Raw genomic sequence first — 72089 nt, forward strand, 5'->3', positions numbered from 1 at the left:
CCGTAGTATAGCCAGGTGCGTTGGAGTGAAAAGCACATTTGGCGTTGACATCATAACCTCTGGGCAAATTATTGGGATCGATTGGTGGAGCCAGAGTTCTTAACGTAACCAGATTCAGGTCAATCTGCCCGGGGAGTAATACAGAATAAGGCATTGGGATTGGCTCAATGACCCGGTCCGTCTGCCTTGGACGTTGTTGATAGTGTCTCTGCTGACCCAGGTTACCTCCTTGTTGTTGATTGTTGTACCTGGGTTGCGGATGATATTACGGTTGCTGTTGAGGAGCAGGTGTCGGAATAGTGACTGCGGCCACTTGATCTTGATAATAATTAGGGCGTCCTCTGCCCCTGCCTCTGCCAGCATACACAACGCTTGTCCCGCCTTCTCTTCTTCGCTGACCGTTACCAGCAAACGGTTTCTTGGGAGCACTATTGTCTTGAATTCGGCCCATCTTCAACAGACTCTCGATTCTTTCTCCAGCAACTACTATCTCTGCAAAGCTGATTGACGGGCAAGCAACCAATCTCTCAATATAATTTCCTTGAAGAGTGTTCATGAACATGTCCGCCATCTCCCTTTCAGACATAGGGGGTTGGACGGACGCAGCAATTTGTCTCCAACACTGAGCATATTCTCTAAAGGTCTCCTTGGCATTCTGAGACATTCCTTGCAACAAGGTCCGATTTGGAGCCATGTCCAAGTTGTATTGATATTGGTTGACAAAAGCCTCTGCCAAGTCTTTCCAGCTCTTGATGGTAGTACGGGACAAATGAGAATACCATTCACGAGAAGCTCCAGTTAGACTGTCTTCAAAATAGTACATCCACAGCTTTTCATCTTCCGTGTAAGCTCCCAACCTTCCCAAATAAGATTGGAGATGAGTGCGTGGGCAAGAAGTCCCGTTGTATTTCTCAAAAGTAGGGGGTTTGAACTTGTGAGGAATCCTTACTCCCTGAACCAAACCAAGATTTGTGACATCAAAACCTAAGGAATTTTGAGACTCCAAAGACTTGAGCTTCTCAGCAAGCTCATCCATACGGCGAGTGGTCTCGTGAACTTCGTCGTGCACCGAGAATTGATCATACTGATAATCTTCAGTAACGGGGCGTCTGTTAATCCGAATTCCTTGATTCACATTGTACCTTCCGCCAATACCATTTCCAACATTCCCCGTGTTGCCAACATTACCCGGGTTTCCATCAGCATTCGCGTTACCCGCATTACCAGTGTTCATAGGGTTATCAGCGTTCCCAGGGTTACCAGGGTTTCCCTCAGCATTTGGTATCTCTACCTCTGGATTGGGCCTCGGTTGCTCAACCAACTCCCTCAGCTTTTCCTGGCCTTTTGCCATACCAGTCATCAATGTCATGAACTGATCCATCCTTTCACGCATATCAGCCAGCTCTTTCTGTACCTGGTCCATCGCTAGTTGCAGACGATTTTCCTTTGTCGGGTACCTGTGGACTCGCTTGGGACCAAAAATGCCTGAAACAGGGAACAAACTTTAGACACTGCGGTGACACCTGCAAAACAGACAAGGGTTAATATGCATGGTATGCGATGTGCTGCTTATTCAATTTTAAGGCGCCCCCCTTTGAAAGGGAATACCCTGCAAATGAATAAGCATGGGATGTTGGATGCAAATATGCAGATGATGTTATGCAATGCAAAGGCATGTCAATCAGGATTGCTGTATCTGCTTGAACATCTGTCGGGTTGCACTGTCTGAAGAGAAACCCACTAAGGAATATGATACAAGATCACAACTCTGCTCCAGAAAACCGGGTTGGTTGGAGGTTAAAGTTTCCTGAATTTAGCCCGCCCCTCACTGGTAGGTTCTAAGAACAGAAGTTTGTCAACTTTGGCCCTTCAGTCGAGAATAATACGTTTACCACTGAAGGTTTGGCATTATTACGGGATAAAAAGACCTCCACTGACTCCCCTCAACAGGACATCCTAATAGCAAGTTCCCAGTCTCGGGGTCCTCAGATTGATCAGCGAGAATACGCCCACCAGAGCTAACATAATCACGTCTCGGAGGAGAGGCCTCGACTGAGTTCTCGGGAAATGGTCACCAGAGTCGACGATTTCTAGAGGAACATCATGCCGTTACGGAACACCCATAGGACAGAACATATCCAAAAGAAACCTCGTCTGGGTGTGGGTTTTCATGAACGACTTAACATAGCAACACGCCACGCAAGCCTCATGACTATCCACTCTAAAACCTGTGTGTACGCTCAAGCCTGGGTAATGGGCTTATCTCTCATAGAACATCCCACCCCAACAAACAGAACCAGCAGATACGGCAATCATATGTACACAATGCAATAAGATAAAGCAGGTAAATAAATAACTGTTCAAAAGCATGAACACCCAATAAACAAACAACCTACAAAAGCTAGGAGGGACTCGCTTAGGGAAACCAGGGTCCCCGGCAGAGTCGCCAGCTGTCGCAACCTACCTGCGGAAAAAAAAACAACCGGCAAAAAAGAAAAGACAGAAGAGTCGCCACCGTGCGTTATTTATCCCAAAGGAGGGAAAGGAAACGCTCGAAGTAAACCTGGAAAAAGGAAAGGAAAAGACAAGGTCTCGCAACCAAATCTTGGGTTCGGGAGTCGATTATGCGAAGGGAAGGTATTAGCACCCCTACGCATCCGTAGTACTCTACGAGATCCACTTTTGTTATTATTGTTTAAAGGGTGTGTGTATAACTAATGTACTATTTACTAAAAAAAGGGTCAAAAGGAAATGACTCGCACGGATGTCGCATCCACTGCATACGTATCCCATATGAATATGAGAATCAGAGTCTTCGTAGCTCGGCTACCTATGGGTTAGGGGGGAGTGTGTGCTCGCTTAGACGTCGCGTCTTATGTCTACGTATCTCATCTGGAATGAGAATCAGAGCAAGCCGTAGTTCGGCTAACTACGGGTTAAGTTTTGGGATGAACGACGTTACTACGCAATCTACCGGATGCTCGACCTTTGGAGACTTACTCGCCTGTAGTAGAAGGAGTAAACGTGTTCTTAGGAGAAGAAAAATCAATGAGTTTGTTTGTGTTTTAGGGATTCTCATGCAAAAAGGGTAATGAGGATAAGACCTCATAGCTCTTAACCCTGGACAAGGTGAGCTCATGACAAAAAGTGGGGGTTCAGAAAGGTGGAACCCTCTCCACTGACTGACCGGACAAAAGATCTGGGGTTTTTGTTCTGAAGCATCGACACGTAGTGTGATCTTAAAGAACGACGCACTGAATAACGGGGGGTTGACTATTGATCCCTTTTATCCGTCAATTGCCTCTTCATGGAGGTCTTTAGGCAAAAAGTAGTAAAATGCGGGAAAGATAAAGGGGGTTAAGAGATCTACCACACGGATAAAGATCCGAAGCAATAGCAAATAAAGAGATAAGAAACCCAGAGATCTCTCAAGCTAACACCATCAAAGAAAGCGAGTCAGTACAGGTAATCGGGATAAACCTCCAGGTGGTATCCCACAAATAAAGTGGAACACCAGGCAAGCCATCTCTGCAAGAGTCATATGAGCCCTCACAAAACAAAACTCAACAAACAGGTTAGAGAAACAAAATAGGGTAATCAAGAGTTGCCCCTAAATCATGCCATTAAAATTCACAAAAAGCTCACAAAAAGCAACCAAGGGTAGGAGGCCTAAACCTCTTGTCAAACACATGCATCAAAAGGGTATCAAATTCAAAGTCAGGGGGCAAGGATCCACACATCAAGGCATGACATACATACTAAAAAATGTGCCCACATGCAAAACCTAACGATAATACCTCATACATTCAGAGCATTCATATTGAAAGCATAGAGTAATGGAGATAGGGCAAACCTGATTGGAGAGATCGAATGAAATTGAATTGCCCGGTTGAGTTTGCAAAGCAATCTGAGGGTTTATATGAGATGGAATTGGTTCGTTGCAGATGAGTTCCCTTCAGTCTCTGGAGGTTGCTCTGAACGCTGTTAGCTCTTCTCTCACTATCTTTTTCCCAGCCAGGGTAATAGAAATAGAATGCCCTTTTGTTTCACTGAAACTCTGAATTTATAACCTGATTTTTGTGGACCTGTGGGCTCAGATGAGAGAGCCCCAAGTCCAAAAACTTTCTTTTATTATTTTTTTTTCTTTTCTTTTTTTTCTTTTTTCTTTTCGTTTTTTTTAAAACACGTGGGCTTCGCCTAGCGAGCATGACAGTTCAAGAAATTCCTCTGAGCGTAGGTGATTCTGGTGGCTTTTCTTGGGACTCGCTAGGCGACCCATTCTGCTCGCCTAGCGGGCATGACAGCTCATGAACAAACTTTTGCTCCTTCAAGATTAACGTTTTGACTGACGAATAGACCCCATTTGAACCTGTTGGAAGTAACTCAAGTCTTTCCCTTGTGTTGACTGATCATCTAAATAGAACCCACAAAGTGTCCTGGATGATGTTCAAGCTTCTTGGAGCTAATCCCGATTGACATGATGAAATGTAATGTATCTAATTCTGATTGATAATGATGAAATGCAATGTGAAATGTTAAATGACCTAAAAATGAATGCATGAATGAGGAGGGCAAATTTTGGGGTGTGTCGCAACCTGAAAAATACAGTGCGCGAAAAAAAAAACCAGCAAAAGAAAAAGACAGAAGAGTCGCCACCATGCGTTATTCATCCCAAAGGAGGGAAAGGAAACGCTCGAAGTAAACCTGAAAAAGGAAAGGACAAGACGGGGTCTCGCAACCAAATCTTGGGTTCGGGAGTCGGTTATGCGAAGGGAAGGTATTAGCACCCCTACGCATCCGTAGTACTCTACGGGATCCACTTTTGTGGTTTTTTGTCTAAAGGGTGTGGGTTTACCTAATGTGTTTATTTACTAAAAAGGTTAAGAAAAATGACTCGCGCGGATGTCGCATCCACTGCATACGTATCTCATCTGAATATGAGAATCAGAGTCTTCGTAGCTCGGCTGACCTATGGGTTGGGGGATGTGTGCTCGCTAAGACATCGTGTCTTATGCCTACGTATCTCATCTGGAATGAGAATCAGAGCAAGCCGTAGTTCAGCTAACTACGGGGTTGTGGATTGGGTTTTAGACGGACGACGTCACTACGCAATCTACCGGATGCTCGACCTTTGGAGACTTACTCGCCTGTAGTAGAAGGAGTTAACGTGTTGCTTTGGGTTTTAGGGTTTGGGATGCTCGAGGGCAAACAGGCAGTCCTTGACGAAGGAACCGCGCTACATGTGGGGATATGAATACAAAACACAAAACATGTATCTCAAAGTAAAATGCCACCAAGGGGCTCAAACATTGCCTCCTATCGAGGTCTTCCAGCTAGGAAAGCGATAAAGTACGAGAAAAGGAAAAAATTACCACACTGATAAAGATCCGAAGTTACAGCAATTAAATGATTAACAACCTTGAGATCTCCCAAGCTAATGCCATCAAAGAAAGGTGAGTCAGTACAGGTAATCAGAATGAACCTCCGGGGGTTATCCCACAAATAAAGTGGGAAACCACGCAAGTTATCCCTGCAAACGTCATGTGAGCCCTCACAAAAACTCAACAAACAGGTTTGAGAAACAAAATAGGGTAACCAAGAGTTGCCCCTAAATCAAAATGTAACCACATGAATAATTCCATCAAAATTCACAAAAAGCTCACAAAAAGCAATCAAGGGTAGGAGGCCTAAACCTCTTGTCAAACACATGCATCAAAAGGGTATCAAATTCACCCATAATACCTCATACATTTAGAGCATTCAAATTAAAGGCATAAAGATGATGGATATATGGCAAACCTGATTGGAGAGCTTGATTGAAATTGAGTTGCACCCGTGAGGTTTATAAAACAATCTTTTGGGTTTATGTGAGGCAGAGGTGATTCTGTGCAGTTGAGTTCCCTTCAGGGTTTGGAGGCTGCTCTGAACTCTGTTAGTTCTTCTCTCACTATCTTTTTCCTCAGGGTTTTGTTCCAAGGAAACCTCAGAGTATTTTGCTTCTCCCCTTTCTCAAGTGAAGCCTTGGTATTTATAGACTGAATTCCATGGCTTTGTGGGCTCAAATGAGAGAGACCCAAGTCCAAAAAAAAAAAATTGTTATATTTTATTTATTTATTTATTATTATTTTTATTTATTTATTTATTTTTAACTTTTTTTTTCGTTTTTTTTTAAATTTTATTTTTCGTTTTTTTTTTCCAGGAAAAATGAAGGATTAATTTTGGGGTATTACAGCTGCCCCTATTCAATCAACTGGAGACCCGGAAAGAAGATGGCAGCTGCTTTCGTACTTTCGAGGTATCAAGGGATTGAATACAATAAAAGCCCAAAAATTTGCACTGAAGTGAAGTGAAGTAACAATGTCTGTCAGAATCGGCAAAGAGGTGGTCTTGAAAGAAGAATGCGTTTGGTACGGTGAGAGTCAGTCTGAATACCGAAAAAGAATGTTAACTTGGATACCAAAATAAATGGTAACACAGAAATAACCATGGCCTGAATGCCGCTCATCAGTCTGAATACTGGAAATGACTTCGATCTGAACATCGGGAGATATGAGATTATTAATATCGGTCTGAACACCGAGAGGTTGGCCTGAATGCCACAAGTTGCGTCGACCTGAACGTCGGAAACTTCTTCGATTTGAACATCGGAAAATTGGCCTGAACGCCACAAGTTGCATCGACCTGAACGTCGGAAACTTCTTCGATCTGAACATCGGAAAATTGATCTGAATGCCACAAGTTGCATCGACCTGAACGTCGGAAACTTCTTCGATTTGGACATCAGAAAACTGGCCTGAACGCCACTTCGGTCTGAATACCAGAAACTGGCTTGAACGCCACTTCGATCTGAATATCGGAAATTGGCCTGAACGCCACTTCGATCTGAATATCGGAAATTGGCCTGAACGCCACTTCGATCTGAATATCGGAAATTGGCCTGAACGCCACTTCGATCTGAATATCGGAAATTGGCCTGAATGCCACTTCGATATGAATATCGGAAATTGGCCTGAACGCCACTTCGGTCTAAATACCGGAAACTGGCCTGAACGCCACTTCGATCTGAATATCGGAAATTGGCCTGAACGCCACTTCGATCTGAATATCGGAAATTGGCCTGAACGCCACTTCGATCTGAGTATCGGAAATTGGCCTGAACGCCACTTCGGTCTAAATACCGGAAACTGGCCTGAACGCCACTTCGATTTGAATATCGGAAATTAGCCTGAACGCCACTTCGATTTGAATATCGGAAATTGGCCTGAACGCCACTTCGGTCTAAATACCGGAAACTGGCCTGAACGCCACTTCGATCTGAATACCGGAAAAACTTCATGCCTGTCAGCATCGGCAGAAATATGGAAAGAAAATAGAGGCGACGCATGGGCCAATGACACTTGCTGGGGATAACCAAGGTGGGTCATGAACAATCTTCAGTCTGAGTACTGGGAACAACTTCTAGCTTATCACTTGGGATACTGGGAATGTTTTATGCTTACATGCGTATGTTTGAATTTTTCAATGGCGTAATGCTCCATGAAAATGGAAATGCTACGCGATTTGGGAGGATGCAATGCAATATGATTCTACATGCAGGGATGCGAAATGCTGGGTAGAATGCCAAGCTGAGGCAAGGGTATCTACTAGAGAAATGATCACCATCTTCTGGACCCTGGAAAGGCTGTTGGAGATGCACAACGCAAAGAATTATGTGGGGAAATGACCCGCCACACGGTGTTCTAGCAATGATGAAATGCCGAGATTCTGACTGGGGAGAGAACGACACTGAAAACCTGCTGTTGGGGAAAGCGATAGTGGTTCTGGCAACCACGATTTGTGAGAGATGACTCAGCAAGGGAAGCAAACACCGATACGGTACCGAGGTTCTGCTTCAAGGAAAGAAACCATGGATATGGCATTGGGATTATCGATCTGGCCTCGAACTCTAAGGAGCAGCCATTTCTGCTGGGAAGATACAGTCTGGCACTGTCAACTCCGCTGGGGATATATAGTCTGGCACTGTCAACTATACTGGGGAGTGTATGTCCTGAAACAAACGCTTGGGGAAGTACAGTGGTGAGAACCTGTTGGGGATTGAAGAATCCAACACTCTGATCAGCTCTGCAGGGATAAGACACCAGATTCGTCTGTTGGCGACTTCACTGGGGAAGATATTCACGATCATCTGCAGGGGATTTTAAGGAAATGCCCCGAGGGTATCTGTTCTGAATAGACGATCCAAAGCACTTAAAATTTACAACAATTTTAAATGTTTATTAAGCATGTACCTGTAAAGCCCTTATGTGTCATGATGCAATGTTTATCAAAAATTCGGACGTCATTTTTGCAAACAAAACAGTAAAATGAAAATGAAAACAGAGATATACTGAATAACATGATTTTATTGATTGAATGGCCTCTGAATAGGCATTTATATCAGGAAGCAATCCCTGGAAAGAGGTAATCGCACAAAAGATAAAAACAGAAATTAATCTAATGGCAATGTGAAATGGATTTCTATTGGGTTCCAATTCTGCTATGACTTGCTCGTCTTCAAGATCCTCCAGATGATCAGCCTTCTGAAAAGGTGATTGGACTGTTTCCTACCTTTCGAAAATTTCCAGTCATCGACATGAGATGAGATTCAGAACTAACTCAGAACGCAGTCATTCGCTTAATCCCTAACTTTTGCCTGGATCGCCCTTTTCGGGTTTTCAATCCACCGAGATACCCATTTTTGCCTAAGTTGCCTTTTCAGGTTTTCAACTTACCGGGTGTACGATCTTTTCATTTTTAATCCCTAATTTTTTCCCGAACCTTTTCATTTTCTTGGTTCGTCGGGATGCCCATTTTTGCCTGGACTATTCTTTTTACTATCCAGCGGGTCTATTTTATGCGAAGTATTTTTTAACTGCGTCTGAGTTCATAGGGGAAGTGAAGTTTTCCCCATCCATAGTTGCAAGCATTAAGGCCCCACCATCAAAAACCTTGGTGACAATATACGGTCCATCATAGTTAGGAGTCCACTTGCCCCTGTGATCTGTCTGAGGAGGAAGGGTCCTTTTCAACACTAAATCTCCGACTTGGAAACAACGAGGACACACTTTTTGATCAAAGGCTCTCTTCATCCGACTCTGATACAATTGCCCATGACAAATGGCTTCCATTCGCTTCTCTTTGATAAGACTCAACTCATTGAACCTTGTCCGAATCCATTCGTCTTCGTCTAACTTGACATCCAACAGGACTCTTAGAGAAGGAATCTCCACTTCAACAGGTAGGACTGCTTCCATACCATACACCAGGGAGTAAGGGGTTGCCCCGGTCGATGTACGTACTGAAGTGCGGTACCTATGCAAGGCGAAAGGTAGCATCTCATGCCAATCTCTGTACGTGACGACCATCTTCTGCACAATCTTCTTTATGTTCTTATTTGCCGCTTCAACAACACCGTTCGTCTTAGGGCAGTAAGGGGAAGAATTGTGATGCTGAATATTGAAGTTCTGACATAACTCCTTCGTCATTTTGTTGTTGAGATTAGAACCATTATCAGTAATGATTCTTTCGGGAATCCCATAGCGACAAATGATTTCTTTCTTGATGAAACGGGCAACCACATGTCTGGTGACATTCGCGAACGACGCTGCTTCGACCCACTTGGTGAAATAGTCGATGGCAACAAGGATGAAGCGATGCCCATTGGAAGTTGTTGGCTCAATCTTTCCAATCATATCAATGCCCCACATAGCAAACGGCCACTGCGAAGTCATCACATTCAGAGGATTTGGCGGCACATGCACCTTATCAGCATAAATCTGGCATTTATGACACTTCCGAGCATATTTGAAGCAATCTGATTCCATGGTCATCCAATAATAACCCGCTCTTAACAATTTCTTAGCCATTGCATGTCCGCCGGCATGAGTACTGAAGGAACCTTCATGAACTTCCTGCATTAACATGTCCGCCTCGTGTCTGTCCACGCATCTGAGCAAAATCATGTCGAAGTTCCTCTTATACAGCACATCGTCTCTGTTCAAGAAGAAACTGCCTGCCAATCTTCTCAAAGTCTTTCTGTCATTGTTGGATGCCTCTGCAGGGTACTCTAGATTCTTTAGAAAGCACTTGATATCGTGATACCAAGGCTTGTCATCGACTACCAGTTCAGCAGCAAACACATATGCGGCCCTGTCAAGGCGCATCACATCGATCCTGGGAGCATGGTTCCAACGAATTACCTTGATCATGGAGGATAGAATAACAAGTGCGTCTGCCATCTGGTTCTCATCACGAGGTATATGATACAATTTTACTGTTGTGAAGAAAGTCAACAGTCTTCTCGTGTAGTCTCTATAGGGGACCAGAGTGGGCTGGAGAGTATTCCAATCACCATTTACTTGATTGATCACCAGAGCTGAATCTCCGAAGATGTCCAGAGTCTTGATTCTCAGATCAATGGCTTGCTCAATACCCAAAATACAGGCCTCGTACTCAGCTTCATTATTTGTGCACTCAAAAGTCAAACGAGCGGTGAAAGGTATGTGGGCACCTTTCGGAGTTGTAATGACAACACCAATTCCACTTCCTCTGGCGTTGACAGCCCCATCAAACAACAAAGTCCACTTTTCGTTTGGATCAGGTCCCTCCTCAACAACTGGCTCTTCACAGTCTTTCATCTTGAGGAACATGATGTCTTCATCAGGGAATTCAAACTTCATCGGCTCATAATCATCAATCGGCTGCTGAGCAAGATAGTCTGACATAATACTCCCTTTGATGGCTTTCTAGGATGTATACTGGATATCATACTCTGTTAAAATCATCTGCCAACGGGAAACACGTCTGGTGAGAGCCGGCTTCTCAAAGATGTACTTCACTGGATCCATCTTAGAAATCAACAAGGTAGTATGGTTCAACATATACTGCCTCAGTCGGCGAGCAGCCCAGGCCAAAGCACAACAAGTTTTCTCAAGCTGCGAATATTTGACTTCACAGTCGGTAAACTTTTTGCTAAGGTAGTATATGGCATGCTCTTTTCGACCAGACTCGTCATGCTGTCCCAATACACACCTCATCGAGTTCTCAGTCACTGACAGGTACATTATCAGAGGTCTCCCAGGAACTGGAGGTATAAGGATTTGAGGTTTCTGTATATACTCTTTTATCTTCTCGAAAGCCCTTTGACAATCTTCATTCCACTTGATAGCGTGATCTTTCCTCAGCAATTTGAAAATTGGCTCACACGTGGTTGTTAGGTGAGAGATGAACCTTGCAATGTAGGTCAACCTCCCTAAGAAACTACGGACTTGCTTCTCAGTTCTTGGCTCAGGCATTTCCTGTATTGCTTTCACTTTGTCGGGATCCACCTCAATCCCTTTTCCGCTAACAATAAAACCCAGCAATTTTCCCGATCTCACCCCGAAAGTGCACTTGTTCGGATTAAGTCTCAGTTTGAATTTCCTCAAACGCTCAAACAGTTTCTGCAAATTCACCAAATGTTCTTCTTCTGTCTGAGATTTGGCAATCATATCGTCCACATAAACCTCGATTTCATGATGAATCATATCATGGAACAGAGTCACCATAGATCGTTGATATGTTGCTCCAGCATTTTTCAGACCAAACGGCATCACCTTGTAGCAGAAGGTGCCCCATGGGGTTATGAAAGTTGTCTTTTCCATGTCTTCTGGTGCCATCTTGATTTGGTTATAGCCAGAAAAGCCATCCATGAAGGAGAATACCGAGAACTGAGTTGTATTATCCACCAAAACGTCGATGTGAGGTAATGGGAAATCATCTTTAGGGCTAGCTCTGTTCAGATCCCGGTAGTCGACACACATCCGTACCTTTCCATCCTTCTTAGGTACTGGGACGATGTTTGCAACCCATGGCGGATAATTGGTGACTGCTAGAAACCCTGCATCCAACTGCTTTTGCACTTCTTCCTTTATCTTGACAGCCATCTCTGGTCTTGTTCTTCTGAGCTTCTGCTTGACCGGAGGACAACCTTCTTTGAGGGGCAAGCGGTGTACCACGATGTCTGTGTCCAGCCCGGGCATGTCCTGATAAGACCAGGCGAAGATGTCAACGTATTCTTGCAGCAATTCAATCAGCCCTTTCTTCACATTGTCTTCTAAAGCAGCCCCTATCTTGATTTCTCTCTTGGCGTCCTCGGTGCCGAGATTAATCACTTCAACAGACTCTTGATGCGGTTGAATAACCCTTTCCTCTTGTTTTAATAACCTGGTAAGCTCTTCAGGGAGTTCACAGTCTTCATCACCCTCTTCTTCAGCTTGAAAGATTGGATTTTCAAAGTCGAAACGAGCCGTAGCAGAAACATTATCAATAGGATCCGGTGATGTGCATCTGCATGAGTGATGGTATGTGCTTATGAGTGTGAACAAGAAGTGGAAACTAAACAAAACATTGCCATTTTTTTTTATTTTGAAAAACTTCAAAAATAGAAAGACAGAGAACGAAATATTTGAATGCAAAAATACGTCCTTTATTTATGATAAAAAATGCAAGTGTCACATAGATGAGCCCTACAATGAGTCATTACGCCCTGGGCGGAATGTAAGACTTGGACATGCATGAATAAACAAAGAAAATTACTCCTTCAGAAAAGTGACTTGGACAATCTCCTCAGAAGACCAATTGTTGATGACTTCACTCGGGATCCTCGGACGCACCCAGTTGTCAATGTCACAATCACTATCCCCATCTTCTTCGTTGACTGCAGAGACTTGACCATACTGAATGATGCCAGCACTGGAGAAAGTGATCGGCCCCTGAAGTGTCTGAAGTGCTGAAGTACACACATCTGAAACATCGGAACCAAGTTCAGCAAGTACATCAGAATCAAATGCCATGTTTGGAATATCAGCGACAACATCATCATGGATCACAGAATCAGTAGGAACAACATCTGCGAATTCATCAGTAGCATCTTCAAACACTTCTCCCTCAACCCCTTCCACAAACTCTTGGACAGATAAATCTTCAACCTGGAGGATACCTTTGTCGAGCAAGGCCTGGATACCCTGCTGTAGCTTCAAACAACCTCCACTCTGAGTGGCACAATCCAAACAACCCTTCCCACAACCGGGGAAAACATCGGCCTTCAGCAAGCATCCTTTGATATCCAACAATGGAGTCTTCAACTTCAACACATCCTTAATGGAATTGGCTTTTCCCTCTATCATGTTAACGTTCGCACCACCATGCTGGGGCATGGGATTGTTAACGACATTCGGAGCCGGTGCAAGGTCGATGGCCTTTGAATCTATGAGGTCCTGAACTACGTGCTTAAAAGCTTTGCAGTTCTCAATATTGTGGCCAGGTGCCCCAGAGTGGAAGCTACACCTAGCGTTGGCGTCGTAACCCACCAGAAGTCTACCAATAGGAGGAGCCAGAGTGTGCAGTTGCACAAGTTGTAGTTGTTGAAGACTAGAAAGTAACTGAGCGTACGACATTGGAAGGGTGTCGAAACGCCGGTCCATCATCCTTTGCCTCTGTTGATAGGCGGGTCTGTTACCCGGTTGCTGCTGCTGTTGATACTGAGCTGGTTGATGTTGTGTTTGTTGTTGTTGTAGTGGTGCTGCAGCTGGAATGGTCACAGCCGCAACATACGGTTGCTGATGATAATTCTGAAAATTATTCCTTCGGTTATCCCTGTTCTGATAAGAAGATATGGCATTTGCATCCCCTTCTCTCCTCTTCTGTCCCTGAATGAACGGCTTCTTCACCCCTGATGAGGATCCACCTCCACTCTGGCTCTTATAGGTCTTTAGGTAATTCTCCATCCTTTCTCCAGTAGAGACCACATCAGCAAAGTTGGAAGCATTGCACCCCACCAGACGCTCCAGATAAGGTCCAGGCAGCGTATTCATGAACATGTTGGCCATTTCCTTTTCCAATATAGGAGGCTGAACACGGGAAGCTGTATCCCTCCAGCGTTGAGCGTATTCCCTGAAGCACTCATTGCTTTTAAGAGACAGATTCTGAAGTTGAGTTCTGTCCGGAGCCATGTCTGCATTATACTGATACTGCTTCACGAAAGCCTCTACCAAATCCCTCCAGCAACGGATGTGGGCTCTGTCCAGCCTCATATACCATTCCAAGGATGCCCCAGCTAGGCTATCCTGGAAGAAGTACATAAGTAGCTTCTCGTCATCAGAGTATGCAACCATTTTATGGAAATAGGCTTGCACCTGAGTTTTGGGGCAAGAGCTGCCATGGTATTTGTCAAATATCGGGACCTTGAATTTCGGTGGCACTCTCACACCTGGGACCAGCCCCAAGTCAGCAACATCTACTCCCAGAGGATTCTGTCCTTCCACTACTTTCAACCTCTCTTCCAATCTTCTAAACATGGGGTCCATGCCAAAGTCTTCCTGAAGCAAGGGGAACTGATCATCCTGAATGGGTTGTTGATCTAGGTTGACATGCGGGATCGGGATAGGCCCCGGTCCATTGGGACCATTAGCCTCTTCAGCTGGAGGATCAGCCAACGTCTCCGGTTGAGTAATAGGGGGATCCCTCTGTACCAACAATCTAAGCTCCTGCTGTCCTTGAGCCACCCCTTGAACCAAATCCATGAATTGATTCATGCGAATCTTCATCTCGGCGAGCTCTGCTTGTAGGCTCTCCATCACTCTCTGTTGATTCCTTCGGGTACCGTATCGGTGAATGCCTGAGTCAGCTATCCTGCTAGTGGGACACCAAACAACTGAGAACACTGTGGCGGTACCTGTTATGCAAGACATGCGGATGACTATGCAAATGCAATGACATGTTTATCAAATCCAAAAGGTATTCTACCCCCTTGAAATGGATAAACATGTGTTAAATGATATGAATGCAAATGATGTGATGATGTGAATGCAATGCAGTGGCATGTCAATCAGGATTGCTGTATCTGCTTGAACATCTGTCGGGTTACTGTCTAAAGAGAAAACCACTGAGGAATATAATACAAGATCAAAGCTCTGCTCCAGAAAACCGGGTTGGTTGGAGGTTAAGGTTTCCTGAATTTAGCCCGCCCCTCACTGGTAGGTTCTAAGAACAGAAGTTCGTCAACTTCAGCCTTTCAGTCGCGAATAATACGTTTACCACTGAAGGTTTGGCATTATTACGGGATAAAAGACCTCCACTGACTCCCCTCAACAGGACATCCTAAAGCAAGTTCCCAGTCTCGGGGTCCTCGGATTGATCAGCGAGAATGCGCCCACCAGAGCTAACATAATCACGTCTCGGAGGAGAGGCCTCGACTGAGTTCTCGGGAAATGGTCACCAGAGTCGACAATTTCTAAAGGAACATCATGTCGTTACGGAACATCCGTAGGACATAATATATCCAAAAGAAACCTCGTCTGGGTGTGGTTCTTCACGAACGACTTAACGTAGCAACATGCCACGTAAGCCTCATGATTATCCACTCTAAAACCTGTGTGTGCACTCAAGCCTGGGTAATGGGCTTATCTCTCGTAGAACATCCCATCCCAACAAACAAACAACAGCTCCGACAGATATAGCAGATGAATGCAAGCAAGTAAGTAAATAAATGTACAAAAGCATGAACACCCAATAAACAAGAAAATCACACAAGCTAGGAAGGACTCGCTTAGGGAAGATGGACCAGCAAGAGGTCAACTTCTTAATTCCCCAGTGGAGTCGCCAGCTGTCGCAACCTGAAAAATACAGTGCGCGAAAAAAAACAACCGACGAAAGAAAAAGACAGAAGAGTCGCCACCGTGCGTTATTCATCCCAAAGGAGGGAAAGGAAACGCTCGAAGTAAACCTGAAAAAGGAAAGGACAAGACGGGGTCTCGCAACCAAATCTTGGGTTTGGGAGTCGGTTATGCGAAGGGAAGGTATTAGCACCCCTACGCATCCGTAGTACTCTACGGGATCCACTTTTGTGGTTTTTTGTCTAAAGGGTGTGGGTTTACCTAATGTGTTTATTTACTAAAAAGGTTAAGAGAAATGACTCGCGCGGATGTCGCATCCACTGCATACGTATCTCATCTGAATATGAGAATCAGAGTCTTCGTAGCTCGGTTGACCTATGGGTTGGGGGATGTGTGCTCGCTAAGATATCGCGTCTTATGCCTACGTATCTCATCTGGAATGAGAATCAGAGCAAGCCGTAGTTCGGCTAACTACGGGGTTGTGGATTGGGTTTTGGACGAACGACGTCACTACGCAATCTACCGGATGCTCGACCTTTGGAGACTTACTCGCCTGTAGTAGAAGGAGTTAACGTGTTGCTTTGGGTTTTAGGGTTTGGGATGCTCGAGGGCAAACAGGCAGTCCTTGACGAAGGAACCGCGCTACATGTGGGGATATGAATACAAAACACAAAACATGTATCTCAAAGTAAAATGCCACCAAGGGGCTCAAACATTGCCTCCTATCGAGGTCTTCCAGCTAGGAAAGCGATAAAGTACGAGAAAAGGAAAAAATTACCACACGGACAAAGATCCGAAGTTACATCAATTAAATGATTAACAACCCTGAGATCTCCCAAGCTAATGCCATCAAAGAAAGGTGAGTCAGTACAGGTAATCAGAATGAACCTCCAGGGGTTATCCCACAAATAAAGTGGGAAACCACGCAAGTTATCCCTGCAAACGTCATGTGAGCCCTCACAAAAACTCAACAAACAGGTTTGAGAAACAAAATAGGGTAACCAAGAGTTGCCCCTAAATCAAAATGTAACCACATGAATAATTCCATCAAAATTCACAAAAAGCTCACAAAAAGCAATCAAGGGTAGGAGGCCTAAACCTCTTGTCAAACACATGCATCAAAAGGGTATCAAATTCACCCATAATACCTCATACATTTAGAGCATTCAAATTAAAGGCATAAAGATGATGGATATATGGCAAACCTGATTGGAGAGCTTGATTGAAATTGAGTTGCACCCGTGAGGTTTATAAAACAATCTTTTGGGTTTATGTGAGGCAGAGGTGATTCTGTGCAGTTGAGTTCCCTTCAGGGTTTGGAGGCTGCTCTGAACTCTGTTAGTTCTTCTCTCACTATCTTTTTCCTCAGGGTTTTGTTCCAAGGAAACCTCAGAGTATTTTGCTTCTCCCCTTTCTCAAGTGAAGCCTTGGTATTTATAGACTGAACTCCATGGCTTTGTGGGCTCAAATGAGAGAGACCCAAGTCCAAAAAAATTTTTTTGTTATATTTTATTATTATTTTTATTTATTTATTTATTTTTAACTTTTTTTTTTTTTCGTTTTTTTTTAAAAAAAATTTTTTCGTTTTTTTTTCCAGGAAAAATGAAGGGTAAATTTTGGGGTATTACAGGGTGTTACACCTATCTCTAATGCTATTATTACTGACAAGGTTTTAAGATGTCTTAACAGGGAGTGACAATCCAAGGTCACTACTATCAAAGAGGCGAATGATCTTAAAGCACTTAACCTTACTATGTTTGGTAAATTGGAAGAACATGAGCAAGAACTCACTTGCTTAGAAAAAAATGAAAAATAATATGAAAGGAAGATGAAGAAAGAGAAAGGTAAAGACAAGGTGGAAGAGAATAAGTTCATTGCTTTAAAGACTTCTAGTTTAAAGTCCTTAAATAGTGGGCTTAGTGATTGTGAAACTAAAGATGTCAATGACTCTGATGAAGAAGACATGCGGTTGTTCATCAAAAGGTATAATAGATATATGTGGGAACAAGTAAGGGTAGAATAAAAGTTGTCAAATTTCTCAAGAATAAACAAGTAAATAAGCACTCCAAGAATAAGGATTATGGCAAATCCAGAAGGTTGTCAAATTTCTCAAAGGACGATGAGAAGAAGAAAAGTAAGGGTAGAAGTACATGTTATCATTGTGGCAAAGAAGGTCACATTAGGCCGGAGTGTCCTCAAATCGGGAAAGAAAATGAAAAAGGTCATCACAAAAGATCAAATAAGACTAAAAGGGCTTATGTTGCTTGGGAAAGCGAAAATGGTTCTTCAAATGGAGAAAGCTCTAGCTCAAGCGACGAATCGGCAAAGATGTGTTACATGGCCAACAAAGAAAAGAAAAATAATGTAAGTCACTTTAAGCCTAAATCTACTCATGACTTATCTTATTCTAAATTGCAAGAATATTTTGAAAATCTACAAAGACAAGTCATAAAAGCTTTCAAAATGCTTGCTTCAAATAAAAGAATTTTCTCTCATGTGTAAGCTAAAATGTTAGAAAATGAAAAGAATATGTAAGCTCTAAGGAAATCTATGATAGACCATTTAAAAGATAATTGTGATGATAATAGACCCTCTTGATTTGGGTGTGAGACTTGTCATATTTGGCAAAAAGAGTCAAAAGATCTTAAAGCCAAGTTAAACAAGGCTTTATAACCCAAAGTCACTTTTGCTACTGACACTTCAAAATATTATATGCCTTCTCATAATCCTTATAGAAGGTATAGTTATGTTAGAAATAGTTCAAATAGTTAAAGAGCCCCTTCTCACAATATTTATTGCCATTACTGTTGCATGAAGGGTCATACCATTGCAAAGTGTAACTTTAGGAGATTTCTGGTCCCCAAAGACACTCATCAATGATTGCCTAAGTGCAACCAAGTTTTCACTAATCATCAAGGACCCAATGAAGATTGGGTACCTAGCACTAGTCGTTAATCTTGCAAGATAAATGTCTTGACACTATGAAGAGAATATGAGATCTTTTTCCTGGAAGCTCAACACATAATATTTGTAACACTTCTATATATCTTGACCTTGTGACAAGAAAGATAGAATGTGTTACTAAAGAGGTTATCGTTTAGTGTTCTTTTAATTGGTAAAAGTGTGTTGATTATTACTAATGTGTTATATCCAATAAGTGTTGGAAAAGGTATTGTTCTCAATGATGTATGTTATGTTTGAAAAGACATACTCAAGTTCATCAAATTAGGGATTGATCAACCTAAGATGAGAAAACGTGAGGAGGAGCAAGACGATTATCATAATTGAACAATATTGAAAATCCAAGTATTAGAATGATCATCAAGTCAATGAGACTCTTGGACACATTATTAATGACACTCTCAAATACTTGTACAAAGATAAAAGTGGTAAGTGCGCTTTGGTTCCTTTTTTGTTTGTGGCACTTATTGCGTTCATTTCAACTTTTGTTCAAAGGTTTCTCGTGGAATGCTTGTGCATCCTCCATCTTCCGTACGGTGAGTTTATATTGTTTCAATCCTTTTTCATATTTCGTAAGTGAGTATTGCTTTTACCTGATTATTTTTCAAAGATATATGATGTAGTATATGTATGATATGTGTAATGTTTATTCACTTTCAAAAATCTCAATACAACCATTGTTTGTTTCATTTCATATCTTTATAGTGACTTCATACTAAATATCATCATACGTGATCTATATTTTCTTTTATTCATGCTTACTCATTGGTGCGTGATTTCCACAAGTATACGAAATACGTCAGAGTAATATAAAAGATAATCAATCCCACATAGACCAATGTCAATCTATTAATTACTATCGTTGCGCTGTTTATCTAAGGCTAATCAAACAGGTGTATAGAGTGTACATGAATTAAAAATAGTGAAGATAAATTCATAGAAAATGATACTTGAATGTAATTCACAATGATTAAACAGTACTCCTATTTTTCCTAAATAGAATTACTTATGAGGCAATATTTTCTTCATTGAAAAATAGTTAATTAAAAAGGAATTATCGCGATAGCGTAATCGGAACCGGACCTAACCTCTAATCTATACCAGCCGCTCACGCTGCACTAGTCGCGTATTGCGTTAAAGTGAAAAATCCTTTTTTATATAATTACCTCTAAGGCTCGGTTGAAAAGTGCTTTTGATTGTAAACTTTCAACATAAAAGGGTTTCCGACATATGCTCGGCCAACCGGATCTTAAACCTATAAATGTGTCCAAAAATAGTTTTAAAATCACTTTCTAATAATATTAAAATCTCCTAATTAATTTAACAAAGCGCTTTTGCTATTTTTATCAGTTAAAAACTAACCAAGTTTTATCTTAAATGTCAGACGAATTTCGATCTTACCCGACTTAATCACGGATCTACTTTCGTAGTAACCGATCAAATTAAACACATAAAACTTGTATTAAAATCAAAACAGCCCCTAAAGTTAATCCTACAGATACAAAATGTGGAGTACCGTCGAAATGACGATCCTCGCATTCCAGCATTAAGGATTTAGCTGGACATGGTTACGTTAAACAACATAACATATAATTGATTCATGGAAGAAGTCATTTAGGGAAATAAGTTTTAAGTGTGCAAATGGTTTTAAAAGTGAACAACGGGAATGATACATTCAAAGTATGGTTTGAAAAGGAATCTTTTACGATGATAAAATAAATTTGACAAGTAACCGTGTAAGGAAAATAAACAAGATAAAGTTGAGCAATTAAGTAAACAAATTAAAGGCAGTGCGAGGAAATAAACAATTTAAAAGCAAAGCGAGAAATAAATAATAATAATGCGAATTGTATTAAAAACCTGCTCCAAGTACAAACTTGAAATAAATCTGATTTGAAAGTAAAATGACGACAAGATTGACTTCTACTCTACGGTGCTCCAAACCCGCTTGCAACAATTGGTGTAATAATCCTCTAATGTGAAGAATCATTGCTTTAACAGTGTGATTCTATGGTCTATGCTGCAACTAGACTTGGATGCCTACAACTAAAGATTTAAGTCCTATTTATAGTGTAACAATGCCTTGGAAGTTATGTAGCATCTTCAAAATTTGTGTGGAGGAAATGTCTCTAGTCATGGCCACTTTCTACAACCGTCCTTGACTGGGTGCAAAATGGGAAGATGGCGCCCGCCATCTAGGTATGGTGTCTGCCATGTGTACAAGGGTAGAAGACGTGGTCTTGTGACCGTTGGAACGTGGGTAAGTGCTCACACATCATGGCTACCCCCATGGCCAACGCCATATGTGTATTTTCCATTGAAAATCTCTGACTCTTTCTCTTTTCGCTTCCTTTTTCCGTGAAAGGCTTTATTTAGGCAATGTACCTGAAAAAAAGACAAAAGATAAGCATAACACAAGAAAATAACAATAAAACTATAATAATCATGTGCAATTCGAGTCAAGTACACAATGTGTTTCAGTGTTACCACACTTAAACATTTGCTTGTCCTTAAACAAACTCTTATGAGCACAAAAGAAAAAATAGCAACACACAAGTATCAAATTCAGACTAAAGACTTTTAGTTCGATCAAGGTTGCGTAGATAGGTACTAACTCGTGAACTAAGGATATCGTAGTAACACTTTTTGGGGTTTGCGGTCATAAGTTTTCTTCCTATACAAACCAATCCACATCATGTTATTATACCTAGACCTAACTTACTCATCCCTTTTTTCATCCTTTTTCATTCAAGCACAATCAGATTAAGCCCGTTATCTTGTACTCACATGGTGAACAAACCTGTTGGTGACCATGATCCAAATTTGTGTCAACATTCAATTATCTTGCTATTTAGCATAGACATATAAGCATAAGTTTCAGAAGTTTCTCTACCGCTGGGTTAAGTAACCGGGTGAGGGTTACCTAACTTAGAGGGAGGATCCTTTTTCAAATTCTTAGCTTTTTCTACATGTATTTTTTTTCTTTTTCTTTCTTTTTACGGGATCATTCACCTATTTGCATCGGCTTGTTCACTCAGTGGTAATTATGATGGTGTTGACTGCTAAAATAAACTACTTAAGGATTAATTCAAGGGTGAGATTTCAAGGCCACAACATAATAAGTATCTGGATCATTTCTTATAATTAAGAAACTCACGGTGTCAGAACGATATCGATTTTTCAAAAGTTTTCCTAAGTCTCTGCAACCTATCCTAAACTTGTCTAACAACCCAAATTTTCAAAATAACAGCTGTTTTCTTACTCAAAAAATTTGTTATGGCTCAAGAAATGGGGGGAAATAGACAAACTACACATACGACTCGTCAAGCACATGTAATTATTAAGAACAAACTAGAAGCATAATTAAAACTAACTAGAAAGCAATAAAATTAGAAAACATAAATAAAAATAAAAACAATAAATATCTCCTCCCACACTTAAACCGAACATTATCCCCTGAAATTCTGGTATCAGATATAAGATGTCGAAGGTAATGTCACGACACTAATATCTGTTAACACACAATGGATAAAAATTACAGAATGGTAAAGCAGATAACACAAGCAATTGTTAACCCAGTTCGGTGTAACTCACCTACGTCTGGGGGCTACCAAGCCAGAAAGGAAATTCACTAAAATAGAATTAGTTCAAAGACTCTCCGTACACTTCAACAAGTTACAGTCTTTCTCACCTAATCTCTACCCGTGCAATTTCTACCTAAGCACTCTTAGATATGAGAACCCACTCACTTCCCTACAATCACACACCAGTGATTTTAAACAACAATCCCTTGTGAAAAGAAAATACTTTTCAATTACACACTCTTGATTTTACTTCACAGTTTCAATCAAGAAGACACACTCTTGATCTTGCTTAACAACTTTGATCAAGAAGACACACACTCTTGCTTAACAGCTTTAGAGTGACAAATTACAACCACAAATCAGTCCAATTCAATCATCAATGGATGACTTGAATGACCTACAAGTCTCACGACTAAACAAACATAAACCCTAGCTCTCTCTCTATATTTCGCTCAGTCTTGGTTGTGTGTTCAAACAGGTTTTCTAAGTCCCTTTTTATAGAAGCTTTCAGCTGGGCTTGGACATCTTGAAAACCCTAAATCTATTTTCCAATCAAATCTTTTTATAACAGCTGGTTAGATCTCCTTGGAAAATAAGTGAATCTGGTTGTAATCCATGATTGAATGCGCCAGCTAATCAGATCTTCAATCATACAAAGATTGCATTTAATTGTGCAATCACAAAACACCAGACATTCATACTAAATGTTCTGTGTACAGGATGTCATGACATCGGGTCTGACATCCTGGAAAAGTCCTGCATAATCCAATAATTCCTTTTATAACTTCCAGCAGGTACAGCCATATCATATGCCATGACCTTGTGTATGTCATCTGAAACAATCCTGCATGAGCATGTCTTTCATTTAAGCTCCAGCAGGTACATCCAATATCAGAAGCCATGGTAATGTATGTGGCATTCTGAAACAACCCTGCATGAACATGTTCTTGAACTCCAGCAGGTACATAGGATATCTCATGTTAAGACATCACACATAACATCTTGTGAACACTCTTTGTTTTACCAAAATTGCTGCCAACACTTAGAATCAACAAACTCCCCCTTTGGCAAATTTTGGCTAAAACATATATCTGTCCTTTTTGTTCACAAGGTAAACTATCAGCAGTTAAACGACTTAACAGTAGTTTAATGAGCAACAGAAGCAAAATAATTACTAGCTATGGCTACTAGTAATACACACATGCACAAGGGTACTTCTCCTCCCCCTAAATCTGTCCAACATAAACATAATTACTAGTTATGGATGCCACTAGTAAGACACACAAATACAATGCACAAGGGTACTCCTTCTCCCCCTAAACCTGTGCAAGCAACAAATAACAGCTACTGTAACTCCAGCACCTGTACCAGCCAGAATGTCATTCTGACATCTGCTTCAACAACAACACCTGTGCACCATATCAGACATCCTCTTTGACATCTGTAAACAGAATAGCATTCTATTTTAACACCTCCTGTGCACTAATAGCTGTCCTCCAGTCCAGCCACATACATATCACCACTTCCACAACAGCTTCCATATATCCACTTCTCCCCCCTTTTTAGTCAAAATTGATCAAAGGTGACCAATCAGACAAAATAAATGTCTATTAGCCTAGCAGAGAGTGTTAAATCAGATGTTATAACATTAAGCATGTTAAAACATAATATTCAGGAAGAACAAACCATCATTATACACAGTTGTGATAGCTGAGATAATGAACAAATCCAAGGAACCCTTTAAGAGCCCTAAATATTACAAAACAGGCATCAATGAGGACTGCCACACATTACACAATTGCCAAAAAAAAACAAAACAACTTCAGCATCCATACAGCAACAGCAGAACAACTCCACATCAATCTTTCCAACACACCTCACAGACTTCACCTTACCAGTCTTCAACACATGCAGGAACCGTTAATCGGAAGAAGAGGTATCACCTTCACCTTCACTTTCACCTTCAGAGCCTTTAGAACTTACAGAGCTGCCACTGGATTGAGCTTTTGCATCTGAATCCTTCCCAGCCTTCTCTATCTCCTCCTTTTCCAGGCTACAGATAAGAACTTCCAAAGCTTATTTTCTTGCCTTGGCTACTCTTATTCCATTTTCCAGTTCCTTGCAGGTCTCTTTTAGTTGATCAATTAAGCTTCCTTAAGATGCAGGCTCTCTTCTGGCAGATGTCATGACAACATCATTTACATGACTTCCTCCAAACAACTTATATTGAATGGATAGAGGAGTTTTTCTTCTTCTTGGCATGTCATTTGTATTGAGTATGCCTGGTTGTTGACTTAAGATAATACCACAAATAATGGATGGGAAGGCAATGGGTAACTTCACAGCATTTGTGGAGGCATGTCTGATGGTTTGGTCAAACAAAAACTTTCCAAAATCATAGTTTATTTTGGTTCCAATTGCATGAATGATTCTTCCAAGAACAATGGAGATGGTAGAGACATGATTAGTAGGTACCCAATTTGCTGAACCAATCTTGTGCAGGATGGCATATTTGACAGTTAGTTTACTAGCTGATAGGTGTTTCCTGTTAGGCCATTCCTTAACTTGGCCAGCTGTGATAACCCTACAGACCTCATTGTCTGTAGTCTCTAGGTCCACTCCTCCATCAGTTCCTCTTCCTAGGAACTTGTTGATAATACTTTGTGAGAATTTCACACATTTTCCCCTTACAAACACTTTGCAGAACTCCCTGCTGCTCTTTTCATAAATATCCTCAGGGATATTAACAATAAACTCTTTTACCAACCCCTCATAACATTGGGGTAGAGCTACCACAGTCTTCATTAGTCCAGCATTTTTGATTAAATCAATTACTTCCTTTACCTCTACAACCTCTTTTCCAAGCTCTCTTTCAATAGCTACTCTCCTCTGAATGACAAATTTCCATTTTGCTGCACCATCTTCTAAATGGAAGGAGACATTGTCTAGGTGCACAGCAGCAGCTTTGCCAGGAGACTTCTGAACAACCTGCCTTTTTGCAGGGGAGATGTCTGGGACATCGTCTTCGACATCCTCCTCTGAATTAGAACTGTCTCTTTCTTTCCTTTTCTTAACCTCAACCTTGCTCCAGGATTTTGAGGGTCCTACACCAGCAACCTTTTTCACCTTTGCTGTTCTCATTTTAGCCACACTTTTCCCTTTCCTAGTTCTCAGTTTCTCAGCTACACTAGGTTTTACCAGATGGACCAAAGGATCATCCTCTTCTTCAGAGCTTTCTTCCTCTAGGTCAATAACCTTTTCCTGAGACATATTTGGTTTCTTGCTAGGTAGGGTTTTACCTAGAGAGCATAGCCCTTCAGCAGCAACTTCCTTTTCTGATCTAGATGAGTGATCATCTTTATCAGCATGAGGTTCTTCCTCATGAGAGGGGTCCCTTCTGGACAGAGGGGTAGAAACCCCTTCAACTTTATGCCCTTCACTTAGAATCCTAGTGACTAGGTTCCTTATGGCACGATCAGCATAATACATGTCTTTTGGAAGAGAGGAGTTACCAGAGGTATTACCTTGCTTATCTTCAGCCTTGGAGGAGGGACCTGGGGTGTCGCCTGGTATCATGCAAAGTGGAGTAACGTCCATTACGTCTTCATCTACAAACTCCATGGAGGGAGTCTTTGCATGGTGAGAGGATTTTGAACCAGATGATGATGGATGTTGAGACATGTTGTAGGACTTTTGAGAAGAGTTTCTTTGCCCTAGCTGAGCTTCTCTGAGAAGTTGAATGGAAATGGAGATTGCTGAGTTTAGGTAGCGTGTGCTAAGGGAATAGATACTATCTTCAATGCTAGGGAATGATTTGTCATTAATGTGGCTCTTTATTTTAAAAGGGCAGACACTATTTTTATTTCTTTTATTTTTCCATTTTAATTGCCATAATTTCACAAGAGTCCAAATCCCTAATTTTCCTCTCTCATATTCAATTTGAATTTCACCCAAATTCCTTGCAACCCTATCTGCTAGTTCCAGTCCATTCTTTAAACCTCTGAATTTGTCTTCCATGAATTTTCTAATGAAATGATAATAGCAAAAATAGTACTTTGTCCATCTGTGCTGAGTCTGATTTTTGGACCTAGTTTCAGCATTCAGGTTATCATAATACAATGTCATGACATCGTGTGTGACATTGTATGCTATCATCAATAGTTTCATCCAACCCAGTTGAGCCCAACTGCTTCCATCTTATATACTTTTCATATGTGTAGAAGTAGATGTCATTCCAATCTTCTCCACATTGTTCTTGGCCCTTTTGCTTCGAGATAAGCATAAAGTCCCCTGTGGCCTAGTCCCAATAGTTCTATACTGCCTATGACTGGTCATATGTTCACCTATTTGATCTAACCTCTCAGTTTTTTGAGCCATCATAACCTTTTCTCCTCTGAACTTCTGGTGTGACATCTTTGTCTGACATTTCCCACAGACTTGTTTTCCATCACTCTTGAGAGCATCTATACTCATCCAATACTTTAAGGGATAATCCATTTGAGAGCTCCACATGTAGCAGTTGTCTTTGGTCCTGATTCCTTTCATAATCACTTCACTATTTTTGTCAAGGATTAGACATTCAGTTTTGGTGAAGTTAACATTCAGACCTTGATCACATAGTTGACTGATGCTTATTAGATTTGCAGTCAGGCCCTTGACTAGTAGAACCTTGTCAAGTTTAGGAACTCCAGGACAATCAAGCTTACCTGCTCCCTTGATTTCACCTCTTGCTCCATCTCCAAAGGTTACATGGCTTATGGTATGGTGATGCAGATCAGTTAACAGGTCTTGGTTTCCAGTCATGTGTTTGGAACATCCACTATCAAAGTACCATTCTTCTTTGGCAGAGATTCTGAGGGGAATGTGAGCTATCAGACTAGTAACATTAGTCTTAGGAATCCATTGTTTCTTACTTATAGGCCTGTGCTGTTTGGGTCTGGATTGATAGTGATTCTGATGATGAGCAGGCCTAGGATAACCATACAGTTTATAGCAGAACGACTTTAGATGACCAAATTTTCCACAGTGATGGCATCTCCATCTTTGGTGTTTCCCTTTCTGCTGTTTTTTTCTCTGGTGTTGTGACATATGATGTGACATCACAGGTTTATTTTTATTGTGGATGCACTTAGGTTTGGCTTGAGGTTTGACACCAGTGTAGCTGCTCTCAGGCTTTGAGTCATTATATCCAATGCCAGATTTGTCTCCTGCTATTTGTCCAGTTTGGAGAATCTTGTCTAAGGAATCAGATCCATTGCTTAACATCCTTACATACTTGGTCATTTCTTCTAGTTTAGAATTTAGGAACATGACTTCAGTTTTCAGCTTAAAGATAGTTTTCACATGGTCTGCCTTCTCACCTTCCAGCTGAGCTATCTTCTGTCTTTCAGCTTGTGGATTTTCAACTAGCTTGGCATTCAGAACCACTGCTTCTGTTTGTAAATTGGAGATGGTTTCCAAGTATTCTTCCTTCTCATTCTCAAGTTGAGTTATTTCCTTCTTATGGTGTTCAACCTGTTTGCACAGCTCTACACTTTTGATACACAACTCTCTGTAGGTAGATGCCAGTTTTTCAAAGGTTACTTCACCATCACTTGAGTCTTCATCAGATCCCCATCTTCCTGTCAAAGCAGTCACAAGGTTTGCAGCCTCCTTTGTTTCACTTTCATCAGACCAAGTGGCAGCCAGACTCATCTTCTGTTTCCTGAGGTAGGTTCCATATTCAGTCCTGATGTGTCCATACCCATCACATTCATAACATTGTACCTCTTTTCCTTCTTTGGGCTTCTCATCTGATCTTGCTCTTCTTCCAGCATTGTTGGATTTACTGATGTTAGATGAGATGTTCTTGACATTTTTCTTAGATCTTACATCCATCTTTTTCAACAGTTTATTGAACTGTCTTCCCAGCATTGCTACTTCATTGACCAAATATTCATCAACCTCCTGATTCTTTTCCTCTTCTGTGTTTGACATAAAGGTTATGCTCTTTGTTTTCTTTTCAAGGCCATTATTTAATCCCATCTCAAAGGTTTGGAGGGAACCAATTAGCTCATCTACCCTCATGTTGGAAATATCCTGGGATTCTTCTATGGCAGTCACCTTCATTGCAAATCTCTTAGGGAGTGACCTGAGTATCTTCCTTACCAGTTTTTCATCTGTCATCTTCTCTCCCAGAGCTCCTGAAGCATTAGCAATATCAAGGATATTCGTGTGAAATTCATGAATGTTTTCATCTTCTTTCATTCTTAAGTTTTCAAACTTGGAGGTGAGCAGCTGAAGTCTAGACATATTTACCCTAGAGGTGCCTTAATGAGTGGTCTTGAGAATATCCCAAGCATCTTTGGCCACTTCATAGTTGTTTACCAGCCTGAAAATATTCTTGTCTACTCCATTGAATATTGCATTCAAGGCTTTAGAGTTTCCAAGAGTAAGATCATCCTCCTCCTTGGACCATTGTTCTTCAGGCTTCTTCTCAGTAGTGGCTTCTCCTTCTTTAGTAATGACAGGATGCACCCAACCTGTTAGCACAGCTTTCCAAGCCTTGTTATCAAGGGATTTCAAAAACGCTACCATTCGAGGTTTCCAATAGTCATAGTTAGAACCATCCAAAATTGGTGGCCTATGAACATATCCTCCATCTCTCTCCATTGTACCAGAAAGTATTGCCCCTAGATCTCACCCAGAACCAGAGCAGGATGCCTGCTCTGATACCAATTGAAATTCTGGTATCAGATATAAGATGTCGAAGGTAATGTCACGACACTAATATCTGTTAACACACAATGGATAAAAATTACAGAATGGTAAAGCAGATAACACAAGCAATTATTAACCCAGTTCGGTGCAACTCACCTACGTCTGGGGGCTACCAAGCCAGGAAGGAAATTCACTAAAATAGAATTAGTTCAAAGACTCTCCGTACACTTCAACAAGTTACAGTCTTTCTCACCTAATCTCTACCCGTGTAATTTCTACCTAAGCACTCTTAGATATGAGAACCCATTCACTTCCCTACAATCACACACCAGTGATTTTAAACAATAATCCCTTGTGAAAAGAAAATACTTTTCAATTACACACTCTTGATTTTACTTCACAGTTTCAATCAAGAAGACACACTCATGATCTTGCTTAACAGCTTTGATCAAGAAGACACGCACTCTTGCTTAACAGCTTTAGAGTGACAAATTACAACAAATCAGTCCAATTCAATCATCAATGGATGACTTGAATGACCTACAAGTCTCACGACTAAACAGACACAAACCCTAGCTCTCTCTATATTTCGCTCAGTCTTGGTTGTGTGTTCAAACAGGTTTTCTAAGTCCCTTTTTATAGAAGCTTTCAGCTGGGCTTGGACATCTTGAAAACCCTAAATCTATTTTCCAATCAAATCTTTTTATAACAGCTGGTTAGATCTCCTTGGAAAATAAGTGAATCTGGTTGTAATCCATGATTGAATGCGCCAGCTAATCAGATCTTCAATCATACAAAGATTGCATTTAATTGTGCAATCACAAAACACCAGACATTCATACTAAATGTTCTGTGTACAGGATGTCATGACATCGGGTCTGACATCCTGGAAAAATCCTGCATAATCCAATCATTCCTTTTATAACTTCCAGCAGGTACAGTCATATCAGATGCCATGAACTTGTGTATGTCATCTGAAACAATCCTGCATGAACATGTCTTTCATTTAAGCTCCAGCAGGTACATCTAATATCAGAAGCCATGGTAATGTATGTGGCATTCTGAAACAACCCTGCATGAACATGTTCTTGAACTCCAGCAGGTACATAGGATATCTCATGTTAAGACATCACACATAACATCTTGTGAACACTCTTTGTTTTACCAAAATTGCTGCCAACACTTAGAATCAACATCCCTAATGTTTTGATAAAAGGTGAAAAGCGATAGGTAAAACTTGGACAACACTATTGCTGACCACGAGTACCCTCTCCTCCCTGATCTGAACATCGAGGATGATGACTCCTATTACGGTGACAGGCACTCTGTGGAATCTCGAGTTGCTCAACCCGTGTTGTCAGTGTGGTGCTCGACTCTTGAAGTCTTCTGATGTTTCCTAGTATAGAAGCTTTATTCATCTCCACAAGGTTGAAGAGACTGGTCATGTAAGCTTGATGGCGCTACTGTTGAGAAGTAATGGTGTGTTGAGATTCTAGGATGGTCCGTATAGATCACTCAGTCTGTCTCTAAGACTCTCGCATGAAGCCCATCGCATCTTGTTGATGCTCATACATGGCATACAACAGACCATCACGTTCTTCTTCATGAGCTCTTTGCTCTCTCAACATTTCTTCAGTAAAGTAGTGACCATTGGATGTACCTGCAAAAGGGTGAGTAGAAGGTGGTGTATGTATAGGTGATGCATGAGGTGGAAGTACATTATGAACGAGAGATTGGTTCCTCCGCTCATTTTAATTATCGGTTCCATCACCTTCGTCCTTCGGGATGTTTGGTGGTAACTGACCGACAAAGGGTGCAACCTATAGGTCATAAGTCCAGTTTCTTTCAAGTCACACATCGGTACGACGAGAACAGGGTAAAACAACACTCGGGATAGCCACATTATGAACCATGAGGTGATAGCCTCCCTCTTACCTTACCTTGCACAATCGCATGTCTCTTAAAAAATTTAAATTAATTATGTGATGCTGTAAGGGTTCTAATGTAGCTAGCTCAGTGTCTAGCTCTAAAGCTCGTGCAATGGAGGTAATCAAACCTCCAAATGATATGGTCCATTTCTTTTTCACAACAGCACACATGTGTGCTATCAGAAAAGGGACTGAATCCAATCTTCTATGTGTGAGCGCAACCTATAAAAATAGAAATTCTTTGGCATTTAATTTATTTGAATTATCCTGGACGAAAATAGTGCATGCCAACAAAATTCGAAAAACACGTATGGTCGGGTTGTGGATATCTGAGGCCAATTTCCTTCAAAGGAAACAGTTGGAATGCCTCATTTGACCAATTGGAATCTATGAGTGCCTCATAAACAAAACTTTCCCCATGAGAGAATCCTAACAGACATGCTAGATAGTCGGTAGTGTACTCATATTCCACATTAAACATTCTAAATTTCACCGTACCGGCAGTACTAGCAGTGTTAGGACTAATATTATAAATCAGGAAACTCAAGAATTCTCGGGTCAGCCTCTCATAGGTAGGTTCTTTACGCTAAAAAATATCATGCAATCCTAAGTTATCAAGCATGTAGACAATATGGTTAATACCTAAGTTATATAAACAGTTTTCATCGATATACCTCGTAGCAAAAATTTCGTGTGTCTACAACTCTTCAAATTGTCGCCTTTGCCTATTCCCAGCTTTTCCCTTGTGAAAATTAACTTCTCCGTCTCCAATTTATTCCATTGTTGATGTTTGTTGAAGAAAAATGGAAGTTTTACTGAGAGATGGTGAAATGGGGTTTTTGTGGGTTTTGGGTGAAATGCGAGGTTTTTATGGATGGAAAGTGAGTGGGGTAGTGGAAATGGTAATGTGTTAGTGAGTAAATGAGTGTTAATTAGGTTGAATGGGTTTTGAAGTTTGTCAATGGGGGAGGAAATGGGGTTTGGAGAGGTTGAAGATGAAAGGACTTGGGGCAAAAATGATGTTTTTGGAATCTACCTCGATTTTAGGCTCCAGACCCCATGGCGTTCGCCAAGGGGTAGATGGCGTGCGCCATCTTCACAAAATGGCTATTGGGCCATATTTTTCTTATGGATTTAGGGCTTTGGCTTAGTTTGGTTTCTTATCCGGGGATGTATGTAGCATCTTCTGAAGTTTTTCTTTGTAGCTGGTACACGCATGAAACATCAATGACATTTTAACATAATAAAAATGATATTTAATATAAATAATGACACATTTTTTTTTGAATTTTCACCGATAAATGAATATTACTGATATAATTGCATAATAAGTATATTACATGTAAAGTACCGATATAATTGCATGAATATATGTATCTAATATTGAATGCGAGAAATTATATCTAATTTGCAGAAATAAATATAATTTGCGAAAATAAATCTAATCATAATAACGTAAATATGTCTAATAATGGTGAATCAAATAATAGTAATAAAACGACAAATCTCCCTCACACGTAATGTGAGTAGTATCCTCAATGCTTCTAGTAACTCCTCTAAAGTGATTTGCGTCGAGCATCCTATGCCTCTGCTAGCTGGCGTCGAAGACTATAGATTTCCTGATAAAGACAATCTGTCTCCATGGCATGTGTAGCATCTGAGACCTTCATCTGTAATATCAGTTCAGTAAGATCTTCTCGTACGGAAACCATCTCTTTGCGCATAGTGTTGAGCTCAGAGTCAACATCGCACCGCTACAAATTAACATTAGATGAATAAATTGTGGTCCTTTTCAGGAGAGGTGTAGGGTAGTATTCAGGAACAGGAGGGGTCTTGGGTCTATCAGGTGTCTCATCCTGGGCTTCTAAGGAATATGACCAATTTTATTTGTTATGGACATTTGTTCTTGTTGGTGTGGTAAACTAAAGTAGTGGATAGTTTCATTATCTATCAGGAGCTTATAATGGACGGGACTGAAAAAGACTCCTCTAACTAGGCTACCGTCCAAGCAATGGTTTAGGACAATTAGGGTACAACCATAATAGGAGGTCAGGTGAGATAGTTTGCTAATGAGATCTAAGGCATAGGCTATGTGGGCCACTATTCCTCCTACATGTATAGGTCCCTCGGAGGATTTGGCAGTAAGGTTAAGATTATCAATTAGGAAATTTCCAGAGGCTACAGGACGTGACTGGGTGGTATAAAAGAGCATAAAGATCTCCTCAGCACTAACATGGTCATCGGTCTCACTTTTCCCAAAGAAGGTCTGGGATAAGATCATCTGGAAGTATCTAAAAGTTGGGTTATGGATGAGGTTTGAAAGCTGTATGGATGGGTCAGGGCCTCCCCCACCTGTGATATCACTCCAAAACTTATCAAGCTCATCTTGCATGAAATCAGTAATAGGGAGTCAGGCATAACATCATGGCCACACTGAAATCCTAACAGGTTAGCAAAATCCTTATGGTTAAAGGTGTACTCATTTCTAAACAGTCTGAAGTTAATATGACCTCTATTGAATCCTCTACCAATGTAAGGTTCATAGGCAAGTGAGCTAATAAATTCTAGGGTGAGGTGTATGTAGGTAACATTCATGGCATCATAATATTCCTCCCATTGAAGTTGGTGGCAAAGGTATCTCACACTTGCTTCAAGGTCTAAGGCTTCTAGGCGGTTGGGGTCAGGATATCTAGTTGGTAACAATGGTCGCTCAGAAAGGACCACATATCCTTTCCTCTGAGTATCATCTCTAAACACAACATGCATATCGCCGAAGCTCTGCATCCTGAAAAATATGGTTAGTGGAGAATGTGTTATGGAGAGGGATGAATCTGAAACCTGAAACATAAACATCACACAAGTCAGTCCTGTTAAGAAAATAATAAATTAAATAATTCACCTTTTGAAAATAATGGAAAATAATACAAAAATAATAAAGTAATAAATATAAAATGGTCGTGGGTTGCCTCCCTCGCATCGCTTGTTTAACGTTGTTGGCTCGACGACTATAGAACTCACATCATAGAAGTAGATATTGGTGGTTCAATCAGAGTATGGTCATATTAATAGGTAGGGATGTCACCTCCGTTATAGTGTTTCAACCTTTGTCCGTTTAATATGAAAGGACTGCATGAATGGTTTCAGATTTCTACTACCCCCGACTTTAGCATTACGATATAGTTCTTCTAACCTATGGATGTCGAGAATGCGCTTGTCATCAGCTACTAAATAATCCATATTAAGGGCTTTGATGGTCCAATAGGCTTTATGTTCCAACTCAAAGGGTAAGTGACAATATTTTCCGTAAACCAACTTGTATGGAGTTGTTCCTATATGGGTTTTGTAAGCGGTCCTATAAGCCCACAATGCTTCTTGTAGTCTCAGGGACCAATATTTTCTGGATATTGAAATAGTTTTTTCTAAGATTTGCTTAATCTCCCTATTCGGCACTCTACTTGTCCACTAGTTTGTGGATGGTAGGGTGTTGCTACTTTGTGCTTAACTCTGTACTTATTTAGAAGGTTATCAAAGATTCTTGATATGAAGTGCGATCTCTTGTCGCTTATAACGAGGTGAGGTACTCCAAATCTAAGAAATATGTTATTTTTGAATAATTTTATGGCTACACATGTGTCGTTGGTAGGTGAGGCTATAACCTCAATCCACTTAGACACATAGTCAACAACTACTAAGATGTATTTGCTTCCCATTAATGATGGAAGCGGTCCTATGAAATCTATTCCCCAGACATTGAAGAGTTTAACTTCTTGGATATTTCTCAAGGGAATTTCATCACGTCTCGAGACATTCCCAGTGCATTGACATCGGTCACATCTGACAATGTAGGCATGGACATCGCGCCACAATGTTGGCCAAAAGAGGCATGCTTGAAGTATTTTAGCGCAAGTCTTAGATGTGCCTGCATGTACACCGTATGGTGCAAAGTGATAATGTTTAATTATATTTTCTACCTCCTCTTCAGGCACGCACCGATGAAATATGTCGTATGCACCTCTCTTGAATATATGGGGTTCGTCCTAATAAAAGTGGTTCACATTGTGAAATAACTTCTTCTTCTATTGATAGTTAAGGTCAGATGGTATGATACCGACAACTAGGTAATTTACAAAATCGGTGTACCAAGGTACGTTCGTTACTGCTAGAGAATTTTCAATGTTTAATTCTAAATAAAGGTCGATGTCATCACTGTGATTAATTCTGACTGTTGCTATAAGTCTATCATAGGTAAAGTCATCGTTTATGGCATATTCAATGTCGTCTTATCACGGATCTCCAAGTCGAATTCTTGTAGAAAAAGGATCCAGCGAAGTAATCTAGGCTTAACGTCCTTTTTTCTTAACAAATATCGAATGGCTGCTGATCTATGTAAACTATAATTTTGGCTCCGACTAAATAAGATCGGAATTTACCAATAGCGAAAACAACAAAAAGGAGTTCCTTTTCGGTTATGGCATAATTAAGCTGGGCGACATCTAAGGTTCTACTGGCGTAATAAATTACATGTGATCTCTTGTTCTTTCGTTGCCCTAAAACAGTACCAACAGCGTAATCGCTTGCATCACACATAATTTAGAAAGGTTGGTTCCAATCGAGAGGTTGCATAATAGGTGCGGACATTAGTGCATGTTTTAAGTGTTTGAGTGCTTCGATACATTTATCTTCAAAAATAAATTCAACGTCTTTCATTAGAAGGCCAGTTAAAGGTTTGGTTATCTTAGAGAAGTTCTTGATAAAGCGTCGACAGAAACCGACATGTCCAAGAAAACTTCGGACTTCCCTAACTGTGTTAGGTGTTTAGAGGTTTTCTATAAGCTTTATCTTGGCTTTGTCAACCTCAATGCCTCTTTCATATACTATGTGTCCTAACACTATACCTTCAGTGACCATAAAATGACATTTCTCTTAGTTTAGAACGAGGTTCACTGAAGGTAGAGAAAAACAAGAAAGGCGGGTTTGAATTGTTTTCACGGGAATTAAAAACTTTTGCAACACCACACACACAAAATAAATACTAACATCACAAAGAATTTATCCTAGTTCGCTTGAAATTGAAAGCTACTCCAGTCAACCCGACCAAGGTGATTTCGCCTTCAATAAGGACTTAATCCACTAATCTCAACAGATTACAAAATATGTCTAAGAGTTTAACAACCTCTTAGCCCTCTCAAGTCTACAGACTTAAACAAGTCACTTGAGGAATTACAAACAATTTCAGGAATACACGTGCTTGACTAGATGCTTCTAGATAAGCAGTATAAAAGGGGTAGTCATACGCTAGACTATATTTCAGAATGTACCGTACGCTAGGTAGTATCTGAGGGGATGAATATCCAAATGGGTCGTACGCTACACCGTATTGGAACAGTTGGAGGAACCATACGCTAGGCTGAATCAGAATGAGCCGTACGTTAGGCTATATCTGATAATATTTGTATATGTTGTATTTGCAATAAATGTCTAGGATGGGCTTAAAGATGCCATCATTAGGAGGATATCAGAATGCTTGTCAGAATGAATATTCATATGGATTATATCTGAAAGATGTATCTGAATCTTGAATGTAATCGATAAAGATATCCGTCTGAATGAATCTTTATTTTGACTGTATCAGGAGGATAATTAACTTGGAAAAAAAGAGTTAGCCTCATGCCATGTCATGATGCATGAGATGTTTTATGCTTTTGAAAATAAATGCGAACACTGCATGCATGTATATGCTGTGAAATGATGCATGAATGAATTATGCGTCTGCATTTTTTTGCCATGGGAAAATAAATCCCGATATTCTGGTTGGAGATATTTGTATTGATGACCCTTTCTTAGCTGGGGATATTTGATTTCTGTCTGATGGTAGAAATATTCAACAGAACCTGACTGGGGATAAAGGAGATGACCAGCCTGTCTAGTAGTGCCAATTTCTTCTGGGAATAACTGGTTTTACTGGGGAATAAGATTTACAACCGGATTTGTTAGAACGCATGGTTAAACCTTATCCTTGATCCTAAAGTCTTTTAGTAATTGCTATTTCTATTTTATGCATGTATTTTCGGTAAATATCAATCATATTCAAATGCATATATTAATTCGAATTAAATCAATGGACGTTTATGCAAACAAAACGGAGAAAGTAAAACAAAAGTATCTTTTTGGAAATAAAATTGTATTGATTTTGAAAGAGGGCCTATAAACACGCAATTTTAATACAAGGAGACAGAAATCCTAGTAAGAGGAAATTGTCAAGAAAGCAAAGAAAAAACAGCTATGAAAAAAAAAGTCCTATTGATTTTAATTCTACTACTGCTATTATGTCTTCAAGCATCTCATCTCTTGCTGTCGGATAGAAGTGATTGGCTTGTTCAGTCTCTTTGACTTTGGTGAAGCTGACCGAGAACGGGACATAGTCATACGCTTTAATCCCTAATTTTTGCCTGGACCGCCTTTTCATGTTTTCAGTCCACCAGGATACCCTTTTTTGCCCAAGCCGCCTTTTCAGGTTTTCGACTTGCCGGGTGTACATTTTTATATGTTTATCCCTAATTTTTGCCCGAACCCTTTTGGTTCACCGGGATGCCCTTACTTTTGCCTAGATATGTCGACCTAGCGGGTCTCTTTTATGCGTAGTATTTTTTAACTATGTCCGCATTCACGGGATGCGGGAAATCTTCGCCATCCATTGTAGCAAGCATCATGGCTCCACCAGAGAATACCTTCTTAACTACAAATGGCCCTTCGTATGTGGGAGTCCATTTGCCTCTAGGATCACCTTGTGGTAGAATGATACGCTTTATCACCAAGTCGCCAATTTGATACACCTGTCTCTTGACTTTTTTATTAAATTCCTGGGTCATGCGCTTCTGATATATCTGCCCATGACAAACAACCGCAAGTCTCTTTTCATCAATCAAATTTATCTGATTGAGTCGAGTCTGAATCCATTCATCTTCATCTAAGCCTGCATCTTTCATAATTCTTAGAGAGGGAATCTGAACTTCCACTGGTAAAACGGCTTCCATTCCGTAGACTAAAGAGAAAGGAGTTGCCCCTGTCGAAGTGCGTACTGAAGTGCGATAACCATGAAGAGCAAATGGTAACATCTCATGCCAGTCTTTGTATGTTACTGTCATCTTTTGTATAATCTTCTTAATATTCTTATTAGCAGCTTCTACGGCGCCATTCATCTTTGGCCGATACGGAGAAGAGTTATGGTGTTTTATTTTGAACTACGTGCAAAGTTCAGTAATCATCTTGTTGTTCAAATTAGTACCATTATCAGTGATAACTCTTTCAGGGATGCCATACCGACAAATAAGACTATTCTTGATGAACCGTGCCACCACATTCTTGGTGACAGAAGCAAATGAGGCTGCCTATACCCACTTCGTAAAGTAATCAATAGCAACAAGAATGAAACGATGTCCATTAGAAGCAGTAGGTTTAATCTCTCCAATCATATCAATGCCCCACATTGCAAAGGGCCAAGGGGCTATCAACACGTTCAATGGAACAGGAGGTACATGTACTTTGTCCGCATAGATCTGGCACTTGCGACAGGTTCTGGAGTGATGGTGGCAATCAGCTTCCATGGTAGACCAATAATACCCTGATCTCAGAATCTTCTTGGCCATCGTAGGTCCACTAGAATGAGTCCCAAAAATACCGTCATGCATGTCTTCCATAATCTTTTCTGCTTCCTTTTTATCCACACAGCGAAGCAAAGTTGAATCATGATTACGTTTGTATAATACTCCATTACTCAAAAAGAATTTAGCGGAGAACTTCCTCAGAAATTTTCTGTCATTGATGGATGCCCCTTCAGGGTATTCCTGAGTTTCTAAATATCTTTTTACTTCGTGGAACCAAGGTTTCTCTTCTACTTCATCAGCATTAAGTTCATAACAATATGCTGGTTCATCTAATCGTTCAATGGTGATCATGGGAGCTTCATTGTCCCATCTGACTCTGAACATAGACGACATGGTAGCCAATGTGTCTGCCAACTGATTCTCTTCTCGTGGAATATGTTCGAATGTAATCTCTTCAAAGTATGGGATTAATGTCAACACCCGCTCTCGATAAGGGATGAGATTCGGATGTTTAGTGTCCCATTCTCCTTTGATCTGACTGATTACTAAGGCTGAGTCTCCGTACACACTCAAAAACTTGATTCTTAGGCCTATAGCAACTTTGAGTCCCAAAATACATGCTTCATACTCGGCCATATTATTGGTACAATCAAAACATAGTCTAGCAGTGAAAGGCGTATGGCAACCCTTGGGGGAAATAATTACAACCCCAACCCCATTGCCCAATGCATTAGAAGATCCGTCAAAAACCATAGTCCATCGGGATCCCCTTTCGGGTCCTTTATCCGGTCCAGGTTCTTCATAATCAATAACAAGCATGACATCCTCATCTGGGAACTCAAAATTCATAGATTGGTAATCATCAACTGCTTGATGAGCCAAATGATCCGCTAACAAGCTTCCTTTGATTGCTTTCTGGGTAGTATACTGGATATCATACTCTGTTAAAATCATCTGCCATCTTGCTATTCTTCCGGAGAGGGCAGGTTTCTCGAATATATATTTGATAGGATCCATCTTAGAAATCAATAAAGTGGTATGATTCAACATATACTGTCTTAGTCGGCGAGCAGCCCAAGCCAAAGCACAACAAGTTTTCTCGAGCAATGAGTATCTTGTTTCACAGTCGGTAAACTTTTTGCTAAGGTAGTATATGGCATGCTCTTTTCGACCAGACTCATCATGTTGCCCCAACACACACCCCATCGAATTTTCCAACACGGTCAAATACATGATTAGAAGTCTTCCTTCAACTGGTGGCATCAGAATTGGAGGTTCTTGGAGATACTTCTTGATTTTGTCGAAAGCTTCTTGACATTCATCATTCCATATCATCTCTTGATTTTTCCTCAGTAATTTGAAGATGGGTTTGCAAGTAGCGGTCAAATGGGAGATAAATCGGGCAATGTAATTCAAACGTCCCAAGAAACCTATGACTTCTTTATCTGTACGGGGAACTGGCATTTCTCGAATAGCTCTCACCTTGGCCGGGTCAACCTCAATTCCTTTACCACTGACAATAAAGCCCAAGATTTTACCGGATCTTACTCCAAAGGTGCATTTGTTCGGGTTCAATCTCAACTTGTATTTCTTCAACCTCTTAAACAGTTTGTATAAATGATCGAGATGTTCTTCTTCAGTATGAGATCTGGCTATCATGTCATCCACATATACCTCTATTTCATGATGGATCATATCATGGAACAAAACCACCATAGCACGCTGGTATGTTGCCCCTGCATTCTTTAAACCGAATGGCATTACTTTGTAACAGAAAGTGCCCCATTGCGTCACAAACGTAGTTTTCTCCATGTCTTCAGGTGCCATCTTAATCTGGTTATAACCTGAGAATCCATCCATGAATGAGAATACCTTGTGTTGAGCGGTGTTATCTACCAGAACATCAATGTGCGGAAGTGGAAAGTCATCTTTGGGACTTGCTTTATTCAAATCTCTGTAATCTACACACATTCGCACCTTACCATCCTTCTTTGGCACTGGTACCACATTAGCAACCCATTGAGGATAATAAGTTACAGCTAGAAAACCTGCATTAAATTGTTTCATAACCTCAGCTTTAATTTTCTCAGACATTTCAGGACGCATGCGACGAACCTTTTGCTTAACAGGATGACAATCTTCCTTCATCAGCAAACGATGTACTACTATATCAGTATCCAGTCCTGGCATGTCTTCATAAGACCAAGCAAAAATCTCTACATAGTCATGTAACATCTGAATCAATCTTTCTTTGACACTGTTTTCCAAGCCTGCTCCTATTTTGACTTCTTTCTTGTCTACTTCAGTACCCAGATTTACAATTTCAATTGATTCCTCATGCGGCTGTATAGTCTTTTCTTCTTGCAGCAACAGTCTGGCAAGCTCTCCAGGCACTTCGCAATCTTCCTCACTTCCATCCTCGGCTTGGTAGATCGGATTTTTAAAGCCATAATTAACAGTAGTAGAATTATTATCAACAGGATCCAGAGTGGATATGGATCTTCAATTTGTTACGTGAGTGTGTGTAAGAAAACATAGCTTATTTGAAAGATGACAGGAAAGATAAAGAGCGTAATATTTGAATGCAAAAAGTCCATTGATTTATTGAATGTGAATATGCTTATGAAAATGACAAAACCCTTAACAAATCAGCTATTGTGCCCCGGGCATAGACACAATGCTTTAAGAAGTTCAATTGTTCATAATAAAAATTACAAAATTTGAAACACTAAAATAAGAAATAAAAATTAGTCCTGACTAAAGGAAATCGGGATAGTGTCTTCAGCCTTCCAATTATTGAGTCCGTCACCAATTGTTGGGAAAATCCAGCTATCCAAGTCGTAATCGCTATCAGCATCTTCTACAGCGTTAATCTGATCTTTGACTATCTTTTCAGAGCTAAACCCCAGGCCAAATTTATCAGACTTGTACGGTACATCGATCAGTTGACCCCAGCCAGTACGAACACCATCTTCAACCACGGCTTGAGCATCTTTCCGAGAAATCATAGCAGGAGGAGCACGAATAACCTTGGGCACACGGGAAGTTGGCTTAAGGACAAGACTGGTCGGAGGAACTACTTCAAATGACTGAGAAGGAGTCTCAAAGAATTCACCATCCATCTCGACGTATCTGAAGGTATGCACACTACTGACAATATACTCTTCTTCTCCATACACAGTGACAATCTTGCCCTCTATTGGATACCTCAACTTTTGATGGAGAGACGAAGCTACAGCGCTTGCCCCATGGATCCAAGGGCGTCCCAGCGAGCAGGAATAGGCAGGACGAATGTTCATTACATAACAGGTAGTGTTGAAGACTTGAGGTCCTATCTTGATAGGGAGAACCACTTCACCATGGACAACACTCTTCGCACCATCGTAAGCACGCACCACAACGTCACTAGGTTTCAGTTCAATGCTTTTACAGTCAAGCTTATCGAGCACAGATTTCGGTAGCACATTCAAAGAAGAGCCATTGTCGATCAACACATGAGACAAGGTGATCCCCTTACACTCAATGGAGATATGCAGAGCTTTATTGTGATTCTTTCCTGCTGGTGTCAGGTCAGCATCAGAAAAGCCTATGCCATTATCAACAGCCAAGTTAGCAACATAATTTTCTAATTGATCGACAGATGTCTCCTGAGGTACATGAGCGGTCTTCAAGAATTTTATCAACGCATTGGCATGAGATTCAAAAGATAACAACAAGGATAACATCGAAATTTTAGACGGAGTATGCCCCAGCTGTTCTACCACATCAAAATCACTCTTACGGATGATTTTCAGCATTTCTTCCATTTCCTGCTTGGCAACACCTTCGGTAGTAACTTCGACTGGTGTCTTTGACTGAGAAGGATTGATTACTGGTCCCTTTCCTCGAGTTTCAAGGGCGGGAGGTGATATTTCTGGAGAGAAGATCCTTCCACTTCGAGTAATTTTACTAGTCCCAACAATGCCAACGTCATTAGGATTAGCAGAATTATCATCTTGCTTTATGCCGTGGATGTAAACATCACCTCCATAATTCCACGGAATGGCTTTGCTTGAGGAATACGGCACTGGGCCAGGTGCAGTAATAACTAGGGGAGCTACCTTAGGCTCAGCAGTAATCTTCACAGGCACTCTAGTAGCGGTAATCTTCACTGGAACTTTGGACCTAGCAATCACAGATATTTCTTCAATAGGGTTTTCCACCTTAGGAATCTTTTCAAAGAGAATTGTACGATCATCCATCAGCCGTTGAATACCATTCCTCAACTTCAAGCAATCATTGGGTCGGAGTATACAGAGATCGCAACTTTCAGCACAACCTGGAAATAAACCAGCTTGCAATAAATTCTTCTTGATGATCAGGAGAGGAGATGCTAAGTCAGCTACATTAGTAATGTGAGAATTGTCATCCACAACATTAACAGTCTTGTCATGATTAGGCATAGGAGCAGTGATGACATTAGGAGTCTCCTGAGGATCAAATTCAATTTCTCCAGCGTCGATCATATCCTGAATCTTATTCTTCAACAACCAACAATCGTTTGTATCATGCCCGGGGCTATCAGAGTGATATGCACACCTGACATTGGGATTATAACGAGGAGAAGTAGTGTTGGGATTTGCAGGAGGATCTCTGAGGGTAATTAAATTTGCTTTTAGCATACCCTGCAGTGCTTGTGCTAAAGTCATATTGATCTTGGTAAACCGCCTTCTTGGCTTGTCTTGTCTGTGTTAGAAGTTTTGAGATGGCGGTGCTGCAATCGTAACTGCTCCAACAGTATGGTCACGATTTTTCTTGTTATGACCCCTTTGACCGTACACAGCATTTGATTCATTCTTCCCCTGATAGGACTTTTTGGTGCTTGCAGAGGTAGCCGCCTGTATCTTTCCACTTTGAATGCCGCTTTCAACACGTTCACCCGTGAATATAAGTTCAGTGAAACCCGATGAGGAACTTCCCAATAGATGGCTGTAGAATGGGCCAGTCAGTGTACCCACGAACATGTCCACTAATTCTCGATCAGTCATAGGGGGTTTGACTCTGCCAGCCAAATCTCTCCATTTTTGAGCATATTCTTTGAAGCTTTCTTTAGAGCCCATAGTCATATTCTGCAGCTATAGCCGAGTAGGCGCTAATTCAGAATTATACTGGTAGTGCTTGTAGAAAGCTGTCGCTAAATCAGTCCAGGTGCGGATTTTAGAGCTCTCGAGCTGATAATACCACTCTAACTGTGTGCCAGACAGACTCTCTTGAAAGAAATGGATCCATAGCTTCCTATCAGTGGTATACGGCTGGATCTTTCATACATAAGCTCTCAGATACATCTGAGAACAAGACGCCCCATCATACTTAGTGAAAGCGGGGACCTTGAATTTGCGAGGAATGACCACATCAGAGACCAAACCTAAGCTTTCGAAATCCAGACCGGGCGCCTTCTGACCCTCCATAGCTAGCATACGTTCTTCCAGCAACTTATACTTATCATCTTTCGGAGAGTACTGTTCATTTTCATAATTTTCATAGTCGTCCTCAGGGTTGAAGGGATCATCATTCTCATCTTCCGAATCATTTTCTGTCTCATCTTCTTTATCCTTCGGAATTCCAATCTTGACTCCTGGAGCCTGTCCTTTAAGCCTTCTTCCCGGGTTAATGTAACTCACAGATTTCTTGTCTTTCTTCTTCTCGAGCAATAGAGTCTTCAGTTCCTCCTGCCCCTTGGATAAGTTCAAGATCATCTCCTGGAATTGAGCATTCTGAGCCTGGAGATCCTTGACAGTTTGTTCGAGGGCCATTTTTCTGTTTGAGAGGAAGACCGTGAGAACATTGATCCTTTAGAGTACCTGTTATGCAATGTTATGTTATACTATGCAATGTATGAAATGTTTTCAAGGACTTTTGGAATTTAACTTTGCGTAAACCACCAAAAAGGGGAACTTTTATTAATAATTTCTTTAATCAATGTTCATTACAAGAAAAAATGAAAGCTCAAGTCTCCCAGGGACGGCTTCTTTTTGGGCGGAGATATGCATTGAGACTTCGTTCCTCATTAAGTTGGCTGGTGAGCTCTAATACTTTCTTCCTTTCAGCACATAACTGAGCTTCAAAAGTATCCTTTTCCTCTCTTAACTGGATCCAAGATTTCTTTAATTCTTCAACATTGGTAGGCATATCTGGATAAGGAATGATCTGAGGGGTACCTCCTTCAACTTTTGGTTCAACAATCAGAGATCCGATTGCAAGATATGGCATGATAAGCTCACGAGCTCTGGCGTGTACCCATCTGAGATAAGGTTCCATAGGAATAGAGTTTTTCTGTCCTAAAGTACTTCTATTCACCATGCCCCAAGCTCGTACAAACCTTTGACGGAGACCTTGAGAATCGTTGTCATAGTCAAACACAGTGCCTTGGATGATTATTTCATGTGGACCATCTCTTCGAGCATAACCAATCTGACGTAGGGCTAAAGCAGGATTATAAGTAATACCTCCTCTTATCCCCAGGAGTGGTACGTTAGAGAATTCTCCACAACGGTCAATGATGATAACATTTTCTTTGGGTTGGGGACACCAATGGATGTCTGAATGGAAGAGCGACATTATCCTTTGAGACCATTTCAAATTTTGCTCATTCTTCAAGACTGATTGAGGAAGGTGCGAAATAAACCACCTAGATAATAAAGGTACGCAGCACATGAGAGTCCCTTGCCTTTTCATAGTACGAGTGTGAAGGGAATGCAAAATGTCTCCAAGCAAGGTGGGCACAGGGTTATGAGTGAGAAATATCTTAACAACATTCATGTCTATGAATTGATCCGGATTAGGAAATAGCACCAAACCATAGATTAGTAATGCTAGAACATCTTCGAAAGCATGGACACTCATAGCTTTTAGGAATTCTCGATCCTTATTTATCAGAAATTTGGCAAGTAAACCCTTAACTTCACTTCTTGTTACCCAATTAGTTTCAATGTCGGACTTTGTCATGTGTAAAGCCGCGACAACCTCTTCAGACCTCAGAATCTTTTCTAAACCACTGAAAGGTGTTTGATCAAGGATAGGTATCCCAAGCAACCTGGAAAATTCTTATAATGTGGGTACCAACTGATAATCTAGGAAGGTGAAGCAATGATGTTTAGGATCGAAGAACTGGAATAGAACTCTCATCATATCTTCCTTGAAACCGGTGGTAACTAAATTGAGGAGATAACCATGTTTCTTGATGAACTGAGCATGATCGGGAAGTTCTGACACTAAATCCTTGAGTTGAGGAGAAGTCGCTACAAAATTGATCCGGATGGTCCTCCTGGAAGCCATAGCCCTACAAAACAGAGCAAAGTTAAATCCCTAAGTCCTCGAAATGGTTAGTACAATGCCATGATGTCATGATGTTATGATGTTATGATGTCATGATGTTATGATGTTATGATGTCAAGTAAGTAACAATCACAAACAGGTCACACCACAATCATTCCTAGGTTTTAAGGCTTGCATGAGTTCCATAGGTAAGTACCCTCCCCACTGAAGTTTGGGTGGTTCAACCTGTCCTAGAATAGTAACCGAGTTCTAGAAGGATCTCAAATCATTGACCTTTCCTTAAGTCCACTTCAGTGTAACACCAAGCGGTTGACCAAAATTTCCCTAAAGTCCAATCTCAAAGAGTGTAGTATCGAGTATCAACCAACCCCAGTCGGAACCAAAGTCAGTTATCTCATTACTTTCTAATGGCTAGGATGAGTCAATTAGGGTTCTAAAGGTTTGGTTAATGCTTTGATGACACCACGCAGACGCCAAATTTTTCCTCAAGTAAACATGAGGAACATCAGGACATCAAAAGTGTCACATTAACCGTAGCCATCATTTTAACCATTCCAGTATACGCCGGACAGTCGCGATGATCTCTTGCTACTTACCTAAGATACACTAGATCCGGGTGTAGGATCTTTCACTCAAGCATAGAATACCCAAACAATCCCTTAAAAGTAAATCAGACAAAGAAATAATTCGAAAACATAAGTGATCTTATCTTTAAGGTAACCTCTCTTTTTAAGATTCCCCAGCAGAGTCGCCAGTTTTGTGATACGGTGAACTGACTTTGCGTTTTTGCTTTGAAAAGCTATGTTGCGGATAGCAAGAGTCGCCACCGACTTTTCTTTTATCCAATAAGGAAAGGCGGAAAAGAACAGGAAAGACCTTGATTAGATTTTGAGTTCGAGAGGTACATTATACAAAGGGAAGGTGTTAGCACCCTTTGTATCCATGGTTATCCATGGGCTCTTAATTGCTTAACTCACTTATGTTTTCCTTGTTTGAGAAAGTGTTTGAGAAATATGGTGTGTTTAGAAAAATATTTTGAAAGGAGAGTTTAACTTTGTAATGATTCTTGTACGAATGTATACAAAGTGTTTATCTCGTTTGATTTTGAAAGATGTTTAGAAAAATATAACTCGGCGATGATTCTGGTGCGAATGTATACCAAGTGGTGATTTTCTAAAAGATGTTTTGAAAAGTGTGAGGTGTGAAAAGTATTTTAAGCTGTGAGCAAGCATTTAAGAGTTATACCTAACCAAGGTCTTTATAGGTATTTCCTATCATTAGGAGGGTAAAACTGTCCTTACTATTGAGAAGTAAGTAGTCTTATCCTTTGGATGTAAAGGGACATTGTGGGGCCGTCGATTGGTCATTGAAGGCAACATTTATAAGGATACCTTAGCATTCGAAGAAACGATCATCATTTAATCGTAGGCTACAACGAAGAGTCATCGAGGGACAAAGTCATATATTCGAAGGCAACGTTCGAGGGACAAGGTCATATATTCGAAGGCAACGTTCGAGGGACTATGATTTATCTTGTAGGGACATTGACCTTTTGATCGAAGGGACTATGACTTATCTGTTTAGGGATGATGATGATTTAATCGAAAGGGTCTTTGTTAAGGGTATCCCCATATTCGCGGGACATGACCGTAATATCGTAAGGCAACAAAAAGAGGGTTACCCTAGAGGTGCAAGTGTGGAAATGATTGGATTCAGATGTATTATCTTGAATTAATTTATCTAAGTTCGATTATTTATCTTTCCATGCAATCCTATTAGCATACATCTAGACAGTTATATTCACAGTATGGAAAAATTAAAGTGCGAAAAATAAGACTACGCTATTACATGGCTTCGGGATGGGGGTACATAATTTAAAAGGGGATATAAAATATTTAAATCTTAATTAACGAGTACAAAATTAAAAGGGCATACAAAATAATAAAACCTAATTAAACTAAAAAGAAAGAAATAAAAAAATATTTTTTTTATTATGAATTTATGGAAAAACTTAGACTAAATTGATAGAAATTTTAAAAGAAAAAAGAAAAAAAATATAATTAGATTTTTATTATTCAAAATAGCCCATTTTAATTAATTAAGTGATATATGAAAATTTAATTAATAAACTAGATTAAATTATATCCTAGTTTAAATAACTAATATAATATATTAATTAGAAAATTAATTAATGGGTTTTCTTTTAATAATAGAAAAATAGTGGTGAATTAGATACCAACGAGCCATGTTAGTCCATTTGTTATTTATTCACCTTCATTAAAATATATATTAATTCTACATGGATTTTTTTTCCATTTTTGACACAACACCACCATGCATGTTACAGCTTTCTCTCTTACGGCACGCTACTTTATTTTTTCTCATGCTGTTTCTTTCATGTGAATACAACAAACCTGTAACTTCATCTTATATCAAACCACACACATAAAATAAGATCATATGTAATCATCATGCAATAATAAAAATAGCCATGCACAAACCAAGAAGCTTATATTATTTTACTCATGTATTGGTTCTCTTTACTGCAAGTGATAATGATAAAACAAACCTTATACATACATGTTAAAGACAACCAAGGATTTATATTATCACCATTATATCATCATCATTATTATGTAATAACAGCATGTGAAATAAACATAATCATGCTAGAAACAACACTCATATAATAATAATTAAATGGCAGATATAATTCTTTAATCATGCAAACAGAATTTCTCCAACATGCTATGACATATCAAGAACAGATGCATACTTGAATAAAGCAATATCAACATCCACCAAACCATGAATACATCATCTCAATATATATTAAACCAATATTATTCATGCATGTATTAAGGAGTATTGCAAGGTAATCATGCTGGATGCAAATTCCATAATAAACACTTACTGAGGATTTGATTCTTCTAGCTTGCTCATTGTATGTGTGTTGTTCTTATTCAAGTTATTAGTGCTTTATGGTTGCTTCTCTTTTCCCTGCCCGTGAATCTTCTTGCTTCTGCCTTGCCTTGTGTATCTTCTTCTGCTGTATCTCTCCCCCTTTTTTCCTCTTTCCTCTCGCTGCAGCCATATGAAGTATTTATAATGGTGTGGATTAGGGTTTAACCTTGCTAAATATTTGGATCCCTTCCTATATTTTAGGATCTCACCATATAATTTAGGAGAGTTAGCTCTAACATTTTGCATTTAAAAAAAATCAAAATTATTCTTACTTATATCAACTAAAATTATTTTATAATTTATGGGTTTTTTAAAAAAAAATGTTACTCTTATAAATAAATTTTATTAAGTAAAAAACGTGAAATACTAAATAAATACTATTTATAAATAATGAATAAATGGAACATGAGTCACTAAATTATAAAAAATAGTTATTATAATTTAATGAGCTTTAACAAATAAAATTAATTTAAAATTTTAATTATACAATTAAAATTCAAATCTATTTTTATTTATCATTAAATTAAAACTATTTTATTTATATATATAAAATTTATTTATATCATACAGATAACCAAAACTATTATTATTTTTTATATCTGTATCACATAATAAATAAATTAAAATTTATAATTTATATGAGAATGTATGCTAATGAATGAGTGCAAATGTGAAATGAATGTCATGCACGAATCAATTTATCATAAAAATTAATAGGCAAATTTTGGGGTATGACATGTTTCATCAGAGTCATTTTAACTTAGAGTCCTACACAATTAAGAAAATTATTAGGGTACCAAATTGTTTCATTCTTTGTTATCATCAAAACTTAGAGATATATTGCTGAATCAAAAGCTTGTTCTAACAATCTCCCCCTTTTTGATGATGACAAAACTTAGAATTTTGATGAAACAATAAGTACTTTTTAGAGATACTAAATTGAAAATGATCAGAGTCTAACTCTGACTAGTTGTTGTTATTTACGCAAATCTTCCATAGTCTTGATGACTAGAGCAACAAGGTCAATTGTTGATGACTCTCCTTGAGTCATAACAACCTCTGTGGTCTTCTCAGCATCTTCAGTGGCCATTGCTGCTTCAGCTTCAACTTTTGCTCTGGCTGCAGCTTCTGCAACGACTTTCTTAGCTTCCTCCCTGGCAGTAACTTCTGCAGCTGCTTTCTCTGCAACTTCCCTTTCTGCCTTTTCAGCTGCCTCCTTCTCCAGACGAGCCTCCAGCTTCTCCTTAGCACCTCTGATAAAGTCATTTTTGACTTTTTCATATAAGCCCTTCAGCTTTAAGACTTCATAAGTCATCCATCTGATGAACTCGTTCCAGTGAGTCCTTACTTCAGAAGGATTGTCACTGGGGCTGGATTCGTCAGAGAGCTTCTTAAATCTGGAAGCAGAACTTTTTAAGAATTTTGCTAGTGCCTTATCAAAGATAGGTAGAGTGAGGGAAGTTTCAGAGGGTTCGGGAATAGGTTCAGATGTTTCAAGTATGGGTTCAGATGGTTCAAGTATAAAAAGAGTATTTTCAGAGTCAGTTGTGGCCTGAAGGTCTTTAAGGTTTGGGGAATGTGGGTCAGGGTTATCTGAACTAGAGTGTTCAAAGTTAGAACTGAGGTCATAATAAGGAGGGGAGTTAGGGTGGAGGAGGGTGATGATGATAAGGGTTCATTAAACATCAAGGCTTTAGAGTGAGGGATGAATGTGGTTTGGAGGTTGAAGAGAGGTAAGGGAGATGGTTTGGAGGTTTGAAGGTGTGATGGTTCTGAGAGGGATGAGGTTAGATGTTGTGGGTTCTGACGGGTTTGGTTCAAAAAGGATGGGTATAGAAGGTGTTAGTTCAGATGAGGAAGGGAGTGATGTAGTTTGTTGTTGAGATTTGGATTTTGCTCTGAGAGCTATAGTATGTGTGAAAGGTGAGGTGGATGATGTTGTAATAGTGGTTGAGAGTGTGAGGGGTGGAAGAGGGAGTGATGAGGCAAGTTGCCTAGAACTAGAAGTAAATGGGGCTTCTGAGATAGGTGACTTACATGAAGGTGCTGAAGAGCTCAGAGGCATTGGCTTCTTCTGAGTCGCTGAAGACTCTCCCAGCTTGAGACTCTTCTTCTTCTTCTTTTGAGAAGGTCCCCTCTTTCTCTTTAGGAAGTTGGGGGGTTGATCTGGGAGTCAGTCCAAGCTGAAGCCAGAGATGTCGTATCCTTGAGCTTTCAGATCTTGCAAGTAACAAGCAATGACTCTTGGAGGGTCAATTTTTGTGAAGAGATACATCTCATTAGCTTTCTCGGTCTGGTCCTTCAGTTCTTCCCAGGAGGGGTTTCTTGTGGGTTTGACTCTGACCTTGTTAATCTGACCCATGCTTTTCAGATTCCTCCCATTGAGAGGCTTCCTAACGTCCATAATGACGTCTTCCATCAGATTCAGAGAGATGAGATGGTTCACCACACCACTCTCTATCAGAACTTCTGGCATTAATCTGCCTAGAGGGATATATTTCCTAGGCTTCATGTTGTTCCTTGTGTCTCTGACAGAATCTCTGAGATATTTGAAGAGGAGACAAGGAAGGTTGAGTTTCAGACCTTTATATGGACAATAGAGGATGCACTTCTGATCTATGTTGACGTAGTCAGAAGAGATGGATGAAGACTGGTGGTGAATGTATCTCAGAATGATCTTGAGCCACACTCTCAAATGTTTTTGAAGCTCTTGATTCTTGGATATTCTTCCTTCTGGGTTCTAAGAGAAGATGGCGGGGATAACTTCCTGGGACATGTACTTGGCCCTAGGGTTTATGTTGTAGATTCTTCTTCCCTTAACCTTTTCCATATTTAGAAGCGTAGTTATGGATTTCTTAGTGATGATCATTTTGATTCCCAAAACGTGAGACACAATATAATGGTCATCGTAGTCAGCGAATATCCAAAATTCCTTCGCCAGGTTAGTGTAGATGGGGGCCATAGAGACGGTTGAAATAAGTGAGCCACCCTTGATTCTTTAGTTCTGGTGTTAGGTCCATGACATTTTCCTTGAGGTTGTCAAAATTCACCAGTAATTCACAAAGAACTTAAAGTTATTCAAAGGGAGTTGAAAGGTTTATGTGGGTAGGACGATCAAGAACATGGGGTTCTTGATAGGAAGATGTTGTTGGAGCAGCAATAGAGGTTGAAACTTTTTGTGGAGCTTCAACCTTTTGTTCAGTGGCGTTCGTTTGTTGAGAGAATTCAAAAACATTTTGTTCTTAAGCATTCATGATGGTTATAGTGAAGTAGTAGTGAAGGAGATGAAGAGAAGTTATAGAGAAAGTTGGAGGTTTTGGGTTTGTGTAAGTTGTGAGTAGTGAAAGTGTGAATGTGGGAGTGTATAAACACAAGTTCAAATACTTCAAAAATGACAGCATTAACTGAGAGGGAACATAACAATTTATTATTGCTAAAAATGAGTTTTGACAAACGTGGGAAGAATTAAATGTAGCTAATGATGTGTGTCTAATCTCAAGATTTACACACTGCTCGAGGGGATCTTAATAGTTTGACCCTTGAGTTTTGAGCTATACAGATCCAGAGCCACACGTTTGAGGGACCACATGTTGATGTTTTTGGAGTCAAGAATACCAAAAGGTTTATGACTAGAGAGGTTTCTGATAGGGATATCTTCTAACTTGTAGAAGTATCAGAATCAGAATCAGATAAACAACATAAGCTTGAGTCATAGTCTAATTTTACATCAGAGATGAAAATCACAGATTTAGAGTCAATCTGGGCAATCTTCCATATTTAAAATTTTCAGAATGAAGAGAAATCTATCTTTAGCTAAGGGTTTTGTAAAGATATCAGCCCATTGATGGTCTGTATCTATAAATTTTAAAATAATTGTCCCTTTCTGAACATAATCTCTAATAAAGTGGTGTTTAATTTCTTTGTGGTTCGCTCTAGAATGTAAAATTGGATTCTTACTTAAGTAGGTAACATTAATATTATCATAAAAGATAGAAATGTTACTCTCATATATCTGAAAGTCCTCAAGCTGATTCTTCATCTAGAGCATCTGAGTGCTGCAAAGTGAGACTGAGATATGGTCTGCTTCTGCAGTTGACAGTGCAATGATTGATTGTCTTTTGCTTGCCAATGAGATGAGGTTTCCTCCCAGAAACTGACAGTTCTCAGATGTGCTTTTGCATTCTAACCAATCTCCAGCATAATCTGCATCACAATACCCATAAAGCTTGTACTTTGATGTTTTCTTATACATCAAGCCGAGATGAGGTGTTCCTTTCAGATACCTAAGGATTCTCTTAACAACAGTTAAGTGAGATTCCCTTGGATCTAACTAAAATCTAACACACAAACATACACTAAATAATATATCAAGACGAGAAGTAGTCAGATAAAGGAGAGAGCCTATCATACCACGATAGATTTAGCGACAAACCTTTTGACTTACCTCTTCCTTCTCTAGAATGCAAGTAGGATGCATGAGAGTCTTGGTTGGCTTGCTTTCTGACATGTCAAATTTCTTCAGAAGATCTTTTATGTATTTTCTTTTATAGACATATGTGGCTTCTGATGTTTGATTGATTTGGATGCCCAGAAAGAACTTTAGTTTTTGCATTAAGCTCATCTCAAGTTCTGCCTGCATTAACTCAGAAAATTCTTGGCAAACAGAGGGTTTAGCAGAGCCAAATATTATATCATCAACATAGATCTGAAAAATCATAAGATCATTTCTGATGTTTTTTCATAAGAGAGTGGAGTCCACTTTGCCTCTGATAAAATCATTTTCTAGAAGAAATGAACTAAGTTTTTCATACCAAGCTCAAGGAGCTTGTTTTAGACCGGTGAGTGGAGTCCACTTTGCCTAATATTCATTTTTCACTTTTGAATAGAAACTGGTGAACACAGAATGTGACTCATTCTTGCGCCTTAAGAATTTCACCCATGTCCAACGACTCTAGTCATCAGCAATGACAAGTCCATACTTCTTACTATTGACTGATGTTGTATCAATAGGTCCAAAAAGATCAATGTGTAGAAGTGTATACATGCGTTTTTGATGCCATGAAATTAACAGTTTAGTTGATAAGTGTTTCGACACTTCGACAGATCGTTGGTTTGACATTTCGACAGAAGAGAATGTCTACAGATGAAAAGACGCCTTTGACAAACATGGATGATGTTGTGATAGTCTAGACAATTCGACAAGTCTGAGTAGACGCGTTGTTTCGACACAAAGTGAAAGTTCAAATTCAGAAAATTCTAACGTTTGGCAGAAGACGCGTGGAAGCATCTGGCGAAGGAAAGTCATGCAGAAGGGCCAAATGTCATAGTTTTAAGATTTATCTGTTAGTAACAGTTATTTTGTTTGTATATAAATAGGATAGTTGTTATCAGAAAAGGGGTGAAAACTTGTACAAAAATCCTGCAAAATACTCAAAGTACCCGTGTGAGAGAAAAGAGTCTTATCTGGAAAATGTACGTGTGAACAAACACCATTTCTTTAAAGTTTTATCTTATAAATTCCAAAGTTCTTTACCAATTTTCCTTTACATTTATCAGTTATTTATCTTTTGCATTTACTTTATGCAATCTATTCTTCGCCGTTTACTTTTCGCCATTTTATCTTAGTCTTGTTAAGTTTATCTTTATTTAAGCACTTTTAGTCAATATCTTTCGTACATGGAAAACTTAGTAAACCAAATAAAAGATACAAAGGTTGTTCTAAAGAATTACAAAGTTATTTAAATTTGCACATGTCCTAGGATTTGTATGGTTGATCCTGCAAGTAACCCAATTCGACAAATTTGGAAAACCAGAGGTTGTTCGCCAAAATCTACAGCGAACAAATTGGCACGCCCAGTGGGACAGTGCAAAAATCTAAAACCTAGATAGTCTTTAGTCAAGGTTTCTTCTTTGTTGTATGAGACTAAGAAGCGGTAAATTAGCCGTATCTGACGTAGAAAGAACTAAAAGAACAAGAGTAAGGAAAATGGCGAATCAGCCAAATAATCCAAATAATCCTAATCCAAATGAAACCATCCTAGTATCCAACCATATCCCTTCGACAGGAGGAAATGTGGGATCAGTCCCTGTATCAGAGGCCGTGCCTTCGTTAATAGGGTCAATACCAGCGGTTTCAATATCACAAAACGCGCCTAATTCGTCAATTAGGGCGCAACAAATGCCTGTTGGGACACCTCCTCCTATAGGGAACGCTTCCAGGCCTTTTTTGACAAATTTCACCATGCCTCTGCCTGGTAGGGAACAACCATTTGGAATGCCAACTTCGGTAATGGCAAATTTACACAATCCGTCGGTATTATATTCTGATTCTATGGCCAATATGTCTTCACCATTACAAGGGTCAGGATATGGCGGAAACATGAGTAGACTAAATCAACAACCACTTTACGTGCCGCCAATAACAAATAATTATGCGCAAGTAATTAGACAACAAATGGACGAGAGTAATCATGATATGGTCCAAATGTTGACTCAACAAATGGGGGCGGTGTTTAATCCTCTAATACAAAACACCACCCAAACAAACCAATTGTTGGCAGCGCAAATGACGCGCATTGCTGATTTTTTTGGAGTCCCTCAAACTCGACACAGAGAACAAATGGTTCAGGACCCAGTGGTGGTGGTCCAAGAAGAGCCTACAATAAATCAAATACCTTTAGATAATCACCGGGAAAACGTTAGAAACCAAGAGGAAGTAGTCAAACAACCTCGTGTCGAAATTCCTGTTCCACAGGAGCCTAGAAGGATAGTGGTCCAGAGAGGCCAAGACGCTGATGCTGTGTTGCAACAACGAATCCGGTATAATAATTTGCCTGTCGAAAACAACTTAACAGCCATGGTCGAAACGATAATGGCACAAAATGGGGTAAACGTAGGATTACAAAGGCCTAGTTATGCTTCCCCACTGTCGGAATACATTCTGCAAGAAGAATTGCCCCCAAGATGGAAAGTTCCTAAGTTCACCAAATTCTCAGGGGATACTAGTGAATCCACCATAGAACATGTAGCACGTTATCTGATTGAGGCAGGAGAAATAGCCCGTAATGAAAGTTTGAAAATAAAATACTTTCCTAGTTCCTTGACGAAAAACGCGTTCACTTGGTTTACATCCTTGCCTGCAAACTCAGTGCATACGTGGACCCAATTAGAGAGGTTATTCCATGAGCAATTCTACATGGGGCAAACCAAAATAAGTATGAAGGAATTAGCCAGTATTAAGAGAAACTACTCAGAACCAATAGATGATTATTTAAATAGGATCAGGTTACTAAAGGCTAGGTGTTTTACTCGGGTGCCAGAACATGTGTTAGTCGAAATGGCCGCAGGGGGTCTAGATTATTCTATAAGAAAGAAACTAGACACTCAGTATTTAAGGGATATGGCACAATTAGCAGATAGAGTGAGACAAGTCGAAAGGTTGAGGGACGAAAAATTTAGAGCAAATAAAAATAAAAAGGAAAGGGTGGCCTATGTAGGGATACGCCAAGATGATGAATATGACGAAAACGAGCCAAATAACGTCGACGAACAAGAAATTGACTTAGCAGAACTGAAGCAAGGCCCACCATATTCATGTAAAGTACTAACTCCGTCGAACGGAAATCCAGTCGAAACCGATGATAAGTTTCCTAAAAGAACTTATACTTTCGACATCACAAAATGTGACGAGATTTTCGACTTGTTGGTTAAAGACGGTCAATTAATAAAACCACCAGGCGTTAAAGAACCGCTTGTGGAACAACAGAAAAAGAGAGGTTTTTGTAAATACCATAACTTTCTGGGCCATAAAACGTCTCATTGTTTCCTTTTCAGGGATCTCGTTCAAAATGCTATCCGTGACGGAAGGCTGAAGTTTGGTGATAAGCCAAAACAACAGATGAGGATTGATTCGAATCCCATGCAGCCAGTCGAAGCCCATTATGCTGAACCATCCATTGTGAATATGGTGGAGGTCGAAGTTGCTTCTGACAGCAGTTTTGAAATGGTGAAAGCTGCTGAAGGCTTCGACACTAATATCAACATGGTTGAGATTGCTGATGATCTTACAAACCAGAATAAAGTTGAAGTCATTGAAGGCTTCGATGACCAGAAAAAGGTGGAAACTACTGAGGATTTCGACAAAAAAGGAAATGGCAATATTGCTGAAGATGTTGTAGACAGACAAGGAGCAAATTGGGATTGTTTAGGACAACCAAGTGGGAAGTACGATTATCTCGCGAAATACATTGCGCCTGCAAGTTCTCACATCAACATCGACGCAGTCCAACCAACTGGGTGGGGAGATTTGCCTTTGAGCAACAATGAAAAAACAACTGAGACAACTGACAATCTCCCTATCATAAAAAAGAAGGTTACTGAAGACCTCACTATTGAAAACAAGGCCATTGAAGGCCTTAATCTTGACCAAATGAGGATAGTTGAGGTCGAAAATTGCGTCAACACTATGGGACCTTTCACTAAAGAGGTCACAAGAATCAAAGCAGAAGCTGTGAATGGCCCTATTAAACCTGTGACCAATGGAATCCTACGTAGGATAATGGAAGACCCCAAAAGAAATTCGAACAAATGTTGCTGCAAACATGGTCCCAGGAATATATCTTGTTGTTGCTGCCCAGAAAAGGAGTTCGACCAGATACAAAGAAGTGTTGAAGTCGAAGAAGAAAGACTTATTAAAAAAATGAACAAATTAAGCATTGTTGACGGACGAAATGTTGGGGTAAATATGGTGGAAGTATCTCAGAAAAACATGGCAGAAGTGGATGAAGATCACCATCGAGAGGAACACCAAAGGATGGCGTATCCTAAAGAAGAGGAAGATCTAGTGGAGTTCATCAAGAGGTGCCAAAAGATGGGGACTGAAGTGATGTTATGCCCACGTTGCAGTGCAGTCTTCGACAGAAAGGCAACAATCAATCTGGAAGTAGTGGATAAAGCCAGGAAAAAAGGAAATTGGGGGGCAACAGGGTATGACCCAAGGAAAACTGATCATCACCAATGGAGGCATGGAGAAATACACCATAGCACTTACAAACCACCCAACAAAGCAACGGATGACAAATGGGTTCAACCCATTAGAGATGCTCAAGGACAGAAAAAATGGAGAAATTTTGAAGTTCAGAGAGGTACTTCGATGGAAGGCAAGAAGAAGGTGGAGAAGCACAAGCCAAGACCATACCCTTTAGAAAACTACAAAGGTAAAAACCCTATGTCAAGATCCCAATGGAGAAGATTCCAGAGGCAAAAGAGGGCAGAAAAAGAAGCTGCAGAAAAAAGCGTGATTGGAAAAGATGCTGGCAGCAGAGATAAAGCAGAATCCAGTAACAATACTCAGATAGTAGGCAGAAAAGAGACTTCCCACCAGATGAATCCTGGCAGCATGGTCGAACCTGTGGTGTCGAAAGAGAAGGTTTAAGAAGACGACGAAATAACTGACAACTTCGAATCTGACTCAGAAGCGTCCTTTAATGTGATTTGTAATGTGGTTTCTGTCCTCCCTAGAGATTATGATAGAATCATGGAGGTCGAAGACGAGGAAGATGAGATGGAAGAGGAAACAATGGTACATAGGCCCGTTTGCTACTACGTCATGAACAATGGTTGTGTCGAAGAGCAGAATGCTTTCTTCGAAAGGCCAGATAATTCCATGAAGGCACATTTAAAACCTTTGTTCATAAAAGGAAAGGTTGAGAATGTTGGTGTAAACAAGATACTGGTGGATGGCGGAGCAACAGTAAATTTGATGCCTCATTTCATGCTAAAGAAGATTGGGAAGGATGATTCAGACGTAAAACCCCACAACATGGTGCTGTCGAACTATGAAGGAAAAGTGGAAACCACTATGGGCGTTATACAAGTGAATTTAACTGTTGGAACCATAACAAGGCCAACAAGGTTCATGGTCATTGCTTCAAGGGCAAATTACAACTTACTGCTTGGAAGGGAGTGGAATCATGGTGTAGGAGCCGTACCTTCTTCAATGCATCAGCGAATAGCCATTTGGAGACCAGACGGGATTGTCGAAAACATCAAAGCGGATCAAAGTTATTTCATGACAGAAGTAGACAATGTCAATAGTCGAAGTTTCGACAAGAACCTTGCTCACATACCTCCGTGCAACCTAGCCGAGTTCGACCTAAAAGCAACAGACAACGCCTACTGCTCCATGTACCTTCATCCTACGCATGGTTTTCAGTGGGACAAAGAAGTGATTGGCGAATCAAGCTACATGTGGGGAACTACTCATATAGCGCCAACAGGATGGGGAAGCGAATTTGATGATGATGAGTAAAGAATCAGCGCTCGAAAGAATTACGGCTTACATAGCCGAAAACAAACTCAAAGAGGCCCTTGAGGCTGAAGTAAAATATATGGCTGTCGAAGCCAACAAAGAAAATTCCAACGAACAATGTCCCAAAAGAGACGTTGCAGAAGATTATGATAACAACCAAATGGGTGAATGGCAACACCAAAAGCTTGACGCCATTTATGATGACGAACCTCTGGGGTTCGAAAAAGACCCAGTGTCAACTAACGTGAAGATGGTGGCGCAGGATCCATTAGAAGAAATAAATTTAGGACTGGGGGCAGAAAGTAGACCAACCTACATAAGCGCAAAGATGGACCCCCAGTTTAAAATCAAAATAGTCCAGTTGCTGAAAGAGTTCAAAGACTGCTTCGCATGGGATTACGACGAGATGCCTGGTTTAGACAGAAGTTTGGTCGAACTGCAGCTGCCAATAATAGAAGGAAAGAAGCCAGTAAAGCAAACTCCAAGACGCTTCGCGCCAGAGATTCTGTCGAAAATAAAAGAGGAGGTCGAAAGACTTCTAAAATGCAAGTTCATCCGCACAACCAGGTATGTCGAATGGATTGCCAATATAGTGCCTGTAATTAAGAAAAATGGCAAACTTAGGGTATGCATTGATTTTCGAGACTTAAATTCAGCTACCCCAAAGGATGAATATCTTATTCCAGTGGCAGAAATGCTTTTAGATTCTGGAGCAGGCCATGAGTATCTAAGTATGCTAGACGGATACTCTGGCTATAATCAAATTTTTATTGCTGAGGAAGATGTTCCTAAAACAGCTTTCCATTATCCTGGAGCAATAGGAACGTACAAATGGGTAGTGATGCCCTTTGGCCTAAAAAATGCTGGAGCAACTTACCAACGGGCTATGAATTCCATTTTTCATGACTTTATTGAAACTTTCATTCAAGTGTACATTGATGATATTATGATCAAGTCTGTGTCAGGGAAAAGTCATATAGACCACCTTCGACAATCCTTTGAAAGAATGAGGAAGTTTGGTTTAAAAATGAATCCCCTTAAATGTGCTTTTGGTGTGCAGGCGGGTGATTTTTTAGGTTTTGTGGTCCACAAGAAGGGGATCGAAATAAATGAAAACAAAGCCAAAGCCATAATGGAAGCGAAAGCGCCATCAACGAAAAAGGGGTTGCAGTCCCTGCTGGGAAAAATCAACTTTCTCAGAAGGTTTATCTCCAACCTTAGTGGAAAGACGCAAGCTTTCTCTCCTCTACTTCGACTGAAAAAAGGGGATTTTGTATGGGGGCAAGAACAACAGGCTGCTTTCGACGAAATCAAGGAATACCTGGCTAGTCCTCCAATTCTAATATCTCCCTGTAGAAAAAGAAGTATGAGATTGTACATTTCGGCATCAGACAAAACATTAGGAAGTATGTTGTGCCAAGAAGATGAGAATGGCGTCGAAAGGGCCATCTACTATCTCAGCAGTGTCCTAAATGATGCTGAAACTAGATATAGTATTATAGAAAGACTATGTTTGTGTGTATATTTCTCTTGTATGAAATTAAAGCATTATATAAAGCTTGTTGATGTGTACATTTCTTCTCATTTCGACGTAATAAAATATATGTTATCTAAGTCTATTTTACATAGTCGAATCGGAAAATGGGCCTTAGCATTGACAGAATATTTCTTGAAATATTTGCCTTTAAAGGCTGTGAAAGGACAAGTGGTTGCTGATTTTATAGCTGACCACTCTATAAATGAAAATGTAGAGTATGTCGAATTAGAACCATGGAAACTGTATTTCGACGGTTCCAGCCATAAGAACGGAACTGGCGTCGGGATGTTGATTATTTCTCCTGACAAAATTCCAACAAAATTCAAGTACAAAGTTGAAAGCTCTGTTCAAATAATGAAGCAGAATATGAAGCTCTGATTGCTGGACTTGAAATATTGTTGAAATTGGGGGCAACAAGAGTCGAAATAATGGGTGACTCTGAACTGGTGATAAAGCAGTTGACTAAAGAATATAAATGCGTGAAAGAAAATTTAATCATGTACTTTGTAATAGCCAACAGACTTCTCAAGGAATTCGACAATGTGGCCTTTAGGCACATTCCCAGAGTGGAGAATCAAGAGGCAAATGACCTGGCTCAACTTGCGTCTGGTTACAAAGTGTCGAAGGAAAAGTTAGAAGAAGCTATTGAAGCCAGAGGAAGAGTCATATCTACCAAATTGTCCCCATCAGATCTGGAGTCAATAAGATTAGGATATGGTGACGAAGAAAATTTTGAGATATTCAATATAGATAATTCAGGGATTGAAGACTGGAGAAAGCCCATCAAGGATTATCTACAAGACCCAAATCAGAAAGTCGAAAGAAAGGTAAAATACAGAGCTTTAAGTTATGTACTTTTTGGAAACGAATTGTTCAAAAAGACTGTAGAAGGAGTCTTGTTGAAATGCTTGGGTGAAGATGAAGCTTACATAGCTTTGTCGAATGTGCACAGTGGAACATGTGGCGCACACCAAGCAGGTCATAAAATGAAATGGTTATTATTTCGACAAGGAATGTATTGGCCAACAATGTTGAAGGACTGTGTCGAATTTGCAAAAGGTTGTCAGGAATGTCAAGTACACGCAGGCATACCACATGTTCCTGCAAGTGAATTACATTCAATTATCAAGCCTTGGCCATTTAGAGGTTGGGCTTTAGACTTGATTGGTGAAATTCGACCAGCCTCTTCAAAAGGGCAAAAATACATTTTGGTTGGAATAAACTATTTTACTAAGTGGATTGAAGCCATACCATTGGTAAATGCGGATCAAGAAGCAATTATAGATTTTATCCAAAAGCACATAATTTATAGATTTGGGATACCAAAAACAATAACAACAGATCAAGGATCTGTGTTCATTGGTAAAAATGTGCAGAAATTTGCACAAGAAACAGGATTTAAACTCCTTACTTCGACACCTTACTACGCTCAAGCCAATGGACAAGTCGAAGCAGCCAACAAGGTAGTGATAAATTTGATCAAAAAGCATGTGGGGAAAAAACCTAAAAACTGGCATAAAACTTTAGATCAAGTTTTGTGGGCTTGTCGAACATCTCTAAAAGAAGCGACAAATTCGACTCCATTTAAGTTGACTTATGGACATGATGCAGTTTTACCAGTCGAAATATATTTGCAATCAGTAAGAATTCAAAGGCATCATGAAATTCCATCAGATATATATTGGAGCATGATGATGGACGAATTAGTCGATTTAGACGAAGAAAGGTTGCATGCGCTGGATATAATAAAGAGACAGAAAGAAAGAGTCGAAAAGTTTTACAATAAGAAGGTAAGATTCAAAACCTTTTTAATTGGTGATCTTGTTTGGAAAGTAATCCTCCTTATGGATCGAAAAGATAGATTGATGGGAAAATGGTCTCCTAAGTGGGAAGGACCTTTCCAGGTTTTGAAAAGTTTTTCAAATGGTGCGTATGAGATTGAAGAGATAGGAAAAGACGAGAGAATCCTAAAGATAAATGGCAAGTATTTAAAAAAATATAAGTCAACATTGCAAGAAGTAAAAATAGTAGTAGAATAATAGCAAATATAGTTATGATAGCTTGGCCAAATAAAAATGGCACCAAAGTCATTACAGAGAAAGCCTTAAAGGGCTGAAAATTGCTAAAACTATTTTGACTATAATTCGATGCTGGCAAAATTCTCTTTCAATGTGGCAAACTTCTTCTTCTGAAACTGGAGTCGATGATCACAAAGACTTTTGTGGGTGGAGAGAGTCTCAATCTCTTGACTAAGTTGTTGAGCCCTTTTTGCATGTCGAATTCCCACCTTCAGTTCGTCATCAATCTCATATTGCTTAGGTTGCTGTATGGATGCTCTGCGTTTTTTCTCTTGGGAGATTTTTTCTTGAAGAGCAGCTATTTGTTTCTCCCACTTCTGGATATTATCATCACAAGTAGCAGTTTCTTGGATATAAGTTTCAGAAAGCTGTTGCAGCTTCGAAACTTTGTCGGTCGAAGTAGCAACAGCATCCCATTCAGCAGCCTGAGTCTCAGATTTTGTGGAGATTTGTTGGGAAAGATCTCTTTGACGATAAAAATCCGCAGTCGCCAAGTCAATAAGGGTCATTAACTCCATCACAGAATTGCTAACCTCAGCAGGAGTTTCCAAGATGTTTATTTGTTTCAAAATTTTCTTGAATTCAATAGGAGCAGTGGCGCTTTCTTCTAAAACTTTGAACAAATCAACATCAAGGATCTTCATTTTGATCTTGATCAAGATGTTGTCAAGAGATTGCACTTCTGAAGTGGCCCCAGAGGTAGTCGAACTGCTGTGTGAAGAATCTTGGAAATTGAAACGAGCGCTAAGCATAGCCTTCAGATACTCTAAGGGCTTCTGCACTTTGAGATTCTCAAGCTCTTAGCGAGAGAAACTAGTCGAACTAGTTGATTTGGCACTTCCTTGGATATGGTCAGGAGCAGTTTGAGTGTTTCGCCCTGAAGTTTGCCCAGCATCGGGTTGTTTCGACTGGTCATCTCCGTCTCTAGCAGTTTCGTCTTCATGGTCCTCTTCGAACCCAACTTCCATGTCAGTATCGTCGCCTTGATTTGCAGCATTTAATCCTGGATGAGGAGGAGATTCGTCTTCAGAAGCTTCGCCTATTGTAGCGTCGAATTCTGCTACAGTCTGCCTGTCATGATCACTTATGGGGATGTTTGCTTCTGGGACTGTCTGTTCCAGAGATTTCTCAGGTTGTTCTTCGACAGACAATTGTTTCTGAAAATAATTTTAAGTTAGCAGAAAGAAATGCAATGAGGTTGAACATAGATAGTCGAATTAAGGATTTACCTCAGGAATCTCAGTGTTAAAACTAGATTTCCCACTCTCTGCGTCCTTCGACTGAAGTTTGGCAGTTGGAGTACTGGCAGAATCCTTTCTAGCTGATTTAACAATGGATCTTTGGGAAGAAACCCTATTGACTTTCGCCTTTTTCTGAGGAGGAGGGTTTGGCTCTGGAGATTCATCACCGGATTCTTCATTGGAAACTTTATCTTTTTCTTTCTCCTTTTCTTTCTCCTCTTTATTCTTTCTTTTTTGGACTGGCAGGGGTTTTCGACTTACCTAGCCATACAAACCAAAGCTGGTTAATTTATTTAAAAGAAAAGAATAAATAAAAGGGTAAAGTTTATACCTTTGTCGAAGGCTTCTTGGCAGCACCTAGTGACATTTCAACGAAAGTTTTCTTGGTGGGGATCCTTATGGCTAAGAAAAGAAAAGAAATTTAGAAGCAATATAAGAAATACATGATAATAAGTTAGAATAACAAAGGAAAAATCATGTTTTTTCTGGTGAACACCTTCAAGAATGGGATCTTCCACGCAAACGTGTTATATTCCAATATGAAGGTGTCCTGGGTAATTGTCCAGATGATACTTAGTCGGAACCACACGCTCAACAAGTTTTTTATAATGTTGACGAAGAATTCTCATATAGTTCCCACAAACGAACCAATCTAGAAATGGAGGGCTAAATGCCACGCCAAACTCTGCAGTTGGTAAAGGAGGAAATTTTGGCGGATGACAGCTGAAAGCCAGGTCATAACGCGCTTCTGGTCGAACATGCGAAGGCAATGACAATTTTTCAAATTTCTCCGTCAATTTTTGTTTTAAAGTTACTGCTGCTTCGCGTATGGTTCGACTAAGATTATCAGGTCTATACTCAGTTTCAAAATATTTTTGAAATTTTTGTATTTCTTTAATATGTCTTTGAATACCTTTTTTGGTCCGATCCTGCACGAAAGCAAAAGCATTTGTTAAATGCGTGTTGAAAGCTGATACGTCAAAAAATTTGGTAGAATAATAATCCTTCCACCACTCATCAAACTCAGGAGTATAGAGAAAAGATGGTCGAAAGATCACTGGTCGAATATCAAGAGAGTCATCAGTCAGCTTCTTCGACAGTTCTATGCTTTCCTTTTCATTATAAATGGAATTGTAAAAAATAATAGACCCTTTCTTTGGGAAGATGGGTCGAGGTTTTATTTGGATCAGGCCAAACTGTCTTGCAACTAGATTAGGTTGATAGACTATCAAAGCTATTTGGGTTTTGGTGGCGTTACGATGGGAAAGAAGGAGTCTGGGGGTTAAGAATGATTCCCAAACATTTAAAAATATATTTTCATCCTTCTGCATTTCCAATGGCAGCTGTTGGGTAAACCATTCAGGTCCAATTTTCCTGCTAGCAAAGGGTGCCATGGTCGAAGTAAAATGATACCTTTTGGCAAACATCATGACATAACTTTTGAAAGCCTGTCGAAGGCTAATTCCTTCATCAGTTGGCGTTAGTAGCACCAACCTAGGCCATTCAACAGTTCTGTTCTTCACCTGTTCTTCGTCCACTTCTTGTTCTACAGGAAGAGAAGCTTCAAAGGTAGCATTGAGCCATAGTTGTAAAAGCCAGAAAGGTCCTGACAAATTGATCTTACCTTGGTCTTTGATGGTTTTCAAAATATGTGCACTCTCACTCAAGGATTCGTAAAGATTCGCCAAAATCATTTCCCTTAAGCATAGTTTGTTGCCTGCGTGAAGCTGATTAGCCATGGTGATGAATCTCTTGGCAACTTGAAGGGAACGAGAGCAAAACACATATTTTGATAGCCACAGAGTCAAAAAGGCTATATGTTCGACATCTGAGACTTCTGTGGTGTCCTCGTCATGGTAATGGGACATGAATAAAGAATATAGAGCAAAGCTAGTGTCGAAGGCTATAGTATCTTCATTTAAATTGGTGGGGTTAAAATCTATCCCATTAGGTGAAGGCCAACTATAGCTGCTGCGTCGAAGAGAGTAGGCGTAACCATCCCACAAGGAAGGTGAAAAGTGTTATAGGTACTGTCCCAAAAATATAGGGAAGCTAAAAGCATATTGGGGCAAATATTAGGTCCTACTCTTGACAATTGAATAAGGTCGAAAATAACTACTTCTTTCCAGAAATCCCCTTTAATTTTTTCAACTTTGTCCAGCCAAGATAAGTAGTCTGAAGGATCTTTCGACCATGGACAAGTTCTAAGGATCCTAGACAAATAAGTTAAGTTCAACTCTCCATCATCAGTCGAGCTTAGTGGGTCATTTGGTTCTACAGTTTTCTCTTTAGGTTGAGGTCTCACTCCAGCACCTATGGGTTTAGTATGGAAATAGGTGGGGAAAAATTCTTTTAAACGATCTGGCTTAATATCTGGATTGGGGAGTGGACCTAACATAGCATGACAAATTCTAGAAACAAGAACAAGAATTAATACCTGGGATTTATAGATACATTCCTTCTCTTTCTCATTGGGAGGTTCAGGAACATATTGTTGGTTTCCAATAGTCATTGGTCCCTTCAAATCATGCACAGGGGGAAGAGTAAATCTTGAGCCTTCTTAGATTGCTTGCTACTGGAAGATTTTGGAGGCGCCATTGTTGAAAGGAATAAAGAAACTTTTTCTCAGGAAATTTGAAAGCTTAAAAATGGGTATGAAGAAAGAAGTTCTGGAGCGTTAAAAAGTTCAGAGAAAAGTAAGTTATGGGTATTTATAGGAGGAAGATGATAAAGATGCTTTAAAGTTTTAATGATGATCGTGGGACACGTGGCTTATTTTTATGGTGTTGATGAAGAGGTGGAAGTTGAAAGAGGCCATGATGTTAGGTTTAGGAAATGATGGAGGTAAGGCCTAAACCGTGGGCTAGACGTGACGTTTTGAAGAAAGTGAAATGATGAATCTGTATGGGAAATTGAGATTACAAATGCTGGGGAATAATGAAATTAAATGACATGGCACCAAAATATTGGTTGACAACAAATGATTGTTTCTCCAAAACAGTCGAAACATCTTTGCTGGGGGGCAATTTGTATACATGCGTTTTTAATGCCATGAAATTAACAGTTTAGTTGATAAGTGTTTCGACACTTCGATAGATCGTTGGTTTGACATTTCGATAGAAGAGAATGTCTACAGATGAAAAGACGCCTTTGACAAACATGGATGATGTTGTGATAGGCTAGACAATTCGACAAGTCTGAGTAGACGCGTTGTTTCGATACAAAGTGAAAGTTCAAATTCAGAAAATTCTAACATTTGGCAGAAGACGCGTGGAAGCATCTGGCGAAGGGAAGTCATGCAGAAGGGCCAAATGTCATAGTTTTAAGATTTATCTGTTAGTAACAGTTATTTTGTTTGTATATAAATAGGATAGTTGTTATCAGAAAAAGGGGTGAAAACTTGTACAAAAATCCTGCAAAATACTCAAAGTACCCGTGTGAGAAAAAGAGTCTTATCTGGAAAATATACGTGTGAACAAGCACCATTTCTTTAAAGTTTTATCTTATAAATTCCAAAGTTCTTTACCAATTTTCCTTTACATTTATCAGTCATTTATCTTTAGCATTTACTTTATGCAATCTATTCTTCGTCGTTTACTTTTCGCCATTTTATCTTAGTCTTGTTAAGTTTATCTTTATTTAAGCACTTTTAGTCAATATCTTTCGTACATGGAAAACTTAGTAAACCAAATAAAAGATACAAAGGTTGTTCTAAAGAATTACAAAGTTATTTAAATTTGCACATGTCCTAGGATTTGTATGGTTGATCCTGCAAGTAACCCAATTCGACAAATTTGGAAAACCAGAGGTTGTTCGCCAAAATCTACAGCGAACAAGAAGTTCCAGCGATTTAGAGGTGGAAACAACATTTTTGGTTTTGAAAGTGGTTTTAGAAAATTTCCCTTTCTGACATGCTTCACAAAGAGTATCTGAAGAAAACTTCATCTTAGGCAGGCCTCTGACTAACTCAAGTTTATTTAGTTGAGAATTCCTCCTCAAGCTAATATGACCCAAGCGTCCATGCCACACCCATTGCTCTTCATTAACAGACATCAAGCATTTTATGTTTTGGTTTTTCAAATATGAAATTTTCATTTTATAAATGTTGTTTTTCCTCTTTCCAGTGAAAAGGACTGTTCTATTTTTCTGATTGACAACCTTGCATGTTTTTTTATTAAAAATAATATCATAACCATTATCACTTAATTTACTTATGGATAACAAATAGTACATTAATCCCTCAACATAAAGGACATCAGAAATAGAGGGAAGAAATCTGTTACCAACTATTCCAGATCCTCTGATTCTTCCTTTCTGATTTCCTCCAAAGCCTATGAAACCAACATCTTTAAGTTCCAAGTCTTGGAACATATGCTTTCTTCCCGTCATGTGTCGCGAGCATCCAGAGTCCAGGTACCATGACTGGTGTTTTAACTCTGTTGCATAGGATATCTTCAACATATACTATTTTATCTTTTGGTACCTAGAATCTTTTGGATCCTTTAGGATTAGTTCTCCCAGAGTTTCTGAAAACTTTGGGTTTTCCAGCGTTACTGAACTTCTGTGTCCGTGCAAGTTTATTATGGTAAGAAAAAGGAGATTTTGGTTTGTTTTCTATAGTAGGTTTCTGATCATCGTCATCAGAGTCGTAACTAATTCCTCTTTTTCTATTATGACTTACACCATAGATCATAGAAGCCATTTTTCTTCTTTCTAGGTCGTTGTTCAGAAATTTCAGAAAAGCTTTATCATATTTGTACATGATAGTGTCAGAAATAGGTGGAGCTTAAGAAAGAGTTTCCTCAAGTTTTGAACATTTCTTAGTTGAAAATTCTTTTTGTCTTTCAAGAATAAAATTATTTTCTTTGAGTTCATAAATTTCTTTCTCAAGCTTATCACACTCTTTAACAATCTCTTCATGAACCTTTTCAGGTTCTTGAATTTCTGTCAAAGCTTCTGATACAAGCTCAGAGATTCTGACAAACAGGCTTCCAGATCAGAGCGAGAAAATTTGGAGAATACCTCTTCAGAGTCAGACTCTGTTTCAAATAAACTTCCAGAGTTAGTGGCCATGAATGCTATGTTTGCTTGCCCCTCTTCAGAATCAGATTCTGAAGCTTCAGATTCAGAGTCGTCCCATGTTGCCAAGAGTCCTTTCTTCTTTGCTTTGAATGAGTTCTTCTTGAATATTTCCTTTCTGGAGCTATTCTTCTTTAGCTTTGGACATTCATTTCTGTAGTGTCCAGGCTCTTTGCATTCATAACACGTTACTTCCTTGTTGGGTCTGCCTCTGGAGGTTGAATCTGGACGGTTTCCCTTCTGTCTGGGTGTTCTGAAGTTCTTTTTATCTTTTTCTCCAGAGCTGTTTGATTCTTCTAGAAAGAAGAGATAATTCTTCTTCATCATCAGAATCTTCATTCTCAGAAGCACCAACTTCTTCCTCTTTAGCTTGAAAGGCTTTGTTCCTTTTTGGCTTTCTTCTTTCTGATCTAGACTTTAAAGCAACATATTTGCTTTTCTTTTGAGGTTCATCTTCTTCTATCTCTATTTCATGACTTTTGAGGGAGATGATAAGTTCTTCAAGACTTATGTTGTTAAGATCATTGGATAACTTCAGAGCAATAACTATAGGTCTCTACTTCTTTGGAAAACTTTTGATTATCTTCTTAACGTGATCTGCTGTAGTATATCCTTTGTCCAGAACTTTGAGTCCTACAACCAAGGTTTGGAACCTTGAGAATATTACTTCAACAACTTCATCATCTTCCATTCTGAAGGCTTCATACTTTTGAATTAAGGCCAGAGCCTTAGTCTCTTTAATTTGATTGTTGCCTTCGTGCGACATCTTCAATGAGTCAAAAATATCTTTGTCTATTTCCCTGTTGGTTATCTTCTCGTACTCCTTGTAGGAAATAATGTTTAACATAATGGTTCTTGCTTTATTATTATTCTTGAAATCACGCTTCTGATCGTCACTCATTCTGCTTCTTGGAATAGGAATACCAATAGCAGAGATGGGTGGTTCATAACCATTTATAACCATATCCCAGAGATTAGCATTGTAGCTTAGGAAGAATCTTTCAATTTTGTCCTTCCAGTAGTCAATTTTTTCTCCATAAAAAACTGGAGGTTTTGCATTGTAGCTATCTCTTTCGTTTATGTTAGCCATGAATTTTTCTCATCCTGGGTCTCTCTACATGGTTAAGTGTTTGATTCAATAATCAATAACATAGTTGAAGCTCTGATACCAATTGAAGGTAGAGAAAAACAAGAAAGGGGGGGGGGGGTTGAATTGTTTTCACAAGAATTAAAAACTTTTGCAACACCATACACACAAAATAAATATTAAAAACACAAAGAATTTATCCATGTTCGCTTGAAATTCAAAGCTACTCCAGTCCATCCGGCCAAGGTGATTTCGCCTTCAATAAGGACTTAATCCACTAATCTCAACAGATTACAAAATACGTATGAGAGTTTAACAACCTCTAAGCCCTCTCAAGTCTACAGAGTTAAACAAGTCACTTGAGGAATTACAAACAATTTCAGAAATGCAAGTGTTTGACTAGATGCTTCTACATAAGCAATATAAACACACTTTAAGAACGATGAAACACAACCACTCAATATTGAGCAACAACTCTTGTATGGAAAATATTTCTTACAACAATGATAGTGAAAATATTTAGAGTATGAGAATGTTGTTGTGTCAAAGTTATCTCATTGTATGTGAAGTTATTATTTTCAGCAAGTTGTAAGGAGGCCTTTATATAGTACTTGAGATGATACTGTTAGGGGGAAATCAATGGAGATTTTGTGCCAGCTGTGGGAGTTAAAGGTAGTAAATTTCTTGTCCTTTCATAGTAGTCTTAGAGCGTAATCCATTGTTTCCTTAAAAATAATTGTACTACAAGTTGAATACTTCAGGTGTAAGTTTCTGATATGGTGATATTTAATGGAGTGTTGAGCATGTATTAGAGTGAGCATGATCAGAGTCTTCAAAGTTAGAGTCTTCAGATGTCTCTTGCAGAGTCTTCAAAATATCTCTTGCAGTCTTCAGATATCTCTTGGCAGATTCTTCAGATGTCTCTTGCAGAGTCTTCAGATATCTCTTGCAGTCTTTAGATATCTCTGTAGTCTTTAGATATAGAGCTTGAACTTCAGAGTCAAATTCTTCAATTGATTCCCCTTCAGATGTATTTTATTCAGAGTTAGATACAAATTCTCTTTGTGTTGGGTTAGCGTTTATGGACTAATGAAGATTCCATATATTCGTTTCATCAGAGTCATTTTAACTTAGAATCCTGCACACTTAAGAAAATTATTAGGGTACCAAATTGTTTCATTCTTTGTTATCATAAAAACTTAGAGATATATTGAAGAATCAAAATCTTGTTCTAACATTCACTTCCACGCATCGCTCTAGAATTCTTTCAAGGTTAGCTAGGCAGTTTTTAAAACTGGATCTGCATACCGAGAAATCATCCATAAATACTTCCATGATCTCGTTAAGGAAATCTGCGAAGATCGACATCATACAACGTTGAAAGGTAGCTAGAGAGTTACAAATTCCGAATGGTATTCATCTATAGGCAAACGTTCCATAAGGGCATCTAAAGGTTATTTTCTCTTGATCATCGGGGTGAATAAGAATTTGGAAAAATCTAGAGAATCCATCTAAATAACAAAAGTAAGAATGTCTAGCTAGACATTCAAGCATTTGGTCAATAAATGGAAGAGGGAAATGGTCTTTCCTAGTTACTTTATTAAGTTTTCTATAATCGACGCACATATGCCAACCGTTTTCTATACGTTTAACTACTTGTTCTCCTCTCTTGTTTTGCACGACTGTGACACCTCCCTTTTTAGGTACCACATGTACAGGACTTACCCACTTACTATCAGAAATTTGATAAATTATTCCAGCCTCTAGTAATTTCATCACTCTATTTTTACCACATCAATCATTATAGGGGTTATCCTTCTTTGATGTTCTCTAGAGGGTTTAGAATCTTCCTCTAACATTATCTGGTGCATGCACACAAATGGACTTATCCCTTTGAGATCTGAAATGTTATAACCTAGAGTTGTGGGATACTTTCTCAAGACTTATAAGAGTTGATTGGCCTCATCACCATTTAAGGCAGCGCTAAGTATGATTGGACAATTTAGTTCTTC

Source organism: Lathyrus oleraceus, chromosome 2, assembly GCF_024323335.1.
Source record: "Lathyrus oleraceus cultivar Zhongwan6 chromosome 2, CAAS_Psat_ZW6_1.0, whole genome shotgun sequence".
Lineage (NCBI taxonomy): Eukaryota > Viridiplantae > Streptophyta > Magnoliopsida > Fabales > Fabaceae > Lathyrus > Lathyrus oleraceus.